Source organism: Gallinula chloropus (assembly GCF_964237585.1).
Source record: "Gallinula chloropus genome assembly, chromosome: Z".
Classification (NCBI taxonomy): Eukaryota; Metazoa; Chordata; class Aves; order Gruiformes; family Rallidae; genus Gallinula; species Gallinula chloropus.
In genome coordinates this window covers 15,967,637-16,030,031 of record NC_140089.1, presented here as the reverse complement: position 1 = coordinate 16,030,031, position 62,395 = coordinate 15,967,637, and the positions used below count along the sequence as shown (strand labels likewise).

The 62,395-nt window shown below is 40.5% G+C and overlaps 1 protein-coding gene across 1 annotated transcript; it reads left to right on the top strand.

Moving 5' to 3' along the window:
* The first annotated feature begins 2,994 nt into the window (after positions 1-2,994).
* On the top strand, positions 2,995-23,593 carry CAAP1 (caspase activity and apoptosis inhibitor 1). Its single transcript, XM_084278686.1, has 6 exons — positions 2,995-3,147; positions 4,252-4,452; positions 5,935-6,019; positions 6,946-7,021; positions 16,865-16,938; positions 22,238-23,593. The coding sequence occupies exons 1-6, from the start codon at positions 3,016-3,018 to the stop codon at positions 22,579-22,581; spliced, it is 912 nt and encodes a 303-aa protein (XP_084134812.1). The 5' UTR covers positions 2,995-3,015; the 3' UTR covers positions 22,582-23,593.
* Positions 23,594-62,395: the final 38,802 nt, after the last annotated feature.

Below are 62,395 nucleotides of genomic sequence, written 5' to 3'. Positions count from 1 at the left end.
AGAGTAAGTACTTAGGGTCTACTTAGACCAGCACTCAGCATACAATACAAAATGCCTTAGGTGCTGAATGAGGAGTCAGAACTGATTTAGGGCAGCACCAACTGCTGCACTTGCCAAGACAAATCGAGACTGTAGTAACATAACCTGGGATTTCTGTGACGTTTATTGTTATGATGCACCTTGCTCTCATCAGGGCCTAATCTTAAGCAGACTTTTTAAAATGGCTCAGTCGTGCTCAGGTTACAGACAGAAATACACTAACCTCAGTCTGCAGACCAGTTTCATGAAAAGCACTGCACAGTGAACTATATATTCACGAATCGCTGGATGCCGTCACTTCCTATAGCACGCTGCAGTAATCTGCTGTAGAAGATTTCCACCACAGAGTAGTACTGTAACTGTAAGCACCTTAGGAAATGTTATAACCTGCTGTTTCGAATTGTGTGAAGTTTTTTGTTTAAGAACACTTAGTTCAGCTGTCTTAGCTGAATTCAATCCATTACTACATACTATTATTTTCCCTTTTTTTCCCTCTTTTTCGCCCTCTCTTTATCAACAAATCCAAAGTACAGGAAGAGTGGACATTCCCCACCTTTTAAAAATGTGTATTGAATAGACTGTGAAGTAAAATGTTGAGCAACAAGATGCCATATGCAACTGTTGAAATCCTAAAGGAATATCCAGGCTTTTTCAGATTTCCTATTCTTCCACTGGATTTCTGGTGCTTATTCACCATGGAGACTGACCTTTCCATTATGGTGGGAAATTTTTTTTCTAGATTTTTTTCAAATTGCAAATAGGAATTTCCAAATGTGGAACAAGTCACTGTTGATCAGCATCCAACACGTGGGAAAAAAATAGGTGCTGAGATGAACAAGATACCTAAAATGGGTGTTCAGTATCACTTTTTGACTCACACATTCTGTGACTGTGTGACAGTGAATTTTTAAGCCTGTCACCATGTAAATGCCATTAGTTAGAACTAATTTTATCAGCACACCCAGTTAGCTGTGTTCATTGTAATAAAGGTCCAGGTTTTGTAAAAAAATACAAACCCGGGCAGTTATTAGTATGTGATTATTCCTGATTCATCTATAACATTTGTCCTGCTTGCATGCCTAAGCACATGCTGCTTACCCTTCTATTGTCTGTACAGTTGCCATCTTGAGAGTATATTAGGGCTGTAATTTTGTGATGGTAAATATGAAGAATCTATTCCCACCAATCCATGTAATGTAACACCACCAACTAATGAGGATCAACCCTAACCCTGTGACTGCATGTGATTTGACTCTGCAGGGACTCACACTTAATGAAAAAAAAGAACACATGATACTTAATCTTGTAAACCTTTGGGAAACAGTGTCAAACACAGTGGTACCTGTATTGCTACTCATCCCTTGGCAACAGCGCTTTTGGTCACCACTAGCTTTGTACAACTGGCCTTCAGTGGACTTCTGTCTAATTGGGCCCATACTACCAATGGTGTTTGGTGATCCAACACAATGTGGAATACATCAAACTGGAAGGTAATGCTTTAGAATAGGTGGGGGAAGGGGTGTGTATGTGTGGAAAACAAACAGACCCAGCACAAAGGTGGATGGACACACTGCAGCATTAAATAAGGAAGACAACTGTTGCATGTCTCTGCACAGAGTAAGAGGTTCTTAATACAAATTATTTCAGGGTAATGATGGACACCTGGCTACTCTGGTCTGTATTTTTGCCTCACTATCCTATTTAACTATCATTTCCCTCTATAGCTAATCCTGGCACTGGTGGGTGAAGGCTGTTCAGTGTCTTAATGAACTGCACAGTGGTCATCTGCCTTTAACAGGCCTCTCGTGATCCCATGAAAAACAGCTTGTGTCACACTTCCCACAGTACTAATGAAATACCACAGAAAAGCAAGGGTATTGACATTAGTAAGCATCAGGATATGGGTATTTGATTTATTATGGGTATTCCCATGCTTTAACAATTTGTAATGCAGCATATCTCAGTAGAAGGTAGCCATACATCAAACCAAATCTGCAAGAACAAGCTTCTGAGGACTGAAATGCCTCGAAACACCGGAATCAAAACCCAATGGCCTTGGTGACTATTAAGCAGGTATCCTTTATCGCAGCGCTGGGCAGCACAGGGGATCGCTCCTCCCATCATCACTGAATCAAAGGTTACTGGAGAACCAGGCTGAAGGGTTTACTGTGATGTGCAACCAGCCTCATACCAGGGGCTCAGAACAGCAGCTCGAACAATTTTTAGGTAAGAATTCTGGGACAACAGAGAATCAGGTTGAAGATCTCTCTGCTGGCCAGACTACAGAGACCAGAGCAATGACAAGAACCATACCAGTCAAACCAGCATTAAAGATGCACACCCCCTCCTCCGACAGGACACTTCCCAAAGCTATGCAGATGTTCCCAGGTGCTGCTGAGGACAAGGGCCCAGGCACTGTAGTTTGCTTGGAACTTAAGCCACCGGCTTGGGTTTCTGAAAGGCTTCCGAGGGGATCTCTGATTCCCGAGAGCCGCCTTAGGAAGGGCCAAGCAGCTCCCGCCACTGTTCACACAGGCTGAAGGCCAGGAAACAGCCCGCTCAGCATCAGAGCACACCGACGAAAGCGCAGAGGCGCTGGTGCACCTGGGCGTCTCGCCCACGCCCGGAAACGGGCTCAATCCCGCCTCGCTACCCGAAGCGGACGCAGCGCCCCGGGGGCTCCAGGCCCGGCCGCCGCACAGCCGAGGCGCTGCCGCCGAGACCCGCGACCCGAGCCGGGGCCGGGGCACACGGGCACTCCGCGGAGGGCCGCACCCGGGCGCCTCACAAAACGCCCGCAGGACGGGCACTGTCCCAGGTCCTCACGTACATCAAGTTCCGGCCCCCCCACCCCCACCGCCGCCGGAAGAGGCGCTGACGCATCGGGAGGCGGCCTATCAGCGCTCTGGCGGAAGCAGGGCGTCTTTCCGCGCGCGGGCCTGGCGGCGTGGGGGTAGTGCGGAGCCCCGCCGGGCGATGCCGGGCCGCAAGTCCTCGAAGGAGAAGAAGCGGCGCCGCTCGCGGTCCTGCTGTCCGGAGGGAGGCTCCGGCCCGGGCGGCGGCGAGAGGAAGGGCCGGAGCACCGAGTCCAGCCGCGGCGCCCTGGAGGTAGCGCGGGAAGCAGGGGCGAGCGGCCGCTTCGCGCCTCCAGCCGTCGCTTTCCTTCCTCAACCCGCCACCGACGGGGCTCCGGAGCGCTGGCCGCTCCGCCCGCCTTCCGGGGCGCCCCGGCAGGCGAGATCTGTCGGCTTGTCGCCGCCGCGAACTGGCGGCGGGACGGGGCGGGAGGCAGAGCTCGCTGCTCGGCTGGCCGGTGGCGGGACGGGGCGGGAGGCAGAGCTCGCTGCTCGGCCGGCCGGTGGCGGGACGGGGCGGGAGGCAGAGCTCGCTGCTCGGCCGGCCGGTGGCGGGACGGGGCAGGGGGCAGGGCTCGCTGCTCGGCCGGCCGGTGGCGGCTGGCGGCTGCCCGGACCTGCGGCGCAGGCAACGGGCCGCTGCCGGTCAGTCGGAGCTTGTCAGCCCGCAGCAGCGCGCGGGGGGAAGCTGCGGCGGGCAGCGGCGGGGAGTGAGCGGCGAAGGCACCCGGCGGGGACGGGCGGTGCCGCTCCGCTCCCCGTGCGGCCCCGGACGGGGGGGCGGCCCGTGTGTTCCCAGGCGCGGCCCACGCTTTCCTTTGGTTTTGGGTTTTATGCTGTTGTGTGTGGGGGGGGTTGTTGGGTTTTTTGGTGGGGTTTGTCCGTGTTATTTGTTTAATTAAGTGTGGAGGTCTGCCACTGTTGGCAGTGCTTTCTATTCCCCGGAGGCTGTGCCACGCAAGGAAGCCCATGCCAGTTCCTTGGGAGGGTAGCTGTAAATTAGGACTGATTTTAGTTGCACTGTAAGCCCGAGGGGCAGATTTCTTCTGCCTTAAATCATGCTTTCACGTCTAAGGGGGTCATTTGCCGATGTTCCAGTTAATATTTAAAAGCCCTCTTTGCCTTTTGAAGCTTTTAGAATTTCCTCTAGCATAAGTAAACAGAAGTGTAGTTTCTGTAATGTATTTACCTCGCAAGCCAGAACACTCTTTGGAAACTCAGAAGGCCACCTTAAAATGTCCCTTGCAATTAAGTAGGGGAGAAGTATTGTAAACACAAATTAAGCTGTTAAGTTTCCTTCTCTAGTTCACTAGAAAATGTGAGAAAAATGTGAAAACCTTGCCCTCCTTGATTTTAGGAAGTACAGTGCAATGTACCATCTGTAGAAAAAGTTGAAGAAGCTGAACAACCCAGTGATATAGAAGAAGGAGGATTAGATCTCAGCGTGTCACTCAAACCAGTCAGTTCCTACATCACAGACAAAAAAGAAATGCTTCAACAGTGCTTCTGTGTCATAGGAGAGAAAAAGCTACAGAAGATGCTGCCTGATATTTTAAAGGTACCGAAGTACACTTAACCTTTTATGTACTTTTTGCAAGCTTGAATGCTTGTGTAACAAACCTCATCTGCCTGTCAAGTCTAGTGGGCTTCCAGCTTGAAAGCTGCCTTTGTATTTCTTAAAGATTATATCAGGTCTCTGTAACACTTTTTAAAGATTTGATGCAGTTATTCTGGATTACTTCTTTTCCCACTGCTCAGCCATTCCTCAACTCAGGCTGTTTGTTTTTATGCCATCTGCCTGTACTGCTTAGTTATATACAAAAATACTTTATTAATTGTACAGAGTAAATTCATTAGTGTTGTTCACTAATAAATATGCTGATTTGTTAATAAAAATCTGATTTATATTGGTGTCAACTGAATTTCTTTATATGGTTTTAATTAATTTCTGAGATAAGGCAATAAATACCCTTATTGATAAACAGCTTTTGAAGCTCAAAATTCTATGGACTTTAGTGGTAGCATTGCTAGAGTTTTACTTGCCTAGGACATGTGCTTTTTGAGTCTTGTGAGCTGCAGGACTTGGCTGAGATAGGTTAGGCTAACAGCCTGTACAAAACAAGAAGCTGCAGTTGAAACGCCATTTGTGTCATGCTCATTCAGAGTTTTAACAGTGTTGCCTTTAATTTTATCATTTTATTTTTACCATATTAATGTGAGGCAGGACTTGATTTTAAACACACAGTGAATTGCATACAGCCTTTTCCACTTATCTTCTCTGGGAGAAGAAAAGAGGTCTGGATGAGCTAGAGGGAAAGGCATTACTGAGTTTGAAAGGAAGTGTCCTGGTGGTGTAGAACCAAACCTAGAGTAGGGTTGTGAATAATACAGTATGCTCAGCACTTTCTAATTTTGATACCTGTACGTGGTGTCGTTTGGAAGTGAAAATATCACCATTTCCCCAAGAGGACACCAAGTAGGATGAAAGATGTGAAGGTAACTGGAATATGCATAAAACCTGTCACAGCAAGCATGAGAAATGGATCACAATTTGCGTATTTCATATTTGCTTCATTGTGAGGTACAGCTGTTTGTTCTCAATAGCAGTGTTTTTTTCAGCTCATGAACTTGGATTCAACAGTTGTCTCCCTCTTTTCAGGCTTAATGAAGTCATCATTAAGTGATGGGAGAATTGGGAGTAATCAGGGCTATGTTTGTATGCTGGCTGTTCCATGCTTTGCAGGTACAGCCCAGTGTTTCCATTGCTCAGTGTTACTGTTGCAATGAAAACTCATAGCCACAGGTCAAATGACTGATAAGTCTGCATTGCTTAATTTTTCAGCCTTCCTCAGTTTTGGTAGCTGTCAAAACTGAAACACCTACCTGGTGTTCTTCAAGAGTTGCAATCAGTGCTGGTCAGAATAGAGGAGGGACTTGCAATCTGAGTTAACTCTTCAATAGTGTTGGAGTAGTATTTGCTGTTCATAATTACTCTATCCTCAAATTTTTAGTAGCTTGTGGTCTGTCTTATCTGTCTTAGAACTGTTCCATGGACGAAATCAAAAGGCTTTGCTTGGAGCAGTTGGAGCTGTTATCTGAAAAAAAATTGTTGAAGATACTTGAAGGTATGAATGAAACTTCTAGGCCCCACTGTACACCAGAGAATAGTCTGCTTCTAAACTGGAATTTCACTTGGTTTCTAGATAACTTATATGGGTGTGTTTATACATACATGTTAGTATTACATATATACACATAGTAATAGTATATACAGTATGTGTGTCTATATAGAGATATTCTGGTTTTGATGTTTTAAACTGGGATTAAATCACCCGTTGATTTAGAAGTAATTAGGGATACATTCAGAAAACTGTGATATAAGCTGCTTTTCCTTAGTACTCAAGCCAAAACCTAAGCTTTTGTCTTTGTGGAAAAAACAAAGCTAGGTGTGTAGAAGTATTGTTTGAAATCCATTATTTTAGGTAAACCAACATTATGTTGCCTCCTGGTTTTCTTCAGGCAAAATATGACGTACTCTAATACCTGTTGAGTTGCATTAGTAATCACACTTTCTGGATCCCTCTGCTCTCCTGAAACACACAGTTCATGTACATGTATTGAGGATATGAAATTCCAGCTATTTAGTATCTTATTGAACTTCCTATTGATTCTTAAGGACTGTGGAATTTATTTTAAACACATTACTGCCTTCTCAATTAAATGGAAATCTTCAAACCTTGAATGCTGTGGAGAACCTTCTATTAATTCTGTCCTCTGTGCTTTTTTATTTTTAGTGCCTATAGTATTGTACGAGCAATACTAGTATTGTACTAGCAATAGCTGTTCTGTGTTTTCTATCATACAGTGTAACTGAAAAATGCCAGCCATGTGGCTAACTGAAAACTCATAAGGCTTCTGCTTTTGAGTAAGTCTAATTTTGGAACATCAGATTTAACTGGGGAAAAAAATCATCCTCTCCTGGTTGTGTAAGAATAAGTATTAATTATATATACCTACCTGAATTTTCATGTTTGAAACTGTGTATATCTAGGCAACGTTGGAGCTGATTCTGATACTGACGAGGAGGCAGATGGAGGAGACAAGACTGGAGGTGAATCAGTCAGTCAGTGAGTAAAAGACAAAACACTTAAAAACTTAATTAAGAGTATTGCACAATGCAGGGATTTTTCATGAGAAATGATCAAATCTGATATTGAAAGACTCAGTCGCTGTATTCTTACTTATGTGATTACTTTAGTTCCATGACAATGACCTGGGACTGCTAATAAGCACTAGATTTTTAAACATGGCTTTATTATTTTACAGCATTACATGTTTTGAGCACATAACTGAGTCTCCTAGTGGCGTTACTGCCCATCAGTGGAGTTGTGGTAGTTGAACAGTAGGTAGTTGAAGCCTATCTGCAAAATAAAAGGAAAGCTAATTACCTGCCAACATATTACACCAGGAAAAGGAATTTTCCTTTTTAAAAAATTACTAAAATGCCTGCTAGTTTTTGTGGTATAGTTGTCAAACATGCAGAAATAAACCTATTATATTCCTATTGTGCACTGTACATCCTTAATATTTTTAAATGGTTCTGAATTAGTCTTTTGTGTTTAATAATATTGGCTGTTTCATTGTAGATTTTGGTTTGCTAGTGTCTGTCTCTAAAGACTAAAACTATTAAAATTAAAGCCTAAGACTAAAGTACTTTAAAGTACCTCCTGGTTGCTGGTTTAGTTTTAGGCTTACTGTTGTGCTTTAACCCCAGCCAGTGACTGAGCAACATGCAGCCATTTATTCACCCCTCCTTCCCCAAAGGGATACAGAGGAGAATGGGAAAAACTCAGCCTCATGGGTTGAGTGAGATAAAGATAATTCAGCGGGATAACAGGGTAAGACAAGAGTAATGACAGTGTAACAACAGTAACAATAGTAATAAAAAGTGATGCACAAATCCAATCACTCACAGAATTGCAGGGGTTCGAAGGCACCTCCAGAGAGCATTGGGTGCAACTCCCCTGCCAAAGCAGGTTCCCTAGGACAGGTTGCACAGGTAGGTGTCCAGATGGGCCTTGAATATTTCCCCTGGGCAGCCTGTCCCAGGGCTCTGTCACCCTCACTGTGAAAAAGTTCTTCTGCATGTTGGTGCCGAACTTTCTGTGCTCCAGTGTGAAGCCATTGCCCCTTGTTCTGTCCCTCACCACATGAAGGGGAAGAAAACCCCAATGCCCAGTCTGTTTCTAAGCAGTGATCCTGTCTCCCCAGTTATATCCAGAACATGATGTTATGTGGGGGGGTATACCTTCTGGCCAGCTAGACCCAGCCATCCTGGGCGTAAGAAGCTGAAAAGTCCTGGAATCGGGGTGGATGTTACAACCATCCAGCAACAACTAGAAACACATGTGTGTTATCTACATTCTTCCTGTACTAAATCCAAAATGCAGCACTATACCAGCTGCTAGGAAGAAAATTGTCTGTTTTAGCTGAAACCAGGGCACTTATTAAATAGGAACAAATAAATGGGCCAGTAATCCAAATTTCATGTTCTGGTCAGTATTTTGGACCTAACAGAGACCTTGTTTATGATCTTGTCTGATTCATAACAAGTTGTGAAGTTACCAAGTGAAATAATTTTCTTTATTCACACCTTATCATACAAATACAGAAGAAAATGCAGTCATACTGACTTACATAATGTTTTAGTTTTTCTCATGTGATACAGTTTTAATGCCTTTGGACACTTTTTCTAGGGTTTCATTTGAGCTGATCTGTGGCTAGCTCCCCCTTTGCTATTTGTTGCTTACATGATCTATGAATGGTGTCAGTACACCCATTTCTGTGGACCAATATTCTTATTTTAGACATTACCTCTATTGGCTATTGAAAGAAAGAAAATTAAAAAAATTAAACACTACAAGAAAGTTTGGGTCACCTGTCCTGGCTTCATCCCCTCCTTTCTCATTAATAGGGAAATATGGAGAGCTGAAAAAGTCCTTGACTGTCTGACAGCAACTAAAACCATCAGGGTGTTATCAGCACTGCTTTCATTTTAACTCCCAAACACAGCATTCCATCTGTTGCTACAAATGAAGTTAACTCCATCCTGACCAAAACCAGGACAGTTGGATATTAGGAAAAGAAATTTTTCTATGAGGGTGGTGGCACAGGTTGCCCAGAGACATGGTGGAGACCCCATCTCTGGAGATACTGAAGGTCAGGCTTGATAGGGCTCACTACAGGGGGGTTGGGCTAGATGATCTCTAAAGGTCCCCTCCAACCTAATGCATTCTATGATTCTACAAAATACCCTAAAATCATGTCTCTTGATGTAAAGGAATCACTGTTGAGTGATTGATATTTTATCACTGAACTTCTAAATAGAATGAGAAGACAAACTTGTTGGCTGAGGAGACCATGAAAAATGCCTCAGGATTTTGATGTCTCTAGAAATTTTATGTTTGGAGTTTTCTTAAGGCCTAATTCACAAGTCCTTTACCACTGCCAAATACATTAAATGCTCTTCATCTTAGAGGTACAGCAGGGTTTGCGCTGCTTGATTTTTGTGGAAAAGAGTTTCAGGGTCCCAGGGTGTTTCAGAGCATTTATGATATTGAGATATGCATTTATGACCCTCAGTTACAGCAGATTGAGTAAAGTCCTACTTAATATGAAAATAATGTAATGAATTGAGCTGGTAAAAACTGAAACAAAAAAAGTGAAATTATTATTGTCAGTTAAGGATTAAAACAACAAAATAAGGAAAGCAAACAAGATTTACCTGGGTTTTTTTTTAACAGGCAGGTATCTGCAAAGTCTTAAAATCCCATTTTCCCATGTCAAGTAGGAAAGTTTCAAAAAAATACCTAGATGATCTAAATTAACATTTGGAAGTCTACTGTTTTTCATGCCTTACAGGTAATATTCTAGGCATAAGGTGCAAGTAAACCAAAGTGAGTTGGTGTTGTCTGCCTTCTCTCATAGATGTGAAGTACACAACTGACCAAGTTCTTTGACCTTTTTCTTTGCAATTGCAGCAGTAGTTAAAGATAGTTCACTTTATATGACTGATGATAAAGATGTGAGCAGTAACTGACAGCAAAATCAGGAAGAAATTGTGTTTAAAAAGAGTAAAAGAAACTGAGAGATGTTGATCAAAGTTGCAGAGCAAATTGCTTCCCCTGATGATCAGAATGAATGAGGTGCCTCTGTTTCTTTATCTCCATCTTGACAGTTTAATATTTCAGACCCTTCCCAACTTGCTAGACAAGGTATCTTGTGCAGTTGTGGCTTTTCTTCTCTGTTAATGCAGTGCATCAAAAGCAGTATGCTACATTGTCTCATAGGTTCATCTGTGTGATAGCTTTAAAAAACAGGGCAACATTATGTATTTACAAAATGTGATAAGCCCTTACCATTAAGTATGTATAGGTTGGGACATTTAGGTTAACTTTTGTCTAAATAATTATAAATACAAGTTTGCAAAACTTCAGAAAAATGTATTTCAGCTAGAAAAGCAACAAGTCAGCAGTCAGGGAGGTTAAAGATGCAACAGTGAAGAAACAGTGAAAACTGCATTGCTGAGCTAAATTGTGATTGTTTGTGATCATTAATATGTTTTTAATTATCAGCTGAGTTTAAATGTGTGATTTTTTTTTTCCTCTGGTAAGAGAAAAGACTTCAGAATGAAAAAAGGCAGTTTCTTTGTATCATCACTGATTGCTTGTCATAGTTTTTCTTCATTGCCTGGGGTTTGCTTATGGTAAATGTCTAGTTTTTCTGCATTTTGTTATTGGTGCAATATTAAGTGGGTTTTAAAACAGAAGAGCCTTGTCTTAATTGTTTTCATGGACAGGGAAAATTTGAATAGCAAGTTTTCCTGTAGTAAAAAAATTTGTTAACTGATTGGAATAATATTTTTTTCTTTCATCTTTGTTTTCTAAAAAAAAATTAAATTTGACAAATTCATACTTTTAGCAATATCCATACATCAATAGAAATCCAGAAAGCTTAAATCAATACATTTGAAGAAATTGAAAGTATATTGAATTATAATGGCTTTCTTAAAAGGGTATAGTTTGTATGGTACCTGTCTTCCTCCTCATCCCCCCCCATACGCAAATACTTAATCTGTCTCTAAAGACCTGCTTCTTGTCTGTACTACCTGAAAGTGTCAGGGATTTAGGTTAAGTTTTTGCTGTACAGGGAAGATTACAGAATTCAGATCCTTATCTGCAGCTTTTTCTGATGCACCTATAAAGTCCTCGTTCTGCTTCCAGAACCAGAAGTCCGGAAGCTTTTCCTAAATTTCAGCTCTGTAAAAGCTGCAGATGTTTCCATGAACCTGTAAAACACTTTGTCTATTACGTTGTCACCAGCTTTGTCTGAGCTGAACGCTAGAAATCCTTCAGTAAGCATGCAGAAGAACTGAGGAGGGCCTATGTTTGCCAGTGACTGGAAAATGCCATTAAAACAGACAGGCTTCACTGCTTGTAAGCTCTGTCTAGATTTTTAACTATGCAGTTTCCAGGTTTTTACTGCTTTGCAGTCATGAGTGCAGTTTTTGCTTGTTTTGTTCCAGAAAGGTTGGCACTTTTGCCCCTGGGTACTGGGTTGTTCACAAGCATGCACTTGCCACCTGATACTTACCTCTCTCAGAGAATTTGATTATCTTCTCCATTTGGAAGCATTGAAAGAATAGACTACATGAGTCACTGAAGAGACACGTTAGCACTTGGCATCCTTGATCCTCCCCCTCTACTCTGCGTTGGTCAGGCCCCACCTGGAGTACTGTGTCCAGTTCTGGGCTCCATGGTATAAAAAAGACAGGGATCTCCTGGAGAGAGTCCAGAGAAGGGCCACGAAGATGATTAGGGGCCTGGAACATCTCCCATATGAGGAAAGGCTGAGTAAGCTGGGTCTGTTCAGCCTGGAGAAAAGAAGGCTTAGGGGAGACCTAATTAGTGTTTATAAATATCTTAGACTTGGGACGCAGGGGGATTTGGCCAGCCCCTTTTCAGTGGTCTGTGGGGACAGGACTAGGGGCAATGGCTGTAAGCTGGAGCATAGGAAGTTCCGCACCAACATGCGGAAGAACTTTTTCACAGTGAGGGTGACGGAGCAGTGGAATAGGCTGCCCAGGGAGGTGGTTGAGTCTCCTTCTCTGGAGATATTCAAGTCTCGTCTGGATGCCTATCTGTGTAATATGAGATAGGGAGCCTGCTTTGGCAGGGGGGTTGGACCCGATGATCTCTTGAGGTCCCTTCCAACCCCTAAGATTCTGTGATTCTGTGATTCTGTGATCTGCTCACTCTCCTCTGTTCTCATGGTGTTTTCATACTACACCTGTAATCACAGTACATTAATCATAGCATCTCTCATTTGGGAAACCTGAAGATAAGTTTTTTTTCCTTTTTTTGTTTTGTTTCATTGCTTCCTGTTACTTTAGTTCTGGTGTTTCACTGACAGTTACCTTTGGAACAGAAATTTGCAGGAAGTTTACAAGGACTTGGGACTTCTAGAAGTATTGGAACTGCAAGGGCAAACTTTATTTTAGGAAGGTACATCCAGATATTTAGGTGAATGTTTCTTAATAACAGCTAAAAGTCCTGTAAGTGAAGTATCTGCTTGACTGTTTATAGTCATGCTGTCAGACTGTCTTCTAGTTCTAGTTCAGCATATGAAGAGATTTTTTTCTGTCACAAAACTTTTCCTGCTGGTCTCCAACCCCAGTTACATCTGATGCTGGAAATCCCAGCCACCTGTACTACAGTGACATGGTCTTAGTCCTTAGACATCCACTGCTCTGACCAGTACCCCTTTTCATAACCTGTGCTGCTGTCTTACTGGACTCTGCATGATCTGCTGGAGTTGTGCACCATACCACCCTCAAACCCAGACTGCTTTGACAGCTCTGTAGATTGTTGATAATAGGAATAGGTTTTGACACAATCCACATGTGTGAGGCCAGGTGAGCATTGCACTACAATAGAGCATGTAAAGATAGCATACAGCAAATGTAAATTTACAGCATTTGTTGCCAACAGGCTGTAATAGATAGCTCCTTTCTGCTGGAAAGAACAGCATACTGTGCAAATGCTGTTGTATTTAAAAGAAAAAAACATAGAGAGTTTATCTCTTCAGAGAGTGATTTTAAACTTGATTGTCATCCTGAAGGACAGGCATCTTTTAAGACTGATTAAAAGAGGAAACTCCAAATTACTGTGTTTACTTACCAGCATAGTGTAAAAGAAGAGGATGTATTTGTATGCTGTACCTTAATTTTAGATCACCCTATCTTCCACTCCCATTGTTTGGAGACATGATGTTATGCTGCCCTTTCTTAAATCTGTACTGCAGTATAGATAATAAGGAAAAAAAATTATCTTTTTGTAACCAACTAATTAAGGTCGAGAAGCAAAGAGCAGAACTGAACCAGGAAGTGAAATGCTTCTGCGTGACCACAAGATGGTGCAAAATGCCCACCTACTGAATGAGGTAGTGCTGGCTCACCAGCCATACAGCCCAATCCGATCAATTCTCAAAGAGGGAAACATGCTGTAAAAGCCCTTTTGGGGTCTAGAAACTCCTTTGCTGATCGCAGCTGATAGTTGGTAGCCTTTAAAGGAACACGTTTTGCTGGCGTCAGTGGTACTGTCAAGGCAACAGGAGGAAATTTTGCAAGTGTTGATGTGTGCTTTTTCAATTGATAATTTCCTTTTATGTAGCTGTTAAAACGGATGTAGTTATTTCAGAGCCAGCGTTTGAACCATGGAGGTGATTCTGAGTTTTCTGTTAAAGAGGTGATTGTAATTCCTCAGTAAAATTTGGCATTGGAGCTGAGGATGATACTGGAGATGTGAAGTTTCTGGACTGGATACTGTTTGTGCAAGTGCAGGCTTTACCAAGTGACACACGTTGCTCTCCGGTGCAGGGATGACCAGTCAGTTCAGAATGACAAAGCATGTGTGTGTGAGGGAGGAGGGAGGGTGGGGGCCGCCTAAACAGCTTTTGCTTGTGGTGATGAGAAGCGTATATCACACCTTATTTTGGTCAAGATTTAAGGGACTAAGTATGAAAAATTGTTAAGAGTTGATTTTTAAAAAAGTAAGTAAAAAAAAAAAAGGTGTGTCCTTCCAGATCTGTTGACCTGGTCCCAGATCCACTGCTTTCCCCATTTGCCAGCACTTGGACATACCAGGATGCAAGGTTTGCATCTCCACTGCAGATGCTTCTCAGACCACCTTGTGTAGGGATAGCTGGTGCAGACCTATGACCACCCACAGCATCTAATAGTCAGACTGTTGATCTCTTGGATATCTAGTGCAGTTAGTCCCTCAGTTCTCCTACTTGCAGACAGATGCTGGTCTCTTTCAAGAATTTTGCCTCCTGATCTTACAGTCTGAGACCTCTCACCCTGCTTACTGGCTAGACTAGCCTCAGGTTTGATGGTGAGTTACCTGCATCTGCTTTTATGCAGATGCACAACATTGAAGTTCTCCAAGGAAGTTGCACGTGTTCATTCTGTCAGGTTTCTGGCACTTAAGACATGTATGTACATACAGGTCCTGCAGGCCCCTATGACTTCTGGTGCCCTCTTCTGGCACTTAGACATGTATGCACATGTATGCAGCGGATAGAAGCCTATAATTTCCAAAAATAGCACACCAACAGAGTTCAGTAAGAAGGCAGGTGTCATGGTTTAGCCCTGGCCAACAATTAAGTCCCAGGCAGCCACTCTCTAACTCCCCCCTGGTAGGATAGAGGAGAGAGTTGGAATAAAAGTGGGAGAACTTGTGGGTTGAGACAAGGGCAGTTTAATAGGACATTTTAAAAAGGAGGATAATAGTAACGTATATTAAAATATATATACACAAAATAAATGATGAACAGCACAGTTTCTTTCCACCTGAGGTCGACGCTGTCAGGCTTGTTGCTCTCCAGTCAGAACCCTACAAGGAACTTGGGCATGATGATCCTGCTGCAGTGGTGAAGTTACTGCTTGCCATTTCCCCCTGCTCCTCTGTGGACCTTTGTGTTTAGGGTGACTCACAATTAAATGCATAACCCAGTGGAAAGGACAATGGGGGTCTGAGTGTGAGAAGCCTTGACAAGGGACAGGAGAGCAAACCCTGAGGTTGCCATGAAGGTGTTCAGTGACGGCATCACGTGCAGATTTAGCTAGTGGTCTGTGCTGGGATTGGGCCTAACCCCACCTAGTAATGGAGATGGGTAGGAGATGCTGCTACCCAGGAGTCTGGTGCTGTCTCAGAGCAGAGTGTTGAGAAGGTGTTTCCCCTGGGCTAGGCTGTGCAGGCTCACTGTGGCAGTCATTGGGGTGGCTCTCAGTTCACTCTGCCCGTGTGTGTGTGTGTGAGTGCAAAACTTCTCCTCACAGCCTATCCTCTGCTCACTCCACTTAACAAATTGAACATTGTCTGATGTTGCTTTTGCCTCAAGACAGCCAGAAGATTGAGACTCTGGTTAACTGCTCTAAACCATCCCATGCAGCAGACCTTATTTTATTTGTCGAATTCCTGAGCTGATTTTACACCTAATGAGGGAGGGCTGTAATCCATCTTGCAATACCTGTGGCCTTTGTAGTGCAAGACTGATGACAGAAACAGAAAATAAACGTGCAAATTCTCTGTGTTTAAATACTTTCTCTGAAGGGGTTAGCTGCCTATACAGAGCTTCCAGCTCAGCACAGCTATTTTGAACATCTGGTTGGTATGCATTTCTTCTCTTTCATCCCTGCCTGCGAATGGAAAGTCCAACAGAAATTAAAAGATAGGGAGTGCGAACACAGCTACACATTCTCCTTAATCAATTATTGCGTGTTGTCATCCATATTTATGTGGCAGTGGGTACAAAAAGTGGGAGAAACAGAGGAACCTATGGTTTGTAGCAATCAGAACTATCTCTCAGACCAGTGTGGCTAGCAGTATTACAATGTTCTCTGCCCCGACATAGCCATTGACACCTGAAAAAAAAAGAAAAAGCCTTTGAGAGCACGGGGAGAATAGATCTGTATTCAATTTTAGGAAAAGCCTTCAGGCCATTACTGAAAAGCAAGTTGTTAAAATCATTATATTTACATCTGTGATACCAGAATACTGCTATCCTTTTTATAGTGCTGTTTAGCTCCCACAGGCAGGATAGTTACATTGATTCGTATTAATATGTATGAAACCAATGCCACGCTGACATTCAGGGTAGGAAATTGGCAATTCAACTGTCAAAATGCTCACTGAACGTGGCAATTGAACTCTTCCTGGGTCTGTCTGTGAGTGCTGTCTTCTTCCTGTATATTTCTCTGTATTTCCACAGTTTGTGTATCTAGTATGTGCAGAATGTATGAAGGATGTGTATGTTTTGCAGAAGTGATTATTCCTTGTATAAAACAGTTGAAACCTTACAGGTCAGGGCAAAAATCTTTACATAGAAGAAACAGAGCAATGCAGATGCTGAATACGTTTTGACAGCTGAGTTGCATTTCCTTTTAAAAAGTGCCCTTTGGTGAAACTGTGAGACTGTGATGTGGGAGAAGTGGTGGGGTGATGGTAACTTCATGAAAATACCTTCTTAGTTTCAAAAGAAAACATCAGATATTATTTGAATGCAACTGAAACTATAGTTTTTTCAAACCATTTAACTGTGTGACAATTTATTGTGAGTTTTTCCTAATATTCAGGAGGGGCTATCAGTGAGGATTGTTATTCTGAAAGGCTAGGGTGTAGTGGAGACAATTACTTTACCCTTGTGCATTGCTAGGCAAAGCAAAATAAAGAGCTTATTCTCAAGTGGTTAGATTAGCACTCTGTGCATTCCTTTTGTCTTTATTCACGCTGTAGCTGGCCTGTTGGCCTACCACCACGTAATTTATTTAGTTGAATTACATGTTTCGTAGCAAAATTCTCTGAAATTGTGAAAGACATAGGTTAAAGTGTCTTCTCACTTGTTTCTAGACAGGATAACAGCATTGACTCTACTTCTTCTCTGAGAGAAGAAAACAAGTTGGAAGGCCAGGAATCAAAGCAAGGTATGTAGTGGAGAAAAGCTGAAATTTTGTTTTCCTGATGTTGGGCAGTGAAAAATTCCAGGTTTTGATGGCTCTCTTTTGAACAGTAGCTTCAGTCACAGAGAAGCAACCTCTTGGGAATCAGCTGGTGTGGGGTTACAACCTCTCCCAATCCCAGAAAAGGAGAGGGAAGCACTGAAGAAGACATTGTAGGACTTTTGGCTTCATAATTCTGTGAGATTGGAGAGTGTTTTTTTTGTGGCTAGAAGCTAATTGCAGCTGTTCACAGTTTGCCTGTTTAGCTTCTGAAACATGACTGAAGCTCTTGCAAGGCTCATTTGGCTCTTCCTGTCTAGTTTTTCAGCTGAAGAGGAACTTTGAGTCATTTGAATTTCTTTGTAAGCAGGTGATTGCTAATACTGCTATTACCATTTACTGAGTTCTTCAAGAGTCAGTTTCTGTTGAGATGATCATAAGAGTCTACAGTACTCTGTTTTGAATAAGTAGAAAACCATTGTAATAACTGTTTGCCAAAGGACTGCTTGTAATTTAATAACTGTTCAGTCTTAATACATGAAACCTTGCTTTGTTTGATTGTGCAGAGCTGAGGTCCAAGGGAATGGTGCTTAACACTCACCATTCCTGGTAACTGGCATATTTTGCTCGAAGTGGGTGCCAATGGAAGTACACACTCAAATCTTTGAATCTCTGAGGATGAATGTTTTGTCTTTGTTATTTTATACTTTTAAATGCAAAAATGTAGTGGATGAGACATTCAGGTGCTACAGCGATCAGGAGCATAGAAAATGCAAAAGTAGGTAAGCTAATGGTGCACATTTGAGTATCTGCAGCATAAAGAAACAGTTTTCTTAACCTGTTTTATTCCATTCGTTAAATCAGCACCATATAACAACTGCCAGTAGTATTTTCTTCATGAAGGACTAGAATTGTAGGTGTTTCTGAGTCTATTCATTTTGATTTGGGCTAGCTGCATTCAGTAACATCAGAAACAGCTTTTCCAATCAAGCAGTGTTGGGCATAGTTATAAGCTGTATTTCTCTGCTGCAAAAATCTAACATTTTTTTGCTTCCTACAACTCTTCACAGTTCAGAATGTTGTCTGAGAGATGTCTCTTGGAATAACTTTGTGAAGTGTATTTTTCTGAAGCAATGGGTGAGGGTGGTTAAACAGAGGAGGAGAGAGTCAACAAAAGCATCAAAACTTTGAGGAGCAGGTTGCTATGACTTCGCAAGGAATACTTTAAATGTTGCTTGTTTTACTGTATGGAATGATCTTAGAGCTGACAGTTTTCCTGCAGATCTCTTCCACTTTGGTATTATCAAAGGGAATTGATGACTGTTGCAGGTGATTGCTTCATTGTTGTTTTTTATGACTTAATCAGCCAGAGTATCATGATGGCTTTGGGCTATCAGAGTGGCTGCACTGAAGATGTTGGCTTTAAAGAGCTTTTTTAAAATATCAATATAAATTTAAAAATATAACTCCAATCACTCTGCTGAGCTGCAGCCTGCAAATGCTATGGGGAAAAAAGGACAGAATGAGAGGATAAGCAAAAGTGAGTAAAATAAAATTACAAAACGGAATTAAGTGTGCTGAAATGAATTTCACAACTGTTGCTGAAGGAAAAAGTGAAAGTTATCAAAACGAAAAAGATTATGAGAAAGGCCAACCATGATTTTTATTGCTGGATAAAAATACAACTTCAAAAGAGGGAAATAAAGCCCATCAGCTAATTAAACATCTGTCGGCCAAGAAGTTGTACGTACATTGTATTGTACCTTTTTGGAGGCTCCGGATTCTGAATGGAACCCAGGGCAGCTTTACCCACCTTCCTGGTCCATACAGAGACAGATATTAATGACTCTTAATATTTTGGTTTTGCTTAACTTGAGACCACTGCCAAGAGCAGCCCTGTGGTGGGTTGACGCCAGATAGCAGTAGGTGCTCTGTTACTTCTCCCCTATTGAGGTGGGGGAGAGGGTCAGGATGGCAAAATGAGAAAAACTTATGGGTCAAAGTAAAGACAGTTTAATGTAGTGAAGCAAAGCTGTGCTCTGAAACAAATAAAAATAAGTGATTTATTCACAGCTTCCCATTGGCAGCCAGATTTTTAGCCACTTCCTGGAAAGCAGAGCCTCGGCATGCTTAACAGTGACCTGGGAAGATGAATGCCGTAACAATGAACATCCAAACACACCCACACACCTTCCTCCTTCTTTCCTTGACCTTTTATTGCTTAGCACAATGTCATATGACAGTAAATGTTCCTTTGGCTAGTTAGGCTCAGCTGCCCTGGCTGAGTGTGTCTCTCTACTCTTGCCCAGCTTCAGCCCCTTATTATAGGGTTGGAGTGAGAAACAGAGATCCCTGAGGCTGTGCAAGCACCATTCAAGGAGCCACTGCTGTGTTATCAGCACTGTTTCAGAAACAAATCCAAAACGCAGCACCACACGGGCTGCTGTGAACAAAATTAACTCCATCCCAGCCATACCCAGTACAAAGTCATTTTCTCATTTTCTCTTTGCGAGTGAGTTAGGATGAGTGTGCTCAGAAGCTAACTTCAGTCCATTTGTTATGAGTCATTTATGTGCTTATTTTTTTGATCCATGGAAATGCTGCTTGGTTGAGCAGCATGTTAGGTGAATACTTACTAATGCTATGCAGAGGACAGAAAAATTTCCATTTCTTAATTCTGTTCATTCCCATTTCTTTGATCTTTCATATGCGTTGTGTCTTGCAAGGTAAAGTTGAAAAGATAATGTTCAAAGTTGATTCCACAGTATAGTAAATAGGTAAAACAACATCTGAAACTGAAACATAAATCTTGAAGTTATTGTCACAGTAGGAACCAGGGCAAAACTACTTGGGATTGTAAAAGGCCCTGGTATGTTAGTCTCTTATGAGTACTTTTTATACACTGCTATGAGGAGGATTTTGCATAGCTTCAGAATCACTTATTTTTCAGGATTTCAGTTTTTATGGCTTGAAATTTGTTAATTATCTTAAAAAACACAAAGACCAGAAGTTTTGAGTAAACTGCATCTATATGGCTTATTTTACATTTTCCAGAAGTGACTTTGCTTTCTGGTCAGCTTTGGTTAGAAGGTTGGAGGTGACACCTATGTTACTTGCATATGTTTCCACAGATGTTTTATTTTACAGTAAACCAGTATTACGAGGTACTGGATTGATAACTATACAAGATTGTAAATCAGGAGTGTGTTCTCAGGGAGGGCAACATCCCCTATTCCTAAACTGGGACTTCAATGCTGTCACAAATTATAGCCTGAGATCAGGCGTGAATATCTTTTTCAAATGTATATAGTAAAAACCCCTTTAATCCTGAATGAATCAAACCCTTGGAATTGTACTTCAAATTGTTACTGTTGTTAATAAAACCAATATGAGATTTTTTTTTACCAGGCAGTCTGATAAAGAAAAAAATAATTTTCTTCTCTTCCTCTCATTTGTCTTTCCTTCTTTTTCTTTTTTTTTTAAGCAAAGTATATTTATAGCTTTTTAAGTAGTCATTATTGATATTTTCTTATAAACCTACCGAAAATAGGTCTTTCCTAAGGTTTTTCTGCATTGCTCATGAATTAAAACCAAAATGCATGTATGTACCAAAAGGGTTTTTAGAATGTATTAAAAAAGGAATCGTGTTTTCTAAAGGTATTAGTCAGAGGTTTCTGCTGTGTATTATCAGTATTGCTTTGTTGTTGTTCTGGGTTTTGGTTTTCTTTGTAGTTTGAATGTCACTAGGATTCAGACTGCCTTATGCTGAAATTCACAGACAAAGTGCTTCCTGGGCTTTCTAGTGTATTGGTTGGTTTGCTGCTGCTGACCAATTCTTGCAAATTAGTACTTCTAGCCCTGCATATTGGAGGTTCAGGAACCAAAGGGATGGATAGATTGGTGAAAGAGAATCTTTAAAGCCAGATATCAAAATGCTAATGTTAAGAATCAGAGAGTCACAGAACTGTTTAGGTTAGAGCTGTTTGGAGATCATTGACCCCAGTCCCACTGCTCAGGCAGCTCAGCTCACACAGGTGGCTCAGCACCACGTGCTGTCAAGTTAGGAGAAGGTGCAAGGATGGAGACACCACAACCTCTCTGGGAAACCTGCTCCAGTGTTTTTACTTGTGCTCAGATGGAATTTGATGTGTGTTGATTTTTGCCCATCGCCACTAGTCCTGGCAGTGTACAGTAGTAAGAAGAGTTTGACTCTCATCTTCAAGCTCTCCCATATTTTTAAATGGGAATTAAAAAAAATTAAACAAACCAAACAAACCCAAGTTTGCAATACTGTCTGAATATATAGTAAATAAGGAATATATTTTTATCAATAGAGGATCATTATAAAGTAGCCTGCCTAGGAATGTAAACTTCCTTTGAATCTTCATGGTAAGAAATGATATGTATTTTAAAATGAGACCTTTAGTTCTAAAACCTCATTATTAACAGGGAGCAGAGCCACACCTTTGAATAGCAGTACTACCAAAAGCAATTATAAAGCCTTTAGAATCTGTAACCTTACCATTATCTGGCTATAAGTTGTTCATTTTAAGCAAGAACCAATCCTTCTGTAAGTTTCCACAGATACAAAGGTTGGTTAAGGACAAATTGTGAGAACAGTTAGTTGGTTTCTGTTAGAATTTTGCTTTTTTTTTTATTGCACTACCTCTTCTAATTATTTTTTTCTAACTCCAGTGTTCAGCCAGCACTGAAACCCAATGCCATAACTTTCTACATGCTTTTACTGAGTTAAATACATCTGAAATACTTGTGATATTCTGAATAGTTGCACTGTAAGTGGAGTTTTTATTAATTTTTACTAGTAGTCCTGGCTATAGTGTCTGACTCCTTTTAAAATATATGAAATAGATCTAAAGTGTAATTTTTAAAATTGCATTTTGAAAACTAGGTTTACTTTAAAGATAATAAATGATAATCAGTTTTATACTGCAGAGGCTTCCTTGTGATATAAAACCTTGTGGCATTTTAACTAGGAAAATAGATCATGTAACTCCATAGGAGGGAATAAATTTTCCTGGTCCTGCTGCTTTGCAGTACTGCAGGTTCTTCCACATTGGCATAAAAATACATTAACACTTGTCTAAATTAGATCAGTTTAAAAAGTTTGAGGAGAAAAAGAAGGAGAATTAGTTGTCTTGAATTCACAGATCTTTTTCCTGCTCTCTTAATCTGCAGAGAAACATTGTAAGCCGAAGTGATTTTGTAAGTTAAAAGAAAAATGGTTGTGTCAAGTGTGTGTATGATTGTTCTGTTTGTGTTACAGGCAAGGGAGAAGATAGTGATGTCCTCAGCATAAATGCAGATGCATATGATAGTGACATAGAAGGCCCATGCAATGAAGAAGATGGCTCAGAGGTGCAAGAAAACCCTGTCAGAAGTGGAGCTGGTCAGATAGATGACCTTCAGAAGGACATTGAGAAAAGCGTGAATGAGATACTGGGGCTGGCAGAGTCCAGCCCAAAGGAGCCCAAATCAGCAACTTTAGCTGTTCCTCCATCAGAAGATGTTCAGCCCTCAGCACAGCAGCTAGAGCTTCTAGAGCTCGAGATGAGGGCCAGAGCTATTAAGGCTCTGATGAAAGCTGGTGATGTAAAGAAACAGCCCTGAGATTGTTTAGATTTGATTTTAAGTATTTGTTTTTAAGTGTGTGATGTCTTTTCTCTTCAGTGCTAAAGTATATTTGGGTCAGGTATGGCATTCCACGTTCAAACCCAGTTGTGTATCCTGGTGTGACGTACTGTGTCCCTCAACAAATACCTGTACCAGTGGACTTATGTCTCAACATTGCTGAAATATTGCAGTGTAAGACACTTGTAAAGGGTTAAGGAAGACTTGCTAATAGGATGGCTTGAAGTGCCGTAGTGGTGATCTCCCATAATCAATGCCCTGCTTGAACAACTCTGCCTCACTGATAAAGAAGAAACATCAATTGGGACATAAGTCTGAGTCTAACACCATATTTTGAGTAAATTATGCACTCAAGGACTATGTGCTCTGTGAAAATAAAATGATTTCTTTGATGAGTTGCAGTTCCCTGGTCGGTCTAACGAACTCCTTATCTGTTCATGAATTCCTTGCTTGTCTCTAATTGGTCACAGATTCAGGCAAAGCATTTCGTTGTAACTAGTTCAAGCTCCCCCTTGTCCCTGAAGGTATACAAAACCTGCTGAAACCAAACTTGTAGTTTGGATCAGAGTCGAGGGGTAACTGAGTCTGCGTAAAACAGAAGGTTACTTGCAGTGATGAAGAGGAGCCATCCGACCTCATCCCCACGACCCTCAACAACCAACACCAAACAGCAGTGAGCAGACACAGTTGGGAGGAGTTTATGGAAATCACTTCTTGGAACTCATTTTAATACGAAGCGGGACAGGTTATGAATATGTACAGGTGTATGAGGTAACCTAATGAATAAGTATCATTGAACTGTATATAACCAAGAAGAACTGCCACCTTAGTGTGCACGTCCACAGTGGAGCAACCCCCCATGCACCCAGTGCTGAAACCCCAGCCCCGTCTGACGTGAAGTCGATTTGGACTGTCGGGATGCCTCAGCTCAGTGGTGGTAGATAGTGCAATCTTTCTCTCTCTCTCACTCTTCTCTCTTTCTTCCTCCCCTTCTCCTGCACACTTGTTGCAGGCTAAATAAAATGACTTCAGCCTTGACTCTGGTTTGAGTCTTAATTCTGTTCCCGAGAATTGTGAAGACCTCCTCACGATAAAGCACCTAATTGGACGTCACTCAGGGGTTAAGCCCAGCCGCCCCCAGCCACCCAGAGCAATCTGAGGTTGGTTGGAACGCAAGGGGGTTTAACCTCTGCCAAAGCAGTCTATCTGGCTGTGGATTGTGACACCTGGCTTGTGGCACAAGCTGTGGGTGACTGGTTTCGTTGCCTTTAGTGTGTGGCTTCCTTGGTGTGCACAAACCAACCAGCTTGATGCTTCAGGTCTCTTTGTGCTGGGTTATCTCAAGGAGTCACACAGTGTATCAACTATGCTGGGAGCTCGGTGCCTTCCAGAAAGGTGAGGAGAATCAAATTGTTTCTAGTCGCGTGGTTAGAAATTAACAGCTGTTTTATTTATTAGCAACTTGTTAAACTACTTGAGAAATTTTATATATATGGACTTAATTAAAAATACCTTTTTGAAGGGGTCTTTTGTTGTGTGACTGTCTTCAGCGTTCTGTGATGGGATTTGAGATTGCTCATTTCTCACAGCTCATCATAATGCAGCCAGTCTAGTTGAAATGAATGATGATTCACTTAAAAGCGTACTCACTTTTTAGAAAGTTGAATTCCTAAGGGAGGGATTTTTTTTCCGTTCAAATAAACACTTGAAACATGTTATTTTCAGAGTTAGGAAAGTGCCTGAAAGAAACAAATACCAGAGTTTGCATACTATTGGTCTTTTAATTTTGTCATGTTCCCAGTGTTTTGTCTTCTGTGTCATAACTGAGATAAAGAAAATAGAGTTTTTTCTTCACTATAAAGCTATTTTGTTGAATATTTGGCATAATATTTAGGGTAATGCAGCAAATCAGTCTATTTAGAAGACCTTGAGTTTTTAGCATTTCACTGATTTGGGATTTCATGTCCCCTGTAAATAGGAAAATCCACGTAATTTCAGTATTTTTTTTTTTTTTTAGAAAACACATTTATTTATATCTGTTATGTAAGGTTTAAAAGTCATAAATACACTGTTCTCCATTTCAAGGATATTTCTTTGTAAGTAAATTGTATTATAGCATTAATTTTCCTGCTATGATTTCTTACAGCTATCAAAATAATTCAAATTTTGTTCAGAATTAATGCTGGTTTTATACTTGGATGCTAATCAAATGCATATTAAACTATTTTTCTGTGAGTTTGTTTAGATACATGCACAAGTTCTGAGGTTTTATTAAGGTATGAAGTTTTGACTAGTCCTTCTTAAGTAAAGTGATGTATATATATTGTTACTCCTGATTTTCCCTTGTTTGTAAGGTAGAAACCAACTTGGATACTTTTTGCAACAGTAGTATAGATAATTTTCACTTGCTACTTTGTAATATTACTGCAGACCTTGTGCTTTCAAATGTTTTGTCTTGAGTTCATTTGCAAGGTTTATAATTTTCTTTTATTCTCCTTCCTCCCCCCTTATTCTCTTTTTTCCTTTTAATTTTCTTCACTTTTTTCCCCTCCCATTTCCTTTTAACCCCTTTTGTACCTTTTTACCTACCTTTGTTGGTAATATATTGTCTTTAATAGCAAGCTTCTTAGATATTTCTTAAAGTATGATTGATTTCCTCCAGAATGGTTGCAAATTACTGCTATGTAAACTTGATTATAAAGTAAAACCTCATTAAATACAGCTGAGAAAGTGAGTGTGTGTTCACTAAATGATGGCAGTGACCAGAGTAAATTTCACCTGTTATCTGTGGCAACATTTTTCTATTATTTAATAGGAAATGGAAGATGTAAGTTAGAATTTACTTCCAATTCTAAAGGTAACCGAACTGGCTTGGAATATGTGTGTGTTGCCTTCATTTCATTTGTCTGTGTGGTGAACTTGTGATTTATTTCAGTCCAGAGAAATGAAGGCAGGTATTGAGAGAAAGACAGCTGGCAAAACCTAGAGGTAGTGTCGAATTCTTTGTAAAGTCCTAGGCCAGTGGAACTATGTTAGACTATAAAAAAAGTTTTACTGCTGCTATAGTTAGATCCTTAAGGCACTGAATACCTCGCTTTGCCTGCTGTGGAAATGAAAAAGCTCACCTGCAAGGACATTTGGTTCCTGGTCCTGCTGAGCAGTCTGATGCTTTTCAAGCAATAGGAAAAGGAAATCCCGATGGTTTGCCCCTCGACTTTCATGTCAAGGTTCATTTGGCAGTTCTGCAGTCTGCCATAGCATCGATGAGGCTTGCAAAATCCCAAGCAAAATGAATAAAAATCAGTCCTCAATATTGAAGAAAAATGTACAATGCAGTAACAGTTGATTAATAGGAAAAATGTTTCTAGACCTGTTTTCTAGACCTTGTTTACTGGTACTCCCAACACCCGTGTTTTTGTCACCCACAGAGGTGATTCCTTGCTGACTGCATGCTCCTGTGCGGCTCCCAGGTATTCGTGCCAGCCATGGAACAACAGGAATTCATGCAGAAGCTGTGCCTCGGTAAGGCATAGCTTAGAGTAGCCTAGGAAAGCAGAATGTAAACCAGATTAATTAGAAATATGTTTCCTACTGTCATGGTTTACCCCCAGCCAGCAATTAAGTACCGCATGGCTGCTCGGTTACTTCCCTCGGCCGTGTTGGGATGGGGAAAGGAATTGGAAAAAAAGTGGAACTCGTGGGATGAGATAAAGACAATTAATAGGACAGAAACCGAGGAAGATTGTGACAATAATAGAAGTAGTATTAATAATTTAATAAAAGAACATACAGAAGTGATGCACAATGCAATTGCTCACCACCGATCAACTGGTGCCCAGCTAGTTCCGCCCCGCCCCCACCCACAACTTCCCTAGTTTGTATACAAAGCATGACATCATATGGTTCACAGTATCCCTTCAGCCAGTTTGGTTGGTCCCTGGCTATGTCCCCTGCCAACATATTGTGCACCTCCTCACTGGCAAAGCGTGAGAACCTGCAAAGTCCTTGACCTAATATAAGCACTACTACTTAGCAACAACCAAAACATCGGTATGTTACTAACATTGCTCTCATCCTAAATCCCAAACAGCACTGCACCATCTGCTAGGAAGAAAATTAACCCAACTGATACCAGGACACGTATGGCACCAGAACTGATTCAGTCAGTGATGTCACATAGCAGTACAATTGCAGTCGCTGGGCAGCAAGGAAATACTGCTAGAAATAATGATAAACTAGAATGTAGTTCTGCTGCCTACTTGCTGGAGGTATATAGCACTTCTTTCAGAAATGAGCTTCATTTTCATACTGGTTTTCCAGTTCACCTTTAAAAGTTCACTTTGTAGTGGGTTGAACTCTCGCCAATGGTTATTTACAAGGTCTGTGTCCAGAAGTTGCATATGCTAACTTTAAAATGTAGTGTGACAAAGATAAAGCAGGTTTATTATGAATATGACAAGGAAGATTTGTAATTACAACCCAATTAAATTTGAAATTAGAAGAGGAGAATGATTCCAAGAAAATTAAATTAAGCTGTTTACAAAAATAAAACTTACATATATCATAAGAGAGACTTCATGTGATTGATTGCACAAGAGCTAATTAATTTTTAAGATACTGTACTATTGTCACTTAAAAACAAATCAGCTAAATTTCATGGGTTCCTGCATTGATTCATATCACTGCGCAGTTAAAAAAAACCCCAGTGTACTTAAAGTACTATTATACAACTGTTCTGTTGTTCACTTTTGCATACTTTATTTTTTTCCTTGAAAAATAAATGTAATATTTCACTTGGAGGAAGAGGCAATTTGTATGTAAAATGCACTCATGCATTATTTATGAAACCTAAAAATAAATTTACTGAGTTTTGATCAGCTCCTTTGTTGGGAGAAAATATTGTACATTGGGTGTGTTGGTCAGCATGAGGAAGAAGATCCTGATTATATTGTGGACTACAACAGAAATATTCCTAAATGAATTTTGGCTGTCCGTATAGATGAAGCACAATGCTTTTTAGAGGAGAAGGGTTGATTGTATCTGTATTAGGTAAATAAAAATCCATGATTCCCCAGAGAGCCAAAAGTATCTGTTATTTCTGTTTAGAGGCATTGATGCTATTTTTATGATGATTTCGTAGAGAATAATAATTAGACTTCAAGATGCCACTTTTGAGAGACAAATCACAAACACTATCCCAGAAAAGAATTAGTTCTGCTTATAACACTTTTTATTACAATATTTGCTCTCAGAAAGGTTATTTTGCCTGAGAGATTTGGTGCCTTGTGCGACTGTTTTTCTTTCTAAAGCTATGCTATGAAACACGTTCTCCGCTGTTTAAAATTGTTGCCATTGTTAACTGCAGTGGCTGGAAGTTTTGATCACTGGTTTCAGGCTGCTACTGGGTAGGTGCAAAGGTAGCTAATTTGGGGAATTGGGCCGTCCACATAGCTGATTGAAGATGCTGCTGTTCTGACCAGGTACCGTAGAGATGCCGCGTCGAACAGGAGTGGAACGGCGCTGCGTAGTGAATCCCACCCAGTGAGGCAGCTGGGTGGCCTTCTCTGCCTGTGCTTGAGGGAGCGCGGTTTCATGACCAGCAGGCACCGTGGGGCAACCTGTAGTGGGACAAAAATGTCTCTTCAGCTGATTCTTTTCATGGTCAGAGCTTTAAAGATCGTAAATGGTTTCTTGTTTATTACTAATGTTTTTTTTATATATTAGTCTACAAAAGTACTTAGCTAAAGTTACTTCATTTTCACCTGTGGATAAAGGATGTCAAGGGTTTTCTAAAAAATAGCAGCTGAAAAAAGGTTTTGTGCACATGAATGCGCAGTAAGTTGTTAGATGGCATTTTACATGCCCATCTTAAAATTATCAGCACTGATTTAGCTTTATGAGTTCACCGACAGTGGTAAATGTGCCCTTTTCACAGAAGGTAATTGAAGATTAATTGTGGAATAGGTCCTTTAGTCAGGAAGGGGGATGAGGTGGTTAATTGATGCAGAAACATAAAGAAGAACAGCGTAATTTTAGGAGGATAGACACCAAATTAAAAACTGATTATGAACTCCTGCAATTTAGTCCCTGTAATATAAACCTTCATGTTTATTGCTAAGTCAATCTGCAATATATGGAGAGAGAAAAAGTTTGTTTGCCTTATTTATGACCAAATTTAAATGTTAAAATACTACTGTTGTTTCATGGTTTTTTTTTCTCTGAAAGCTCATGTTTCACGGGTCTTTCTTGGCATTAATATTTAAATAAGTAAAGAGAATGCATACAAGGTTGAGGAAATATCTGAAGCTTGTAAAATGTTTTACTGGCATACCAGATCACAGAGTCACAGAATGACAGGTGTTGGAAGGGAGCTGTGGAGATCATCTAGTCCAATCAAACAAAGTTTATAGTCAGACAGGGAAAGATCTGTATGGTGGTTTGACCCTGGCTGGAGGCCAGATGCCCACCAAAGCTGCATATTGAGAGGCTTAGGAGTTGAGATGAGAACAGGGAGACATCATTCCACAATCAGCATCATGGGCAAAACAGACTCAACACAGAATACAGGAAAGAAAACTATTTTATTTATTACACTGCCCTGCACACCCAGTGACACCAGAGTCAGGCAATGAGAAGTGCGACCAGATTTTAAAGCACCTCCCTCCACCCCTCCCCTCTTAGCAGACTTCACTTTAGTCATGATTTCTCTCACTTCTCCCCCCCGAGGGTGACATGGGACGAAGGAGGATGTTGGTCAGTTCCTCACAAGTTTTCCTTCTTAGTCAGGGAAGGGGGGCATTCGTCACACCCTTCCCCTGCTGCACTGTGGGGTCCCACCCACAGGAGACAGTCCTTCATGAACTTCTCCAAAATGAGTCCTTTCCTGCAGGGCTTTAGCTTTTCACCAGCTGCCCCAGTGTGTGTCACTGCTATGGGGTGCAGTCACAAATCACAGAATGTGTCTCAGTCTCTTAGGCCCAGACTGCTCCAGCCTGGTCCCCAAGGGGTCACAAGCCCCCCAGCAAACTTGCTGTGGTGTGGGTCTGTCTCTCCATGGGCTGCAGGTCCTGTCAAGAGCTTGCTTCTACGTGGGTCACAGTGTCTTCCATGTGTCTCCATCTGCTCCAATGTGGGGTCTCTCCACGGGCTGTAGATTTGATCTCTGCTCCCCAGCATCTTCCATGGGCTGCAGGGGAATCTTTCTGGTGCCTGCAGTGCACGCTCTGCCCTCCACCCCTTCAATGACCTTGGTGACTGCACAGTTTCTTACGTCTTCTCACTCCCTTCTCTGGTGGCAAAAAGCATCCACTTGTGGTTTTTTTCTCCTAAAAAAGCTGTCACCATCGCTGTTGGGCTCAGCCTTGGTCAGCAGCAACTCTGGCCTTGAGCCAGCTGGGGTTTGCTCGGTTGGGCCTGCAGAGAGCTTCTGTCTGCTTCTTGCAGAAGCCACCCCTGTAGCTGCCTCTGCTCCACCAGAACCTAGCCATGCAAAACTACAACAATCCCCAAAGCATAAATGTAAATATTGCATGATTATGAAATTGTAGAGCACAAGTAATGATCTATTAAAAAAAACCCCAAACAACCCCCCCGCCCATGTTCATTCAGAGTAACATTGTTTTCTTAAGCACATGAGAAAATGTCATCCTTTTATCCTTTTCCATGGGATCTGTCTTGATTATTGTCAGTCAAAGGTGGATTTTCATCTTTTGTTTCTAATGGTTTTCTGAAGTTTTTTTTCAGATATCTTATACTGTGAATTCTCAAATCTACGATCTTGCACCCCATCTTCCATTTTCAGACTCCAGTCAAACTGACTTGACTTGTAAAATCCATCTTTATTTCCCTGGTACACTGTGTGCAGTTTTGCATGTCTGTGTTAAAGACATATCTGTTGGGCATGGAACAAACGCAGATAAAGACTTCTGAAGTCAACAGAGGAACAGAGGACCTCAGACATGACTGGAAAGTCTTGTTTAAATACATTGAAAGTTGCCTGTAGAGATGGGCAGAAAGGGAGTATCGGGAAAGACATTTAAGATTTATATGAATACTGTTAAAGATCTGAACATACATTTTAGTTAGGGTACTTGTTCCCAAGGTGCCTCCTTGACTTGTCCTTCTTATACCATTGTTGTGCAATTAGTGTTTCCATGGGCATGTAGAGAGCCACATCCAAAAGCTCATTCAGACAGGAAATCCTGTCCATTTGCTTCTCCCTGACTGGATCAGCATCCTGATCAAATTTGCTGTGTTGGCACAACAGAATGAGTAGCAGAAACCTAACTGCTGGAAATGGTGCTGGATTATCTCATACAGGCAATACCCCAGGTTCTTCCGGTCCTTGAGATGTGAGGTGTCAGAACTAGGGTCCACGATTTAATGTCTTCGTGTTGAAGTGATGCAAATCTTCACTCAAAAACAGTAGTTGAGTCACTCCAAATGTAAAGCATTTTAGCCATTAAATTTTTCAGTCTACATGTTTCTGATTATTGGTATGCTTTTTCAAACAAAGTCACTCTAATAGCTGCCATGTATAGTCTGGTTGGAGTCTTGTAATTGTATGGAAATTAAGCTTTTGAACTGCATCCACACTAGGGGGCTGTGTTGCTTTAGCAATGTCTGTTTCAAAGAGCTATGTATTAAGAACAGAACTCAAATTTTATAAACAAATTGTAAGAAATACTTTTCCCTACATAAAAAGGGCATGGGAGCAGAATAGTGGAGGAGAATGACTTGCAATTTAGAAAAATACAAGGTAGGAACAAGGGAATTTTGGTTTATATATATACTTAGATGAAATGTCAGAGTTTAAGGATGAAGTGATGCCTTCATTGTCTTGAGATGAGTGGAAAGGCTCGGACCAGCACCCTGGTTACTTCAGTCCTAATGTGGAGTTTCTGACTTGGGATGTGTAACACAGTTTGCTGGAATTGGGGACAGATAAATTGCTCTTCATCAAGATTCAGCAACCATCTCATATGCTCCTCCATAAAGCAAACCTTCTATACACCATGTATCTCAGTGCTTCTGTTTTATTGTCCTTTTTCTTTGTCTGAACCTGTTCCTGTGCTACAGGATGATTTCCTTTATAACAAACACAGACGTTCCTCACACTATCTTTTTAGGAAGCCATGTGCTCTATATCCCAAGCAAAACTAAGATTTTTTTCATGTCTCTGTTCTCCAACTTGCTTTCCAAGACTTGGCAGGACATTGCTGTAAAGGTATAATGAAACTCAAGTGAATGCAGCATTGGAAAATTAACTGGAGGGACCTCCCATCATTGTAAAAGCTGGTAATATCTTATTGTAAAGGCTGGTAGTGTCTTTTCTATCTTCAATTTCTACTAACCCTTTTAAATACTTGGTGGATCTAAGCAACCCTATTTATAGATTGCCTTCTTTTTTAACAGTGTAAAAAAGGGTATTTTAAGGAAATAGTTTTCTAATGGAATTTATCTTTGTGCTAAAATGTCACAGAGCTGGTAATACTGTTCACAGAAAGTTCAAGTAGATAGTATCTACCACAGGAAGGCCCTATTTAGACAATTTAGGTTCCCTTTCAATTTCTGTTGTTTCGTACTGTGTGGGCACCTCTGAAGAGCTAGAACTAATAGAAAGAGTTAGGTATCAGGGTTTAGGTAGAACTGAGGCCGTTCAAATACATCTCTTCTTGCCAAATATTGGTGTCAGTTCACAAAATACTAGAGCTTCATTGATTGTTTCACTGACTAGTCTGCATTTTTTTTTTTTAAATACAACAGTTGTATCTGCTTTGCAGGAGAGGCCCTTCTGACAGTGTCTGGGCTTTCATTGTTTTAAGAGAATGCCTCAAACATCTGGGCCGGATGATATTTATCATCAGTAAATTACTCATTTGATGAGGTAACCAATTCAGGAACTGGTAGGCTGTGGCTTTACTAATCTCCAGTTGGTAAATCTTGGTCCTGTAGCAAGAAAAATGAGGCTTTGCAGGCACCTATGTCAGGTTGCAGCTAGGGTAATTCCAATCAGGTTAATCCTGCTCCTTCCACTTTTGCTATCTGGGAACTGAGAAAAGGAGTTCACTAAGATTTATTGTGCCATGGAAAATATGACATGTCAAAGATGTGAATGACTGAAATTCTTTTTAGTGGACCAGTTCTTGAAGATCTGTTACCCCATTGCCACAGCTCTGAATTATCACTGAAATTTGTATCCACGGAATAGGGAGCCACTGAGCCCCTAATTATACCTCCACTTACTGCAGAAAAAAGGTGATGTTGCCAGTTTTGTTCATTAAATATCAACAGGACAAAGGGAATGAATGTAACTGAGGTGAGAGATGTGGTCAAGTGAAGAATGGCAGCTTCTAAAGCCCTGGGGGTATAATACATGCCCATCACTGAAAACCAGAATCAGGTTCAGGAATCAGCAGGTGGTGTTTGACATCGTCAAGGTCTAAACCTGGTTAGAATTGCAATTCAGACTGTCCCTTTAGTGTTGGAAAAGAGTCTTGGATAGAGTAATTTATGATTACTTTACCAGTGACAAGTAGTAAGCAGATGTCCAAAAGTAAAATTTTCTATGGATGAGTAGATTTTAAATTAATATTTTTTGTCTTATGTTTTATATTTGTATTCATACTTGTAAGTAAGGCTTTCCATTTTAATTGTACCATTAAGCAAAGGAAAGCAAATCCTCTCAGGAGGAACAAAAATTCTGTCTACCCTCATCTTGTCTTAAACAAACAACATAGATGCAAGAGGAAAGGCAGTGCTGAAATGTATGTGAGGTTTTTTTCTATGTCTCTGATTATGTTGTGAGGCAGCATGTACATTAACTACTAACATTGTAAACGACAAACGTGCCCATGTATGAATATAAGTTTTCATTCCTTGTTCCTTTGTATGCAAAAGGGAGAAAATGTTTGCTGCTTGCAGCTCCCTGTATTTTTATTGTTAAAATTTCACTATCAACACTTTGTCTCACTACTTCATTTCATCCTTTTTATGTGCATCTCAGTGGGGAACTCTAAACTGTACTTTTATAATGTCCTCTTTCCCTGCTAACTTTTATCTTCAGCTGCTGAAGAAGATTAATAATCCCCATACCTTAGCTGCAGAAGTTTAATAAACAAAGCTTAATTAAAACAAGAGAAGCACAATAAACCCAAAGGGTTCTGCTTTAGCACTGCAGATTCATGTCATTTTTCTTGTTTGTTGTGTGTTTTTTAAAATTGGGGTTGGGGGAGGGCTGGAAGAGGACTTCAAGTTTTTATATTTAATTGAACTAACAGCATGTGCTGACAAGTAATAAATAACAGCGACACAGTGACTAAATAAATTGGTTTCCTCAAGCAATGATTCATTCGCTGTCTTTCATTGCCATCAGGTTAAGAGACAGCTTCTTTTTGTCAGCCTACAGGAGAAAAATTTGGTAGTGTAACAGTGTCCTTTCCATTCCAGCCACTGCAGCCCCTTAAATACATTGAATTAATATAAATAAAAAAGCAGCAATTAAACAGAACTTGGGCTGCTCATTGACTTAAAAAAAAAGAAAAATCCCTGCAGAATCAGTTAGCAAGAAAATATCTTGCAGTGATTCAGTATATATTGTAGGAAGGAAACGCTGCTAATGGGTGAGGTTCTTGTACTTTTGCAGAAAAAGAATTGCTCATACTGAATCGTGGATGAAGTCCCTGATCTTGGTAGGCTTCTGCTGAGCACTCATCGTTCAAGAGCAAGATAAATACAAACCATGTTCTTGCAAAAATTCTTTGCTGTCAGACCTATACCTACTTGTGAGACAGGTTGGTTAGCTCTGTAAGAGTCCACACTGGAATGTTTTCTAGGGGCTTAATGTATTCATGCAGTTTTACTAACCTTACATGGAGTTATTGGTACAGACAATGGGAAACAAGAAACTAAAAAGAGAAAACTAAGATTCAGCTTTTCTGACCTTCCCATCGCATAGTCCCACAGTAGGAGTGCAAAGTTACGAGCTACTGCAACTCGCATATATAATTCAGACTGAAGGAGCCGCTGCATTTGTTGTACAAATACTCTGCTCATTCCTTTAACCATATTCCTTTCAGGATCTTGAGTCTGAAAACCCCTTCTGGTCAAAATGCCATTTTCCGTCAAATGCAACTGGGGCAGCTGTGAGACAATGCTTACTGAGGAGGTGGTGGCAGGTCAAGAGCTGCACACATGGCGGGCTCCTTCTTGCCTGGCTCTTTGCTTGGAAACTTACCCCGGCCATCTGCATGCCAGGGTACATGGTACTGGTGTGGTCTGCACAGTGTCTGTAACAGCCCAGCCTCCGGCCCACTAGGTATCCATGCGGCAGTTATGGAATAGCAAATGTTCATGGAAAGGAGAGAATTAAAATGTACTTGGCTTTTTAGATATAATGAATCTTGCCACTTGGCTGCTTAAGTGTTATGAAAGGCGTTTTCAATGCCCGGAAGGCATCCTCAAACTTTTTCACACCAGAAACCGTGCCTACTTGGAATTAATTTTTTTTAATAAGCTGCACATACTCCCTTGTCAGAGCTCCTTCTCCACTCCCTCACCATACTAACACCTTCTAATGCAACCAAAGCAACGTCCAACACAAGCTATAATCTAAAGAGAAACATTTGCTAGTTATATCCTATGTATGAATCTGATTTGATCAGGAAGAATGCTCAAGATCACGCAGAAAACTCACTGTTTGTAATACATTATTAATACCACTATGGTATTAGGACAGGTGCTTGCTGTAGCTTCAGCTTCTAGCTCAGCACCAGACCTGCATGCAGTATTGAAATTCCTCATTAATTATGCCATTTCTCCCAAATGCCTGTGCTTTATACCCACAAGTATTGTTAGAGCGTTTTCAGCTAATTATTGCTCTCTTCTGTTGTGTTTGTACTACTTAGAAATAAATATTAACCATGTACAGGCTGTTATCTCTGTCATTTATATAACCTTCCGATTCACCTTTCCATCAGTTGTCATGGAACACTGGGGCACAGTTGTGCCCTGTGCAGCTTTGGTTTACGTGTGGGACACGATAAAGGACTGTTCTGCGTGTGCATCCAGAGACGGGTCTGCTGCTCTCACGCCTTGACAACAAGCGTAAATTGTACTCCTCTAGTAGTACTGGCCAGTGGCAAAGCAAGTGTCATAACACCTTCTCAAGACAGAAAGATCATTTCTGCCCCATATAAATTTCCCTCTTGTTATGTGCTGCAGAGTTACACAGCTACTGCCTGATTTGTTGATGATCTGTGTTTTTGTTAACCCTGTAGAGCTATCTCAAGAAAGCCAGAATGAATTGAATTAGACCAAATTTCTTGTTTTTTCAGTCTTCCATACAAAGTTGGCTTGTAGTTGTCACCTGTATAACTCCATACATTTGCTTCTTTTGGTCTTATGTTTCTTCTCCTTTACTAGCTCTTTTCTTAAATTATGTTTTTCATCCTCTCAGTCAACTGCTGACATGTGCCTTTGGGATTTTTTTGTCAGGAAAAAACTACCCTTTTTTCATCCTTTTGGAAAAATAAATATTACTCAATGCTTAAGGTTCCCAGAATAAAATTAAGCTTACTTACATTCTGTTGAGACAAGAGGTTTTCCACAAATTAAATACTTAATTATGTTCATTTTTTAAAATTTCCATCTTTTTTTTTTTATTTCCAAGACTCTCTTTGTCTCAGTGATTGGATCCTGCTATAGTTTCTCCTGGCCAGCTGAAGAGACCGCTATCACCAGGTTTGCGCTTCTTAGGTGGGACTTAGGGCCAGTGATCAATGCATTCACTAACCTAATTCTAATGAGGTATAAAGATTGAGATACTTAAAATTTTCCTCTGTACTGCACCTTTTCCAGTTACTTAATTATCGTTAATTACATCTTCCAGGATTTCTCTCTAGCATTCTGATGTCCTTCTTGAATTGGGGACATTGCTTCATCATGAGATGTTTAAGGTCAGCAGGGATCTTGGGTGGTTTCCACTCCAACTTCCTTCCCAGAGCAGGCTCATCTGTGGGGCCAGACCACCATGGGGGCTGAGGAACTTCCAAGGCAAGAGACGGGACCATCTTGCTGCGCCAACCTCCACTGCCCAGCTATCCTCATAGGGGAAAAGAGGACCCGAACCTCCCTGGCCCTGCTCAGCTTGCTGCTGAATGGAGCCCAAGGCCTTCTCCCCAGAGCTGTCCCCAACCTCACCAGCATCACTGCTGGAGCTTTGCCTGCCCGGAGTGACCCTTCCTCCCACCAATCCCACTCCTTCTGTGAGGGACATCAGAACTACAAAGATGGTTTGGTTATCATCAGCACTCATGCCAAATAGAGAGTCCATCTCCTTTCTCTGCTCTTTGATAATTGCTGGTGTTAATACTCAGGCACCTCCTCTTGCAGCAGTGTCCCACATTGTGAATTACAGTGATCACTAGCATTTTTTGTCAGTTCTTTCATCTTACTTTTGGGTACCCATGGTTAAAAACCTCACTCTACCTAATTTCAGCTCTGCTTCTAGTATGAATCTCGATGAACAGCCCTATGGAGCAGGGCAGTCCTATGATCTCCTTAGCTGAGGCAGGCAGCAGAGGCATAGAGATTTGAAGTTCAGCCCACAAGACCACCTGGGCGTTGTCATTATGACTATTAGAGTGGCTATCATTTTAGCTGCTGCTCTGAGTTAGGCTTAAGGTTCCCATCTCACTCTTTATTCCCTCCCAGAACTGACATAGAACCTCTTCTCTGTTCTTTGCATGATCTCTTGCTCTGCTCTCAGTCTAGTGTTTGGTTGTGGTAGAGGTATGTTTTCCATATCTAGTAGATCCTGCAGTCTTATCTCCAAGGCCAGTGCTATTGTGCAGTTACAGTAAATATTAATGAACTTTCTATAAAGATGTGCACCTTCACAGGGCAGTTCTCTCTGAACTCGTGCTCAATTTTTTTATTATTTTTTACTTTCCCTGCACCTGTTTATCATACCTTCTTGTTTATTAGGCTGTGGGTCAGTGGAAGTTTGTATTGGCAGTGTTTTGCTTTCTTGGACCACCCTATATGCCTTCCCAGATAACTAGAAATTTCTCTTTTGTCTTTAAAAGTACAGCCAGTTCTAGGACTAATCCTGAGGCTTATATGGAAGAAAACAACTACAAATAACATCCTTATTTGCCAGATACTTTTCCTGACCCTGTTCCTTTCATATCCTTTCTCTTTTCCTTCTCTGCTTGTGAAGCACAACGTACTTTTAATGAGCCCACTCTTTCCCTCAGTTAATGAGAACAGAAAGGGTTTGTGTTGTTCACAGCCAACAAGTGTTTTATTGGCAGCAACTAGAGGTTGTTAACATACTTTTATGTCTGTGGGGAAAAAGTATTGAACAGGTGCTTTATATATATTATGAAAAGAAAGAGGGAGGGTATGTTATTCCATACAGAGAATTGGTTGGTTTGTGTGACCTAGGTTATTAAATCCAATTAAATTAGTAATCTGATTTCTTGGTGTTCTGATATAACATTGTCCATAAAAAACCATGAAAATATCCAATATGCATTTACATTTGGAAAAATATACATTTATAATTCTTAGGGTGACAGAGGTTTCTTGAAGTTGAGAATATAAAGGTTTTCTGTAGTAGGTACCTGACTCAACAACGTTCAAAACATGTTGCAGTACCCAGATGGTACAAAGTTCCAAGCTAAGAGGAAAGTTGATCATGGAGTGTGTAAGTAATGAATAACATTAAAAATCTCTTCATTTTTGAAAGGTCCACATTTATACTGGTAAAGAATGGAAAACGAGGGAGAATGTTTACAACAGCTTGATAGCTTGCTTTCTGAAGAACTGCATGTTCCACATTAGTGTCTGTATTATGTCACCTCACTATGGCATGTCCTCTTGTTCCATGTGAGACCATGTGTTTAAAAGTGACTGTGTCCTGCAGGTATAACACACATTTATAGATTACAAAATAAAACTTAAAGAATTGTCTGAGTAGTGTTGTGCCTGTTTATAGCATGTGGCGCTCTGACTCAATATTTCCTTTTCATTTGATGTACTTTTGTTCTTGAAAATATTTATTTTGCTAACACTGCTAATGAATGCACTGCTGTCATAGCTGGATGTGATTTTCAGGGGCCATCTGCAAGGAATGAGGAACAGCTCCCTAAATAGTTTATTAGACTGCCTAAATTTGTGTGCTAGTTATATTGCAAAATTTAAGTGGGGGGTGATTTCTTTTTCAAGTTTTAGGCCTGCTTCAGTGCTGCAAGTTTTTCTGACTTAGAAATGCAGTAAAACTGTTGACTTGTGAAGGTTTCACCATGTATACTATGTTGATTCCATGTGAATATGGGAAGTAAAAGCACCCTGTTGCTTTTTCCTGTGTATGCCTATATGTGCTGCAAGTGTGTGTGTAGGTATGTACACAAATAAGAAGCCTCTCTTTCTTTTTTTAACAGCAGACAGAGGTAACAAAGGCCATCTTTGGGAAAGGAATTGTTGGAAAACAATATGGAAGACTGGATGGATGAACTCTGCACAGAAATTCTAGGAAAAAATCAGAGGTAAATCATGGCAACATTTAGTGAAATCAGTGGCTGCCAACATTTTCCTCAATTAAGCATTTTCATTCCATGAAAAAACATTGCCAGTGTACATGAAGGCTGAGCAGACTCATTTGGCAAGTGCACCTGAACTGCAGGGTTTTTAGAAAATAAGGTTGTCTTCTGAATGCCTACCTTTTGGTCAGGGCATCAGTGGACACTGTGGATTCCATGCCAAATTCTGTTTTTCTTTAATACAAGTCTCTCTATAGCTGTAGTAACAGGGTGAGAGGGAAGAATATACAAGACATTAGAAGGCATTTAGTGGGCATTTTAATGTCTCCATTTGTAAATGGAAATATTCTATATGGGGTCAGGAATGAAGTTTGTGTATGTCAAAATGAGATGGTCAAAGCACAATATATTTCTTTAGTAATAAAGCAATTTTATGCTGCACAAATGAATGCCTAACTTCGTAAGAGCTCAGAGGAGATTACAACAGTGCTGAAGCATTTCTGAGAAGATGAATTCCTCCCCTGGAGTAGAGATCTAGGTTAGCACAAACCTGCAGGGATCTTCTCCCTAAGCACAGTGGTGGCTGAGACTCTTCTACTGCTCTGGAGGGAACTGACCAAGCTTTCTCATTAACCAAAAAATGGCAGCAGTGAACATGAAAGTAACAACTGGAAGACAACAACAGGGAGAGGGGATGCTAGGTGGCTGGGACCTACATGTTGAACTGTATGCAGAGGTGTTACAACCACACTGGCACACCCCCACTGCAGGGATGGGGATCTCTCATCCCTGACCATGTTGGGTGGCTGGCACAAGCCAGCAGCAAGTGCAGGTGCTGTGCTAGGCAGCTCTGAGCCACTCCAGGTGAGAGCAGTGAAACATAAGGGTTGGGCATTTACTGTGTGTAGCTGGGAACCGTGGGCTTACCTTGATTGGCAGCCTGTCTGGGCCTTGAAACGCTGTCCTGGAGGACCTTTATTGTACTGCAGGATGCACCGAGACATTTTGCTGGCTCTATTTGCAGTGATGCTCCTTAAGCAGTAGCAGTCAAAACAAAGTTGTATTTTCAGCAGAAGCATTACAGGAATTAGCATATAAGCAAATGCAGGTGAAAGGTGAAAACTTGCACAAACTGTTTTTCTTCTGATACAGATTCCTCAAATGAATTGACTTCAAACTCCAATCCTGGGACTGTGTCTGACCATGGTCCTACCCACAGGCCAATGTACCAGCCCTGCCTTTCCTATCAGTACCCCCAAGAAGGTACCCAATGCCCAGAGCTGAGTCTGCCCCAGGTGCTTGCCAGCAGTCCTGCTCCATGGTGGAGTGGTGGGATGGTCCTGGTTGTCAGGTCCTGCCTGCCACCCTCAGGGTAGCCACCAATACTCCTGTCCTCAGCAGCCCACAGCTCCCATGGCACCCTGCAAAGATGATTTTTTGACTGCTGCTTTATTTTCCTTTTGCCTTTTCCTTCTTCTGTGGCTTCTGGCTGGACTGTATGATCATGAGGCATTTATTCGTGCCCATGCCTAAGAAACATACTGGCTCCAGAGAAAAGTACATAATTATGTATTAACATGAATAATTACCAATGAATTGGTCTGATTCTGCAAGAGTCATTTGAGAAATGTCCAGCTTCGTTTTCGTATCCTTATACATTCTGTATCTTTCTCCTTATACACCAAGAGAAAGGATTGCTGAGAACAGAACCCAAATCCCACAGAAATCAAATGTCTCAGTTCAACAGATAAGTCTGATATCAATCCACCCATAATCAGATTAACTGAGGTGGCTTCTCAGGTCTTTCTGGTAACACATTTGCAGCCCAGGAATGCCTGTGACCTTGGGTGCATTGCCCTGCAGAAAAGCAGCGTATAAGGAGTGTAAAAGGGAAAATGGCTTCATTCTGTTATTTTTATCAATCCACTTTTCTGCTTTCTTGAAGATACCCGACTTTATTTTGTTTTAAGTGGTGTTTGCAGTTCCTCTGTGTTGTGGTTTTGTGCCAGCAGAGTCAAGCACCACACAGCTGCTTGTTCTCTAAGATTGTGTGTGTGTGTGTAAAGAAACTCAAAATGAAACAACCTTAAACCCCATGGGCTGAGATAAGGATAGTTTACTGGGACAGCAGAGAAAGAAGGATAGAACAATAATAGGACTTTATGGCACACCACTGAACCACACAACTCAGGCCACACAGCTCAGAGCCGTCCCAAAACTGGACTGACCCCAAAACTGCACATCCTGGAGTCGTTCCTTGCCCTACCAGCCCCCCTTTTATTCTGACCATAATGCAATTGGCATGGAATACCCTCTTTGTCCAGTTTGGGTCACCTATCCCAGCTGTGTCTCCTCCCAGCTCCCTGGGGGGCCCCCCAGCTTCTTGTTAGCAGGTCTGTGTGAGAAGCTGAGAAGTCCCTGACTGCTTGGCAAAACCTATAATATCCCTGTATTATCAGCAATGCTCTCATCCTGACTCCCAAACACAGCACCACACTGGCTGCTAGAAAGGAAATTAACTCTATCCTAACTGAAACCAGGACACTCTGCAAATTAAGTATAATTTCCAGCTATCAAAAACAATATTTATTGTCTCTAAAAAGCTTTGCAATGGGGGTTTTAAATAAACCCAAACCTGGCACAGTTGATTTTACCTGAATACCTCTGTGCTTTTGAAAATTTACTCTTTCACTTTTGACTCTGTCATTCAGTCTTTTATCCAAAAAAAGTTTGACTGAAATTTTGGGTAAGTTTTCATAAAAATGCTGAAAGCTGAGCAGTACACTTCATCTAGTTCCATGTTCCCTTTATTGCCTAATCTTAGATGTCAAATAACAAGAAAAAACGGTTTGGTTTTTTTATTGTATTTGATCTTTAAATCCTCTGCCTGGTGCTAGAACAAAGGAGATGTGTTTATGAACCTCTGCTTTCTGAAAGCAGAGCCAGACCAGCATCCCTTCTCTGAAAAACTGCTGATACAAGATACAAAAAGTTCTGAAACCCCTGTTTCAGTGCTACCAGCAAGTGTTTTACACACAGAGCCTCCATACTGTGAACCAAGACCTTGCTTTTTAACCATCAGTTCTTGAAGTTTTGGAACTTCCTGCATAATTTCTTCTTCTCTGCATTTTTTTACATTGATCAGGTTTGTATGGACGAGATGGTGATTGGTAAGAGAACTTTTTATCCTGGAAAATGTGTGGCATTTGCTAGCTTTTCTGTCCAGGAGATCTGAAAAGAAGTGAAACTGTGCTCAGGTTTGGTGAATCAAGATTTCCAAAATTTTGAAAGTGACGTTCCTTAAAGTGTCAAAAATATTTTTTAAATTTGAAGTTATTTGTTTTGTTTTGTTTTCTGACCTTTTAACTTTGGACTTATGTCTTCAATCTTTTCTCCACAGATGGGAAGGTGAAAATCATACTTTTGAAGTATGACACAAAGTCAGAATCATCCTGTGCCACAGGGTTTTGGGAGCAGAGGCTTTATGAACAACATATTTTTTTATGTGTGATAAAATCACACATATTCCAGCAAGCTTGGCAGTTAATTCACTTAACACCCTGACTTTTGTATTGATATCATTAAGCTGTTGCCCTGTGCCGAGTTGTTTTCCTTTTTAGCCGCGTGTGTATGTGCTCTAAACCGCCATGACTCCTCACACCCTTTCCCTGCTGCACTGTGGGGTCCCACCCACAGCAGACAGTCCTTCATGAACTTCTCCAACATGAGTCCTTTTCCACAGGGCTTCACCTCTTCCTGAGCTGCCCCAGCGTGGGTCACTGCTATGGGGTGCAGTCACAAGTCACAGAATATCTCTCAGTCTCTCAGGCCCAGACTGCTCCAGCCTGGTCCTCCATGTGGTCACAAGCCTGTCCTCTTGCCCCAGCAAGCCTGCTCTGTCACAGATCTCTCTCTCATCTCTGTGTCTCTGTCTGTCTCCACAGGCTGTAAGTGCTGGCAGGGGGTTGCTCCAATGCGGGTCACAATGTCTTCTGTATGTCTCCACCTGCCTCAGTGTGGGGCCTCTACTCAGGCTGCAGGTGGGGTCTTCGCTCTCCATGATCTTCCGTGGGCTGCCAGTGGACAACTCGCTCCACCATGGTCTTCTTCACGGGCTGCAGAGGAATCTCTCTCTCCAGCGCATGTAAAGCCTCCTCCCTTCCACCCCTTCTCTGCCCTTGGTGTCTGCATAGTTTCTTACATCTTCTCTCTCCCTATTCTGGTGGCAAAAAGCTGCTGCTTGCATTTTTTTCTTAAATGTGATTCCTAGAGGTGCTGAGACCATCGCTGGTGGGTCTTGGTCAGCAGCAGGTCCAGCCTTGAGCCCAGTTGGTACATTCTCTGTTGGGCCTAGGGGAAGCTTCTAGCTGCTTCTTGCACTATCTACCCCTGAAGCCCCCCTCTTTACACCAGATCCCTGCCATGCAAAACCACTGAGTGCTGTAGCCTGTTTGGAGGACTTGAAACCCTTTGTGTCCCTCTGACTGTTGCACATAGGACTGATGGGAGAAGTGATGGGGAGGTATTGGCTGGTTTATGTTTTTAATTGTTTGCTGAGCATATACCTGCATCTATGAAGTCATGGCTGTTGGAGGTTGAGCAGGATCACAAGATTCTACAGTAAAACTGCCAAAGGGGAGGAATAACACCTGGAGATGATCACATCTGAAGTGCTGTACCCAGTCCTGGGTATCCCGGTAAAAAATGAAGCATGGACATACTAGAGCAATTCTGGAGCAGAGACACAAAGATGGCTCTGAAGCATCTCTCCTATGAGGACAGGCTGTGAGAGCTTGCATTATTCAGCATGGAGGAAAAAATCTTGGAGGAGACCTTATTGATTTGTATAAATACTACATGGGGGAAAGTAAAGATGGAGCCAGACTCTCCTCAGAAGTGTCAAGTGACGGGGCAAGAGGCAATGAGCACAAACTGAAAGTCCATTTAAATAGAGAAAAACACTTTTTTCTGTGTGGGTTTTTAAGCACAGGGACAGACTTTCCACTGAGATTGTGGAATCTCCATTCCTCAAGATACCCAAAACAGAACTCCACACTGTAACCTGTTCTAGCTCAGCCAGGGGGTTGTGCTAGGTCATCTCCAGGCGTGCGTCCAATTTCAGCCTTCCTGTGATTTAGGAACATTTCTAAGCATCCTCACAGTGGGATTTATCATGGTCTTAATTTATCACAGTAAATCATCAAGGAATTTTGCTTGCGTGCAAAATTTTGCATGCAAAAAGGATTTCCCAAATTAACTTTATTGTATCAGGATATTGATCTCAGATGAAGTCCCTTTGCCCTCCTACCCTGATCTGCTGCTCAGATGTGCTGTGATTCCTGCATGTTTCTCCAGAGAATCCTGAAGGTGGTGGTGAGGAGTGGAAAAGTCTGCTGAGCTTTTACAGAATTGTGTGGGTCCCTTCTGAAAGTAGCTAAAATGCTTGGTTGGCTGGTGACCTTGTTGTTTATTCAGTCCCATTATTGATAATGTTCCATGTGGCAATAACTTCACCAAGAGATACTTAATGAACTTAAAAAAGTTTTGAATATAAAGGTTATATTATCAACAAATGGTGGTTTGAAAGAACTAAATAGGATTATGAAGATTATCCTTCTTTAACAATGCCTTAAATTTTTATCTCCTTATCCCTTCCTCATTGCTTTCTCTCTCAAGACATTATGGTTTATTGTGTCTCCACTAGGTACCTTGCATATGATTTACACATTGAATGACTCTGCTTTCAGAGCAAGGTAATGATATAATATCCCCATTTATATTCAGAGCAGTCAACACTTTCTAGCTCTCTGAATAATAAAACCACCTGCATTTAATATACATGGAAAAATGGGAAGGCAAATAGCAGATATGGCACAATCAGATAAGTGTAATCAGATAAAATATCACAATATTATAGCAGATCAGCATCTGGTAATGACTTGAATTTTAAAAGACTGACAAACAGCATGGCCTAAAGCAATCAGGCATACCTCATTCGGAGCTACTTATCCCAGATTTGATTGCTCTTCTCATATGTTTCTGGCAGATTAAACATTCAGGCTTTCTTATTTTAACTCTTCCTGTGCTGTGTCTCTTTAAGTGGAAAACCACTAGCTTTTTACCTTTTTCTCCCAGAGTAAGAAAGCAAAAACAAATTACGTGGTTGAGGAAGAAGCCCAGCTCCCCTTAATGGCTGCGGTAGACAGAGCCAAGCAGCCCTTCTGCACTCTGTGCACAGTTGCACATCAGTCTGTGTCCTGTCTCTGCAGCTGCTGCCAGGGCTTTGAGAGCTGCCACAAGTACTGAAGGATTAGTGGAAAATCAAAGGGGTTGGGGTTTCTTCGGTATCCGGTGTGGCCTGTGGAAGACTTTATTGGTGAATCACACTGGACTCAGAGGGACTCTGGTCCCCTTTGGAGCACCCCACAGTTACTATAACACAAACAGTATGAATCAAGCAACATGATGGTAAAGCTGGTGCTCTGGGGAAGGAAGACATCACCCATCCTCTGCTATTTCTATGTCTCTGTCAACAGTAAATTAATGCAGGTACTGGAGCAATGCCCAAAAATGTTGTTAAGAGCATGTTCTTCTCTCTTCATCCCTTATCTTTTAATGGTAAATAGGGATGGAGTGCCTCTTCTATGAAGACAAGCTGAGAGAGCTGGGCTTGTTCAACCTGGAAAGCGAAGGCTCCAGGGAGAACTTATTGCAGCATTCCAGTACCTGAAGGGGCCAACAGGAAAGCTGGAGAGGAACTGTTTTTCCTGGACTGTAGTGATAGGATAGGATTCTTAAATTAAACCGTGGTAGATTTACATTACATGGTAGGAAGAAATTCTTTCCTGTGAGGGTGGTGAGGCACTGGAGCAAGTTGCCCAGAGAAGCTGTGACTGCCCCCTCCCTGGCAGTGTTCAAGGCCAAGTTAGATGTGGCTTTGGGCAACCAGGTCTAGTGGAGGGTGTCCCTGCCCATGCCAGGGTCCCTTCTAACCCAAGCCATCCTGTGATTCTATGGTTCTATGATCAGAAAAGTGCCACAACTTGTCAGATACAAGTTACCAGCACTGTCTGGTTGGGCTTGGGAGTGCCCCTGAACATACTGCAGTGCAGTAGTTGCAAATTCATTATCTCAGGACTTTTGATTGAACTGTCTCAGTCTGCTGGGGTTGCCAGCAAGACAAAATGCCCAATTGCCTTTTTTTTAATCATGCTTTTTAGGAACTTTCTCTTCCTTCAGGTCAGTACTGTGAAGATGTGCATTGGAGCATCCCTTGTCTCTCACAGCACTGAGACTTGTTGAGAAGCTGTTTAATATCTTACATGCAACTTGGTAGGATTTAAGTGACAGATCACAGAAAGGTTTCTTTGAAAATCTGAACCAAACACTTAATTTGCAGAGAATTTCTTGGTTATGGATACTGATTTCTTTTGAGAACAACTTGCAGGAAATTCCCCTCTTGAAATTCTGAACCAATATCCCCCTCTTCCATTTCTTCCCCAGGTGATTTTTTATTTTCCTTTTTTTTTTTTTTTTTGGTGATCTGGAGTATTATGTGTGAAATGAGTGTGGTTCACTGGGCTAAGAAGTGAGATTTATCTGTACCTCCTGGATAAATTTCCTCCAGTGTCAGATAAGGATGAGGTACAGAAATTTGGTGAGGAGTAGAGACAGAGGAGTTATAGCCCTTAAGATCAATTCTACTCTTTTTTAATAGAAGTGGTGAAAATTTTCAGCTTTTGCATACACACACACATGCCACCTCACCCCCACCCCTTTGTCCCTCTCTTACTCACATTTACTATCAGGAAGATATTTCCTGATTTATTACTAGAAATGCTGCCATCACTCTTCATCACTAGAAAGGGAACTTTTTTTCAAAAATTAGTGTAGATAAGATCTTAGGCAGTCCAGAAGATTTTACAGCCTATGAATGAAATATCAGAATGGGAAACTTGACATCTAAATGTCAAAAGAGCTATTACTCCATCCACATCCAAAAAAACCCCACTCAAAAGGTAAAATGGAGTAGGACCAGGTTTCCATAGAGAAATTGTAAAGTGGTGCATTAAATCACAATTAATATTCATTATGTTTTCTTACACACATTGATATGCTGTAAGACTGTCAGTTTTCAGTCTGAGGGGAATATTGAGTCATTATTGCACAGGCATGCCTATATTAGCATTAGTAGGAATCACTCAGGCTTGCTGTGGTGAAAAAGATATTCCCTTGCTTACTTTCCATTTTACAACTACCACAGACATTTTGCAACAGAAGTGTGACTGCAGCTGCTCTGAACTGCTGGTACTGAAAGCTAGTTAGCACTACTGCTGACTTCTGATAGCTAATTTTTATTAACAGTTGAGGTTGAAAAGCAACCAGATAGTGTGTACCAAATGTACATTAACTTCTACTTCTGATTGGTGATTTCTCTACAAAAATCCTCATGAAACCTATTTTTCAATTAGTAAGAAAGCTCTGGCATTTCAAAGGAACTCAGATGTGTTTTTTAAAATGTTAAAATATCTCTCATGACTTGTATTTAGGAACGTAGCTTTGGAAAGTAGCTAAGTAGGCTGAATAATGAGAAAGACAATTAACATATTTTCAAATGCATCAATATTATGGCTTGGCATGTCCTTGTTCCTATTTAAAATTAGCAATGACAGACACTGAGACCCTATTAATTTCTTAATGGGCTGATAGGCACAGCCGAGCATGCAGCAAAGAATAATATAAATTAGTACTTGCGTTTATAAACCTGTTAACCCTGTTGGGGATGATGTAGCATTGAGCAAGATGAAGAAAGAAAGAAGTCACAGGTCAAAGTCAAAGCATTAAACCTTAACTTTCTGTTCTCTTTCTTCCAAAACTTAGGGACAGTGTAATCAAATTCCAAAATAATTCCCGAGTTTTTAACTAAACATGGACACTTAGGCAAACCTAGAGTTTCTTTAATTTTCTGTTGTGAACTGAGCATCGGGAGATGTTCAAAATTTAGAAGTTCCTAAGTATTTTTGTATCCCTAATTCAGGGTGCATATTGTGATGTCACAGGAAGAATGCATGTGATTATGACAAAATAAAAAACCAAAAAAACCCATTTACAGACTTCATAGAAATTTTGAACATACTTATTTTGGCTTTCATACTGCGTTTGTGTACCTGCCTTTTCCAAGCTATTCCTCTTGTAATTTAGCAAGAATATTTAGAGAGGTGAAGGTATTTGAGTTGATCTTGGAGGCTCACAATTATGTCTGAAGAAAACAAAATCTAAAGTTTTGTCCATGGAGACAGTCAGGGGGCTAATTACATCAGTCTGTATTCATGAAAATTCCTTTATTTCACACAAAAAAATTCTTTTTAGATCTCCTAACTCTCTTAGTGTACTTTTCAAAATACAGTGGGGAGGGGAGAAAATAGTTTTAACAGAGAGGAGTAGTGGAATAAAATTAAGAACAATGTCAAATACTCCTGGGCCCTGGTGAGTTCATGGTAGACACCAAGTTAACCACAAGTCATCAGTGTGCTAATAACATCCAGGACTGCATTGTGAGAATTGACGCAATCAAAGTCAAGGAAGATGATCTGCATTGAAATGCTGGATCCTGTTCTCTTGTCCATGCAAGAAAGACCAGGGCCACAAATGTGCAGGCATAGAAGGATCTCTGAAATGAGAAGAGACTGAGGAGCTGTGACTGTTTTAAAGTGAATGTCATTTTATCTGTATGTAGTATAAAAATCTGACAGACGAGCGAAGAGGGTGTATCCAGACTCAGTGATGCTCAGTAAGTAATGCCTCACAACAGGACAAGAGGCAATGTGCAAATACAGAAATACAGAAAAGTCCATTTAAATACAGAACAAAACTTTTCTACTATCAGGGTAGTCAAAGACGGGAACAGTTTATCCAGAGAGGTTGTGGAGTCTCTGTCCCTGGCAATATTCAAAGCCTGACTGCACACAATCCTGGATGCCCTGCTCTAGCTGATTCTTTTCTGAGCTGGAAGTGTTGGACAAACCTGTTTCTGGGGGTGTCTCCTACCTCTGCCATTCTATGAATCCCAGCCTGTGATCCTTGACAGTATCATACACTACTTGCTTCTAAAAAGAAGTGCATCACAGAATCATGATTTTTTTTTATTATTTATTAAATCACATACAGTAAACCCCTTTAAATCCTTGTAGTCTAAAAACATCCAATAATCCCAATAGGAAAATTTCTTTTGCAACTTACTTGCAATTTCTGAACAGGAGAAAAAGGAGTTCTAAAAGGGGATATGTATATATATTTGTTCCAGAAATTTCCACGATCAATAGAGAGCAAGCACATATGCAAATAAATTGCTTTAATGAACAGGTTCAAAACAGCATCTATTTTTAACTAGGTGGAAGGGACTTGATTTTTTTTTTTAACTGGAGATTTCAGGGTGAATCTGAAGTTAAATGTGATTTTTGCCTTTCACTTGGAGTAGCGTAAGCAAACATGAATGACATATTGTAGCTGTCATTCCATTCAGTTATTTAAGAAGAAAACTTAAATGTTCACTATTTAGCACTTATATTCTGTTTTCTGTTATAGGACTGGTGTTTCATTCTTTTGAAAGCTGACTCAAGCTAGCTCAACCCTATTCTATTTTCAACATATTTTGGCTGCAGGGACACAATGAGCACCTCTATAATTTTCTGAGTTTTGATTTAATTTATTCAAATTTTCTATAGTACTGAATTTAAAATCAGATCAACAAGACAGAATGTGTATTTGAAAAGTGTTTTTGGGTTTTAGCTGCTTACTCCTGAATCTGCCAGGCACAACACCCCCTCCATTTCACCCACAGGAATATTAGTCCCCTTTCAAACAAGCACCATAATACCTCTTCCTCTGCAGCAAGGTCTTCCTCCTCTGTTTTTATGGCAGGCAGCACAAAGACATCCAGGACAGTTATGCAGAATGTGTAATATAGCCTCTGATCAAGTAATAAATTAACCTCACTGTCACTGTGAATTAGCTGGAATACAAGTTAATTTTGCATATTTCTGATTGGGTACTTCTCCAAACGCTTTCTCCTTTCTTTCAGTGCTTCCTTTAATGACTTTCATGCTACCGCATGGGAAAGTGTCTGATCTTGGATGAATACCAAATGTCATGGTATTTTACCACACATTTATGTTACCTTTTCATTCACTCCATCCTGACCTTTTCCTGACCTTTTATATTTCTTTTTTTTTTCTTGGCCAGTGCAAGAGCCAAATAAACTGGAGGCTACATTCCTACTCCTCATAGTGGCAAGTGAGTAATTCCAAGATCATTGCCAGTCCAAAGTGCCACAGAAGAAGGTGTGGCCCAAGAATAATCTCTGGAACAGACTTGTGATACAACATGAAGTACTGGTGTGACATTGTTTGTACTTCTATTCCTTTTCTGACTCCTGTAAGATATTCACATTGGTAGTGATACATTCATTTCTCTCAAGAGTCATGCCCTGTAATTCACCCAGGTGCAGAACCCTTGTTTCACCAAGCTTCTCTGATTTAAAGATGCTACTAATTAGGGTGAGAATCAGCATAAGAGCCAGTGCTTTATTTCAGCTGGTGTGAAACATGAAGGTATTTGTGATGCCTGCCATAAAGCTTCTTGGGAGTTCAGTCATTAAACGCAGTCACTCTGATCCTGTTTTGTCCATTATTTGTATCCTCTCATTCCAGGTGACAGAATCATTTTTTAAAAGTACATGCCATGTGAGCTGGTTGAGTGGGGAACTGTGGAAGACTTTAATAAATTATAGGTGGATTTATTAATTCAGCTCAGGGCCGTGCTAACAGGGCTGAATTGAAGGGAAATTGAACTCGTCCTTTTGGAGAGGAGAGCACTACTGGTTTAAAAAAAAAAAAAAGAGAGAGTGAACAAAAAAGTCAGGTTCATTTCAGCTGCATCCCAATTTCAAGGTTAGAAAACTTCATTTTCTCATCTAGTGAACAACTATAGTTACCCCCACCCCTCCAAGTAGAGGCAGTCTTTCAACAGACTAAAACAGCAGAGAGAGGCTAGATGTGGTGGACTGACTGAAAGCAAATAGAAAATGATTTCTTGAATATTGCAAAGTACGATGCAGTTTCTTAAAACATTTTCTTCTGAAATCCTATAAGGTAATGATGTTCTAAAAAAATATTTAGAGGATACAGGTTGTGAGACACCAAAGTGAAAAGCTCATATTCCCTCACCAAAATGTGTGTCAGATTTGAATACTAATGTTGCACTTTGCTTGGAGTAGTGAATTAGATGAGATATATAATCTAATGTGCTTTTTCTACTGGGTATAATAAACAATTTATTTTCATTTACATTAATTTCTCCACATGAGTAACTACCAAATGCATTAAACTATTAAATACAGACAATTCTCAGCTGATTTGTTGCAAAATAGAAATGCTGAATTAGTATATATATTCATCTACCTATATACCTATTTTCCGTCTTATCTATATGCCTATCTGCCTATCTGACATAGATTTTTGATATACACTATATATTATATACATAAATTATAGATAACACCTATGTTAAATGGATTATTAAAAAAATATATTAAAAATAACCCACTTAACAGATTTTACTGTTATGCCAAGTGGTTGTATTATGTTAGTAGGACCTGCTATTGGGTTTTTTTTCAACTGATGTGTTAGTGACACAATGACTGAAGTATTAGGAAATTAAAAACTACTCCAGGGTAATCCCATTGCAGGACTGGGAAAGCAGTGAGAAAAGCCCCTCCCATTTAGTTCTGAAACATATTATACCAAAGTCAGCAAAAAGTAATTCTCCATTGTGGTGGATTGATCCTGGATGAGGGCTGGATACCCACCAAAGCCACTCTATCACTCCCCTTTTCAGTTGGACAGTGGAGAAAATGTATATTGAGAGGCTTAGGAGTGGAGATAAGGACAGGGAGAGATCATTCTGCAATCAGTGTCATGGGCAAAACAGACTCACCACAAAACAAAGGAAAGAAAACGCTCTCATTTATTACACTACACAGAGTGAAACCAGAGTCAGATAATGTGAGGTGGGACCAGACCTTAAAGCACCTCCCCCACCCCTCCCTTATTAGCAGACTTCACTTTAGTCATGATTTCGCTTCCTTCTCCCCCGCCCCGCATTGTGGCATGGGAAGGGGCAGGGAATGAGGAAATGGGGGTTTTGGTCAGTTCCTCGTGATTTGTCTTCCTTCTTATCTGGGCAGGGTGGGGGGCCATTCCTCACACCCTTCCCCTTGCTGCAGCTGGGGCCCCACACATGGGAGATAGTCCTTCATGAATTTCTCCAACGTGAATCCTTTCTATCAGGGCTTCAGCTCCTCACTAATTGCCTCTATGTAGCTCCTTTCCATGGGGTGCTGACTGTCAGGCCCAGACTGCTTCAACCTGATCCCCCACAGAGTCACAAGTCCTCCAGCAAGCCTGCTTTGGTGTGGGTTGGTGTCTCCTCAGACTGCAGCTTTTGCTGCCAGGAGCTTGCTCCAACACAGGCTTCCCACAGGGTCACAGGATCCTTCAGGTGTTTCCGACCCACTCAGGCGTGGGGTCCTCCATGGGCTGTAGATGATCTCTGCTCCCCGTCATCATCTATGGGCGGCAGGGGGACAGATCGCTCCACCATGGGTTTCTCCATGGGTTGTTGGGGAATGTCTCCCCCTGGCACCTGAAGCTCATCACCTTCCCTGCCCCTCCTTCTTTCATGGTCTTAGTGACTGCACAGTTTCTTACATCTTCTCACTCTCTTCTCTGGTGACAAAATGCAACTGCTTGCATATTTTTTCTCCTAAATGTGATTCCCAGAGGCGCTGTGACCATCGTTGATGGGCTCAACGACTCCAACCTTGAGCCAGCTGGTGTTTGCTCTGTGGGACCTGCAGAGAACTTCTGCCTGCTTCTTGCAGAAGCCACCCCTGCAGCCCCCTTCTCCACCAGAACCCAGCCACACAAAGCTACAACATCCATTTAGTTTATGCATTTCAGTGTAATACCAATTATATCTGTTTTTACTGAAGTTGACTGTTACTGGAGGAAGCAGGTAAGGAGCAGTGTGCTGTTGCAAAATAAAGTAAGTAGGTGGTGAACAGATTTAGTAATGAGCTTATTGCCCATGGAAAAATGAGACTATTAAAATGTCTGTGTTTAAAATGACAGCTAAGGTTAAGCCACAGAGATCAAATCAAAATTACAAAACTTCTTAGGATTCTGGGTACAGAGTTTGTAGTGTGGAGGCGGGCTTTTCCCTTTTTCCCAATTAAGATTAAGTTGGGCTGGCAGATAGAGTAAATCAGATTTTTGATCTGTCTTTGTAGTTATACTTAGTCTTGCTCAAAGAATAGTAGTAAAATTCTTTGAGCCGCACATAAATTCCATGGATGCTGCTATAAATAAAAAAAACCCAAAGCATTGGTTTCATTAAATTTCTATGAATCCACATCAACAGAAGTGGAATCCAACCTACAAATTCTGCCAAATGCACTTCTTTCCTTCAAAAAACTAACTAAACATGAAATTGGCTTTTATTTTCTCTATGAGTATCAATTATTGGTAGTAGCAATAGAGATTTTTAAGGTAGGATCTTTGTGGATCAAAATGTATGCTGATACAGTTTAAAATTACTCTGAAAACACGTTTAAGTTACTAATAGTTATTTAAGAAAAATAAGGGCAAAGTACCTAATGCCTAAATTCTTGTGCAGATCTGCAAGTCAGTCCCTGTTCTTTTGGAAAAAAAATTCCAGGGGTAGTCTTTTAAAACACCACAAATTGAAAATTGTTTTACACTGAAAAAATACTGCTTGAGTTTTTTTAATGCATCAAATAAAAACACTGTGATCATACAAGTTTATTCTATGTTTTTGTGCATATTGGTTTTAGAAGTAGTTACACTGCGTTGGATACCTGTGGAGCTCTATAGTTATATAAGAATATAGCATGCATATTTCTTTTTTTACTAGAAGAGGCAAGAAATACCTTTTTCTTGTAAAATAAATGCCACAGGTTATTCAACTAACACCAGAAGTGAATAAAACTAGACCTCATCTTTAATTAATGAGTTCTGCCTTAATATGATCATTATATGTGGATATCATTCACCTAGAAGCTATCTCCTAACCTAATAACACCAGGAAGACTGAGCTGGCATGACATTCTTCTTTGGAGACTAGTGTATACCTATAGGGTAATTTCTTTCCTCTTTTCTTTTAAAAATGTAATAGAATGTAACATTTTTGAGTAAGAAAAGCACATACCTCTTTTATAATAAATTTAGTACCCTCAGCTGAATAGAAAGTATTAGTTTCTGAAGCAGCACGTAATAATGATTTAAAAAATTATGTTCCTACTTATTGTCACACCCACTCAAATATTAGCAGCTGTGTATCTCCAAAAGGAACGCATTTTGCTGAAATGCACTGGGTAGCATGGAAAAAAGTTGTGTTATCTGGATTATGTTTTGACTTATTTACCACCATACATTTCAGTTGTTACAGTCCTTTGATCCAAATTCATTATGCAGGGTTTTTTTTCACTGGATGACAAACCTGGAGGTTATTTTGAAGTTGGTTACAGTTTGAAATGGAGATACAAAAGAAGTGATTTCCAGTTCTAGATGACCTCAGAGGGTCCTTGACTCTTTCAGTAGCATGAAGCCTGTATACTCCAGTCCTTCCACCTATTGAGTTCTTCAAAGTGTCCCCACTGGTGGTACAGTTAACCAGAGTTAAAGATTAGTATTTGCTCCAGTAATAGTGATCTAATTAAGGCCTATGGTGGTAATTTAAAAGATACATGGATTTTTTTTTTTCCTGTTCATCTGCATGGTATTGAATATTGTCTCAGCTGCATTGTAGCATGGACCTTTGCAGAGCTGACAGACACATGTAATGGATGAAAAAAACTGTTTCAGATGTAACCACATCAGAGATATGGGAATAAAAATCTTACACAACATGCTGAACGGCCAAGCCAGACAGCACTGAGAGAGGTATGAAGCATTGTCTTAAACCTCATTTCCTGAGGTGATATAAATGGGTCCAGTGTTTTCAAGCTGAGTCTAGCTTTATGCTGCTATAAATCAGTGGAAAACTGGAGTAACACATAGATATGCACTTTGTTTTGAGGGTCAGTTTGTATTAGACCTAACAACAAAAAGTCTCTTACTGTTACAACAAATAGCATCTTGCCAGCTTAGTAAACATCTGTATTCATTGTGTTAGGTGTTATGATGACTCAGAACAAAAAGAAAAAAAATCTGTGGTGAAGGGTTTGCAAGCCAAGCATAAGAAAAAGCAGCAGAAAGAATGTACAAAAATGCTTACTGAACAATAAAGCTGGAGTGGGTAGAACTTGGGAAATAGTATACTACATGCTTCTGCAGTTATTCCCACAGTTGTCCCAAGAACTTTCTCCTGTTGTGCTAGATTTTGCACAATACTTTTGAATCTTTTTTTTTATTTTTAGATTCTGAGTACATCATACTTTTGTACATGAAGTGTAAAGACTAGTCCAAGCTACTTAATTTGAAAGCAATAGGCTCCATATGTTCCCATCACTGGACTTACCAAATGAGGACATATATTAGTCCTAGATTAGTATCAGTGCACAGTGTGAATCCCTGTAAGAATCCAGCTTGGTCTGATGAACCCTGTGCATCCTTCTGCAGGTATATCATAATGCATACAGAGCACTAGAAGGCTAAGGCAGAATACCAGAATACCAGAGCTGTTGTGTGTGCAGTGGCCATTTCTGAGCACTTTGTCTGATAGACAGAAGCCTAGAAGGGTCCATCCCCCATCCCAATGTGGCAAGATAGCAATGAACAATAGTAAAAAAATTATATTCTGTTGCCAGTGCTCTTGAGGTTGGTGGGTCTGGAGAATTAGTCATTCAGGCAAACCTGAATGACTAATTGACTGAAAAAGTCGATAAGGACTTGACAGAGTGGTAAGCAATGGACAAACCTCTCCTTCCTTTCTTTTTGAAGGGAACACAACCCATTTAGAGCCAACTCCTGCTCCACATGGATATGATGCTGCCGGGAAGGCTGACAACTGTATTTACACTGAAAGATTAGATTGAAGGACATGATGGTATAGGACTAGAAACGTACAGGTGGAGGAATCACATTCTACTGTTGCACAGTTGGGATATCTGAGTACACAGGTATGTGTTTCTCAGCCTGAGTGCATATGAATTTTGAATTCTTGAGCCCTTCCTGCAAATCTTGTGGAGGCTGTGAAGTACTTTCCAATACTCTGAGAAATTTACTAACATGTGGAGGGAGTAGAAGGAATTACAATGCAAAGGCTGCCAGTAGCAGGGCCCAAAATTTTAACTTCCTTCATCATTAAATTACTGCCTGAGCCACATCTATACAGAAAAACTACATTGGAAGCACAAAAGAGAAGCCAGACAGCATAATATAGCACAGGATGTAGGTAGTTAACTACCTATCAGGAATGTCTTCTGAATTCTCTTTCCCGAGATTCACTGACTCGTTTTGTCCCTTCTTGAACATTGTTATTGCCCTAAGAGAAGTGTGTCACATTCGTATTGTGCTTTTCACTATCTGCCTGTTTCACTTTGAAACGAGGGTAGAGGAACATGAGGCTCTTTGGAAAAGAGGTTGTTTAGTCAAATTTTCAGGTTGTCTCCTTTAATATTCTGGAAGCTCAAAAGGTTTTAGTTTCAAAGGGAAGCTCTGGACGCAGTGAAGAATCTCTCCCTGGTGATCATGGCAGTGTGCATGGTGTGGAAGGCCTGTGCCTGCCCCATTGACTTGTTTAAGGTCTGTTTTGAAAATGAGGGTGCACCTATTAGTCATGCTTGCTGCCAGCTGCTGGCAACCTCCCTCACTGACAGGTGCACTCTCTTGCTGTCTCTGGATACATTCAAAGCCAACTAAAAGTAACAAACACTGGTCTGAAAGCCACACCACTTCATTAACCTGACATGGAGTTCTGGGCAGGGTTTTCTGTATTACCTTAAATATGGTATTTTCAGGGCCTAACACTATTGGAGAATAATACGTGCATATTTGTCTGGAAAAAAAGTGTGAATACAGGTTTGTCTGTGAAGGCTGTGTAAATATATTAGATATACAATGTCAGTGGGGTAGCCTTCCTGCTCACTATGCACTGATATTTTCAATTTTTCTGCTTGAAATGTAGGACAAATACAGGGTCATAACCCTTATGCAAAGGGAGAAATAGTTGGATCAAATGCAATATTTACAACTTTCTGTAGTATTAGGTGTTTTACAGGACCAGTTGTCAACCTGATCAAAGTGACTTATGTCCCAGGGCTTCACTGTCATACTGCCACTGGAAAAATCCTGTGTCATCAAGCAGGGAGGGAAAGGTCTCTTTCTGAAAAGTGACCTCTTCTCCGCTCAGCTGCACCTGAATGGCTGTGAAAATGGGAAATTCTAGATTTAAATTCAACCTTAAAATACCAGAATTCAGCTGAGAAAAGTCAGTGCCCACTGAAATGATCAGTTTCATACTATTTGAGTAGGGATAAGATTCAGTGCATCTGGCTATGGTGTATTTACTTTATCACAGAGGCTTGCAGCTGACTAGCTTTGGTCCAAGATTCTTGGCTAGAGGGACTGAAAGTGTTCTTTGTTGTATCTTAACAAATGTTGACACTATGCTTAATATTGATGCTGATAATCTGCCAAGAGTGCTCTATGAACAAACCTTGCTCACATTTTCTCCATGTGCTGAGCCCCAAAACCTAGTGAGGTGTTCTGGAACCTGCTCAGATAAACTGAAAAGAAGGTACAAGTGTTTGATTTGTTGGTATCTACAGATACTAACAAATCAATACTTATGTGTACAGATTTTATAAAGTTGCGGGAAACTCGTCTTCAGAAATAACCTCTGTAGTGATGCTACGCCAGCTCAAACATGTTTTCTTATACTGAAGTACATCTCTTGACACTTAAAGTAATACTTCAACAGCTGAAACAAGCCCACACAGAGGTTATGTCAAAAGTGTTTGCTTGTTATAATTGGAAAACATCCTGGAAAATGATGTGGATCACTGGAGGTATTAAAGTGTGAGTTAAAATGTGTGTCTGTTGGTAACCAACAGTAGGTGCAAAGGTAGATTCCCCAACCCTTTAAAAGTTGTGCACGTATTTAAATAATAATGCTACATGAGAATGACACTGAAAATGTTAGGAATGAAGCAGAAACAGCTTAGAGAGGAACTCTCTATCAAAGAACAAGACTCATACTTCATTAACTCTGCTCATTTTAGTTACACTGGAGGATATTGAACAGAGAGGGGAAAGATATATTTACCACCTTATCCGGAGACAAGCTTATATTTGGCATGGCTGCTGTATATCAAAGGTGAACTTAATACTGGCTTTTACTAGCATAAAAGGAGTGGTAAACCCATTAGCTCTGACAACAGAAGGAGAGTGGACTCTCAAAATGCTCAGAATTCATCAACAAAAGTCTGGTCAAATTTTATTATTTTAAAATTTATTTCCTACACTGGTCAAAACCTCAGACTAAAATATTTCAATATATACACAATTTTAAAAAATACTTTTGCCCTTCTCTTCCCAAACATTCAACTGCCTTTCACACTGCCAGATTGCTTCTGTCCTCAGGAGGATTTAGATTTCCAGGAAACGTCATATAGTGACAGTCTTTATGAACAATTCAATGCAACCCCATAGCGAGATCCAGCTTCCCCAGAGGAACCAGCAAGACAGCTGTGAGGGTTGCAGAGATGGAAGACTTGCACATTTTGTGACCGCCATGCTCATGCAAGCTGAAGAGGCATAGTCTTCAGCACTGGCTCAAGGTGTTGATAAGCCCTACTGTGCCCTTGTGTACCCATTCACACAGAGATGTGCAGCTTCATACAAAACCCAAAATTCTGCTGGGTAGCACACAATTATATTTTGTTCTGCTCAGTAGTGTATTTGCTGTTGTGGACAGTCCAAATATCTTACTAGTTGCAATGCCTTTTAAAAAATATTATTTTGGTATGACCTTTGTTGCCTTTGGTATTAGTTTTACTACCTGCATAACAATTAAATTTATTTAATTTCATAATATGATTTCCTCTGTAATGATGTATTTACTCTCTGTACTGTAGGGACAAGCTTGTTACCTCTTTCATAATTAAGTTCAAGTAGTGCTATCAAAGCTACATTATAAAGTCCTAATTAACTGTTAAGAATTACAATATTCTACTGAAACTACTTTGTAATTAGTAGGCTACCAGCAGAGAACTGGTTGCCTGCCAGTGTGTTGACTTGATATTCACATGTACTGTAGCTCCTCTGTGTTGTTTGGATGGCAAAAATCTCAGCTGCAAATGGGCCTGAAAAAATTGTGGCTGTGTGAGTAATTTTTGTTCCTATATATTGCAGCTATCTGGTACCGATTTTTCAGAGATATTGGCCTACAATGTTTTTATGTAGTAATTTATCCTGTGTACATTTAGGGAAGTTTGTTATTAAAAAGATATTACTTCAAATGCTTCACTAATGCCTTAAACTGGCCTTGTTTGCTTAAGGTATACATTATGGTATATGGTCTTCTTGAAGGCATACATTTAAAGGATACCTTTTTAAACTATCTGAACTGATAAAATGCTGTTTATGTCATGGGAGGAAACATAAAATTAGGGCATTTATCATGGGTACAAACCCTGTCAAGTTTTCTTGGACTGAACACAGAACTCTAAATCTAAAGATTGTATTTTGAATATTACGATTGTTAAGTCATTCTTGGGGATGATCTTATAGATCATCTAGAAGATATGTTTCTGCCATAACATCACACAATTTCTGCCCACTTTTGTGCTTCTGCCATCTACTCTGCAGCTGCCAAAACCTTTGGCTAACATCCAATATCTTCAAAGATGTGTGCAATGAAAGTTTCTTCAGGCTTATGTTGTTGACCTTAAATGCACTGTCAGTGTAGCAATTTTGACAGTTCTGGCATATTGTGTCCCCCTGCTTCTTACTGCATTACCAACTTCTAAATCAAAGACGTCTTTCTGGTTTTTGTTTGCTCCCTTGTCAGGACAATTTTTGGCTATCAGAGAAGGCAGTTGGACTGACACTTGTTTAGTATCCTTTATAAACAGCACAACTTTGACCCAGGAAACACGTTGATGTCACCCAAAATAAATACATGAGAGGGAGAAGTTCGTAATAAAAACACCTCTTTTGGGCACAGGAGGAAGAAGACAGTGCAGTTCATTAGTCTAGGAGTGGGATATCTTCAGTTCCATGGTCGTCCATATTACTTCTATGCTTTGCTTTCCTCTGCTGTGGAATAAGCAGAGTTTCAAGGAATTTCTACAGAAATCACGTCCCATAATATTTTCATTGCATGGAACAAGGCATAGTGAAACAATTACTTCCTAGAACAAAGTGGCTATATGGTCAGTTGTTATTTTCCCATGTAGCAGAGGTATAAAGAAGCGAAAAGTTCATCCCTGTGCGTGACAGGGTATGAGATTTCAGCCCAGAGGCCATGCAAACAATTTGGTTATTTAGTGGAATGAGTTCACTCTTTAATGGAAAGTAATCCATTTCAGAGAAACTATCACATATAATTTGGTGCAATTGAACTTCGTCTTTAACCTTTTACTATGATTTATGTGATTAGGTCACCAGAGGAAGTGGTTTTGGAAAGCATGATTAAACACTTTAAGGAAATAATTTCTGTCTTCAAGCACCTTGTGTAACTGCACTTTTCGAGTGTTTGTCCTTTCTCATCAGCCTGGCTACATTGAAATACAGAAAATGTCCTGCAAAATGCTTTTTTTTTTTTTAATATTAAAAAAATTGAGAACAACTGAAGCTGCAAATAAATTCTTATTATTCTGATACTGAATTTCTTAATTTTCTACTCCATAATTTGAGTAGAAATATGTTTAGTTCATTGTAAGCATAGTGTAATAAACATAATTTCTGTGCACTTTATCTGCTGCAACTTGCCATTTAAAAATGCATATCTGAAATTATAGCCAGTAGAAAAGGCCTGAAGAAACATAGACACCAAGGCACAGATCAAAACGAAGTAATTTTTGAATTAGCTCAGATTCTCTGCTTAATAGCTTTACCTCTGTAATGAACCTACATTCCTGAAGCAGATGCTTTGCTGTCCAAACAACTCTTATCCTGTTTAACTTCTGGCATCAATACCAACACAAAGTGAAAGATACAACCAATTTCAGTGGTGAGCAGGTTGTGACCCATCAAAGTTCACCAGCTCACTGAACAGTGATTAACATTTAAAATGTATGCAAACTAGTCTCCTAATTAAAGTTCAATAATGTAAGGATTTGAACCTGTTTTCTGCCTTTGGAAATAATCAGAGAAGAGAAGCAGAGTGCTTATCAGCAGAAGTCATTAACATCAAAGGCCAAATTCAGCACATTGCCATTCCCCATCTTCACCACGTTGGCCAGTCGTCAACACAGGTCACAAAATATGGGTGAAAACTGGGAATATACAGATTTCCCCAGGTCAGAGAAGCTTGTGTCCGTTTGGTAGTTGGAATTTGTTTCTTACAACTACAAGATCTGTTTGCGAGCCTGTTGTTAGCTTCATGTTTGAACATCATGCAAAGTTAATTTTCCTCTATAACATGCCTGTCACTGCTGAACTTCAGATTTATAAAGATAATTTAGCAACTCAAGTATAATCCCTGAGACCTCAGTTCTAATCTAGAATATTTTGCCTCCTCACCTGTACCACTATACATGACTCCTATCAAGTTATACTTTCTCTTTCTCTTTCTTTCTTTCTTTCTTTCTTTCTTTCTTTCTTTCTTTCTTTCTTTCTTTCTTTCTTTCTTTCTTTCTTTCTTTCTTTCTTTCTTTCTTTCTTCTTTCTTTCTTTCTTTCTTTCTTTCTTTCTTTCTTTCTTTCTTCTTTCTTTCTTTCTTTCTTTCTTTCTTTCTTTCTTTCTTTCTTTCTTTCTTTCTTTCTTTCTTTCTTTCTCTTTCTTTCTTTTTCTCTTTCTTTCTTTCTTTCTTTCTTTCTTTCTTTCTTTCTTTCTTTCTTTCTTTCTTTCTTCTTTCTTTCTTTCTTTCTTTCTTTCTTTCTTTCTTTCTTTCTTTTCTTTCTTTCTTTCTTTCTTTCTTTCTTTCTTTCTTTCTTTCTTCTTTCTTTCTTTCTTTCTTTCTTTCTTTCTTTCTTTCTTTCTTTCTTTCTTTCCTCTCTTTCTCTC

What these genes read in the sequence shown, in the direction of transcription:
- CAAP1 (XM_084278686.1), top strand. Translation starts at nt 3,016, where the DNA reads ATGCCGGGCCGCAAGTCCTCGAAGGAGAAGAAGCGGCGCCGCTCGCGG. An exon ending in TGCTGCCTGATATTTTAAAG is followed by an intron (nt 4,453 to 5,934) that starts GTACCGAAGTAC and finishes TATCTGTCTTAG; the next exon opens with AACTGTTCCATGGACGAAAT. An exon ending in ATTGTTGAAGATACTTGAAG is followed by an intron (nt 6,020 to 6,945) that starts GTATGAATGAAA and finishes GTGTATATCTAG; the next exon opens with GCAACGTTGGAGCTGATTCT.